Genomic DNA, 72,089 nt, shown 5'->3' on the forward strand with positions numbered 1-72,089 from the left:
GTACACAAAAAAATAATAGATTAATACCGAAAGGAAGTAATTGGAACACGACCACCCAAACCAAGTTGCACCCCATTACATCAATTCAACATCATCACTAAACACCTCCTTGTCCCAAGAAAACAAAATCCCAAGAAAGGTAAAAGAGCAAACCCCAAAACCCAAGGACTAAGATGAGAGAAGAGAAAGTGTTCCTTGCTTTTGAAGTGGTGATCTGTTTGTGATTGAAGAGAAAGAGTATTCCTTACCCTTAAAAATAGATAAAAGAAATCAGTACTTACCTCTGTAAATCAATATTGCTTATCCAACCACCAAAAAAAGTGGATATGATGATTAAGACCAACCTATTTACTTCTAAACCACACAACAAAAACAAAAATTTTAAAAATTCACTTCATCCATAAGAACCTAAACTAATGAAGAAAAACAACAACTTGCCGTAAACTTAAAGGGCCTTCCTTTTTCCATCCTCAGTATCGAAGCCTTGAATTTCACTTACCCAACACTAAGAATCACAGGCCAAAAAGATACTGAACTGAAAAAAAAGACTAACTAGGAGAAGGAGAAGAACTGAAGTCAGCGAAGAACAACAGTCGAAATGCTTGATGTGTATAACTGGTTAGTGTGTGTTTGAGAAGAGAGTATTTTTCTGAGGTGTAACCGGCTGGGTGATTTAAAAAAAAACATATTATATATATATATATATATGAAAGTGGAGTCACGTTGTTGGAAAGTGCTCGTATGCACGCACATGAAAATGGAGTCATATAATACGCACATACTATATACTAATATAATATATATATAGAGGGTAACACCACTTGCTTTTAATCACTAGTTATAAGTATTTTTGGTACATAAATAAACCGCAACTCTAATTTTTTTTTTATATGATGGTGTATAATGTAGTTATAGGGAACATGCTATAAATTTTCAGGAAATTTTGAATAATTTAAGATCCAAAAAACTTGTTGCACACATGTTTGTTTCAATATTTATACATTATAAACTGTCATGTAAAAAAATAAAGTTATAACTTATCCATATACCGAAAATACTAAAAATATCTACGGTAATAATTAAAACATTCACTACCCAAAAAAATTATATATATATATATATATGGAACCTACTATGGTAGTAATTGTTTTTTAATCCCTATAGGTACTTTTGATATCTTTGCTATATGGATAAGTTACAACTTCATTTTTTTTACAGGACGGTGTAAAATGTAGTTGTAAGGGACCTCCTACAAATTTTCATGAAATTCTTTATAATTTAAGATGTGAAAATAAGGATTCAAACAACATATTGCATGAGTGTATAAATATCAAAACAAGCATGCACACAACAAGTTTTTCAAATTCTAATTTTGACATCCTAAATTATTCAAGATTTCTTGAAAATTTATGCGAAGTTCCTTGTAACTACATTATATACTATCATGTTAAAAAATTTAAATTACAACTTATTAATGTACCGAAAATACTGAAAGTACTTATATAATTGTGATTAAATAATTACTACCAACAATTTTTCAATCAAGAATGGTATGTTTATAGTATTACTCCAATAATGTCAACTAAACCTAGTCTTTTTGCTAATAATCAGTGGAAATTATATTTAGGAACTCTCATGATAAAATTTTGACACATTCTTTTTCGCATGTTGCCTTATAAGCTAGCTTTATAAATTTCATAAAAAAAATTGATTGTTGCTTAAAGTAAAATTAAATCGTTTTATAATATTAAGTCAATAACAAAGATCAGTTAAACCATTAATATTTTATCTTTTTCACCTATATAGATGTATATACATACATAGCTTCTAGGATTCAGCTTCAGCAGTATATCCATAACCAAGTGCTAATAAAAAAGTACATCAAGACAACGAAATTACTTATACAAAATTTATAATAAATATTTGCTCAAAATGTTGAGGTCCTCATATATAGTTTTGAGAACCCAAGAACTTTCATTATACTTCTTGCTTTTAAACTTCATTCCAAGTTAAACAATAGCAAAAAAAAAAAATCCCCCCCATTTTTTTATGGGAAACTACTCGTTACACGTCCATGTTTGAAGTAGAACATTTCTGAATTGAAAAAGTTTTACTTTTAATAATGCTTATATATATAGACCAATGCCATAACATAAAAGTGTTAAACTTATTAAAGAATGATGAGTTGAAAACATTAACAATCATACCACCAACATCAATCACAATACATCTAATCTCATAGAATATTGAAGCATGTCTTTAATGGAATTTGGATTAGAAACTTACCTCCAACATCATCGTTCATGGGGTGATTTATGGCTGCATACTACCTGCCAAGAGAAGCCATAAACAACAAGAGGAGCAAGGGGTGTCTATGAACACTACTCTCATCTATTTCTCTCTAAACCAATACACACACCATCACACAATATGCAAGGGTGTATCTCTCATTTTGTATGAACATAAATAGGCATAGTGGACCTTGATACATAAAGAGAGGGGGAGTTAGATATCTTGGCCCAATGGGCTGGCCAAAGACGTTGAGAGCGTGTCCATGGGCCTCGAACATGTTAGTATGTTATGCTCATCCCATTATGGCCCGATTATAATATCATGCAAATAAATATATATACAATTATCGTAATATGATAATGACACTGAGTAGGCAACGCTTAATTATGTCAGTCCAGATAAAATATTATAACATTCTCACACTTTGACTACATAATTGCACAAACAAGTGCTCAGTAAACAATAATGTCTGTATCCACGAATCTCTAGAAACACAACAGACTACAAATTAGTGATGCATCATATTACATCGATAGGATATAGATAAAACACATAACTAGATTTCGGAGATTCGTAAAGCAAGCATGGTGATAACTTTCAACGTGGATCCACTCGAAATACAACATTGAGACTAAGCCATTGTCTCGCATCATTATGTCACTATCAAACAAAAAAAATATGCACACAAAATGTCAAAGAGCGATCCACAATATGCATGTATTGAACATCAAATGGAGATCCTTTCATATCCATTATACATGATAACGATGACTCTCACTAACTAAATACACGTTAGGCACCTAACAATCTACAAAAAAATGTGTTTTCAATACACACAATTAGGTAAGCCTTGTCACTGTATTCATGAACATGTTATCTACAAATGCATGATATAATGCTAATAGAGGACTCCACATCTTTCTCACCACAAATGGAACATCATCAATACTAATGGAGTAACAAAACTCCTCAAGTTCCGAGAGAAAGATATGGTTGTGACATTTTATTCAACATAAAGGTCATTAAATTCACACTAGAGTCAGTGACTTGTAATACTGAAATGAAATATCATAGTCATATTGTATAATCAATGTCCTCGTAACATGTCATACACTCTACCTCTTTGAGTGAGGATGTTGTAAGTGTCCATATAGCACTTGACCACAAAATAACTCATCTTACCATTATACATTCATGTATGAGAGAGGATGTTGTAGGTGTTTGTATGACACTTAATCACAAAATAGATACTCCTACCATTATGAATGCTTAGAAATGGACTTTATCATCCATGTAGCCTGTCCAATCGATATCACTAAAACCAACTATTGTATATCATGAATCATGATGTTGGTTTGTCGATTGCTAACACATCCTTGGTGCCATAATAATGGCAACTCAAGAACTTACCCATCATCCTTACAACAATTATCGAATGAGGAATGCATATACTTGAGTAAACATGAGGCTACCTTCAATAAGCATGCATGGAACAATCTCAAATTTGATCTCTCGTTATCTTTCAATATATTTATGGGCTTTAGGCCTTTTATAATACACCATATTTTAGACTATTTCAAAATTCTCAATGAAATCAAAACATTAATCTCAACAAAAGTTAGTCATCGCAAACTATAAGACAATTCAGCCTACCGTTTATCTCATCATGAAGAATCTAAATACTTGGATTTTGTGAGGTTTCTCAATGGTTCTTAATTTGGCAGAGATTATCAAAAAACAATTTATTTGTCTCTTGAATAGATCAATATTGTAACGTCCCAAATTACCTAATAAGACTTATGACCTTAATTAGGGGGCCAGGATGGAAAATTATAGAAATTACATGTTTATGTGTTATATATGCGTGTAATTATGTGATTATGTGAGTTATATTATTATAAGACTTGATATGCATGCTTAGGTGTATTAATTAAACATGTGGGTCCGTTTATTATTGGAATGACAATTTTTACAATTTGGCTTGTTATTGCTATATTTGGCATATATGTGATATATGTGTGGGACCACATTATTATGTGGATACATTTGGGTTACTCGGCATGAGGCAATCCTAGGGAGCAAGTTAGTGGGAAAGTCACAACGGGATCAATACTTCACTCGAGCTGAGTCAAGGGATATTTTGGGTATTTAGTACATTACTGGGATATTGGGTTATAGGAATGATTATTTGATGATATATTAGGAGATAGTGAGACCAGGAGGAAATTTTGGAAATTTTGACTATTTTACCCCCGGGGCGTTTTCGGGACTCCAAGCCTTGGGTATATTACTTAAGGATACTTAAGCTCAAAGTAACCTGACAGAAACAGATATACGTTCAAAACACATTTTTTTTTCTCTCTCTCTCTCTCGTTATTCCTTTTTACCGTTCGTCGATTTTCGAAGGGAACTTGAGTTTTAAGACTCAGATTCAAGCAAGGATAGAGTCATAATGATTCTAGGAAAGATTAGAAGCTTATTATTCGGAGATTTACCGAGAAACGACATAATTAGAGGTGGTTTAAGCTTTGAATTTTTGAGTTTCCGTTTCCTAAAGTTTCTTAAGTTTTGAATTTGGATTTTAAGTTTTGAGGAGTTTTTGAATGGTTTGATGCTTGGGTTTGAGGATTTTGGGCCATTGAGATGATTGGGAACTTTGTTTTTGAGATTTGGGAATGTTTGGATAGGTTTATGGAAGGTTTAAAATTAGAAAAATGGAGGTTTTTCGCTGAGTTCGTGGTTGGGTCGCGACCCTTTTCTTGGGTGTTGTAGCCTAGGTTTGATGAAGGAGGAAGCTCTTGGCTGTTTGGGCACTTAGGCCGCGACGCCTTATAGGCGTGTCACGGCATGCAACTCAGACAGAGAAGGGGTTGAGCCCCTAACTTGAGCGGCCGCGGTTCAGGTTTTTGGGGCCGCGGCCCAAAAGGGGAAAAATTGCCAAAATGGGTTTTTAGTGATGGGAACTTAAACCTAAGTGTTAGGGATCGATCCTACTACACAGTTTGGTAGGATTCGACGTCCCGGAGGCTAGGAATCGGTCCAGAAGCCTTTATTTACTCATTATTGATTGATTCTATACTTGGTTGTGACTAGGTTATCGCTAGGGGCTTGGGATCAAGATCGTGCTCGAGGGCCATTCTTATTTTTCATTACACTTGGTCTTGAAGTAAGAAAACTACACCCATTACGTGATGTACATGATTAGGGTTTGACTCGAATGTTGAATAAAGTTTTGATTGGGCCTTGTGTAATAATCCGACTACTTCTAGACCTCAGACCATTAAAAACTACTAAGGCATAGCTACTAATTTGAATACATACATAAGAAATAATATATCTTCATTTAAACGTAAAATATTGTGCAAAATACAAAGTAAGTATGAAATATAAAATAGGTATGGGTACCCATTGTTCAGTGCATAAAAACTTAAAATCATCATAACTCTAATTAAATGTAAAAAAACTAAGTGCGGAAATACATAAGGACATAAAACAAAAGACTTCAAAACAACGTCATCCTCGATCGTCTAGCAGTCCATTCATCCTCAACACACATGCCAAGCTTCTACCAATCTTTCTCGTCTTCCATGTTCATTTTCCTGCATCATTCTGAAAAAAAGGAATGAGCCTAATGCCCAACAAGGAAAAACTACTAACAACATATATCATAAATCATAAACATAAGACTATATCATAAACATATACTATAAAACATATGACTATAAAAACGTATATCATATAGGACTACAATAATAATGGCCATTAACTCATTAACATGGTATGTGATAAAACCATCTAGGTCCTCAGTCTACTAATCGAGGTAGGTTAGATCACAATTATAGTATATGATAACCCATCTAGGTCCTCTGTCTACTAATCGAGGTAGGGTAAATCATAACTCTAAACCATGAAAATGATAAAAATTCTTGGGGCTTGCTATCTAAGCAAGTCATATGCCCAAGCGACTACAAAACATATTCTTGGGGCTTGCTATCTAAGCAAGTCATATGTCCAAGCGACTACAAAACATATTTATACATATACATATCATAGCATAAAACATATCATAACATAAACATATAAACACATATAATCTAACCTATTTTCCTTACAAAAAACTGGGATATGGAGACAAGAATCGGATTTGGAACACTCCTAAAACCAACAGTAAGAATGGTGAGTTTCTAAAGAAAAAGGAGATGAAAAGAAAACTAAACCATCTGAGTTGAAACTTACCAAAAACCTTAAGTTTCAAGAAACTTAAACGCTTGATCAAGAATTATAAACAAGAGTTAGGATCAGAAAGAAAATAAAAGAAAACTAAAGAACCATGAAGAACCGAACTTAAGGATAGGAATACCTTGAATGAACTATGACTTGATCTATACCTCGATACCAAAATAACACTATATCTTATCTCCTGAGTGTTTAGAAAAGCTTAGATTGGAAAAGCTTTTATCCCAAAACCCAAGTGTTTTTCTCTATAGTAAACTTAGCAGCTTGGAGGCTCTGAACAATGCTTGAATGATGAATGAAATGGCTGAGCACTAGGTCCTATTTATAGAGTTGAAGGAGTGAAACTAACCCATTTTAATTTGAATAAATAAATGAATATAAAATGAAAAAGATTTGAATTTTCGTTCAACAGATGCCCAGAACTCAGTCAAAATTGTTCAAAGGCAGGTCAAAGTGGTTAAGACTATTTTCAAATTTAAATCCTCAAGATTCCAAAAATCACTCCCAGGGGCGATATATCGCCTACCCTTGGTGATATATCGCCTAGACCTATATCCCGAGCCTCATTCGTTCGTGTGAAGTCAACGTGTTTTTCATATCTCCTGCAGGCGATATATTGGCCCCTATAGATGCGATAGATCGGCATACGTTGATATATCAAACACGTATTTGCATATTTTTAGCATATTTTGAATTGAGTAATTAGCTTTGACTGAGTCAAAACGTGATCCTAACAACTGCTGGAAGGTTCTAGATGTTCTAGATCTTTCTCTTAATTAAACTATTCATCAAAAATACTTAATTCCTTAATAAACACGATTATGACAAGTGTCATGCTCTTATTAATTCTATCTAAACCTTAGGTTATAATAAATAATATTTCTAGGAACAACAATATTAATAAAACCTTATGTTATAATTAATATTTCTAAACTATAGGTTAAACTTATAAAATCCATACCTGTTGCTATGAGTTTCCAACTAAGTCCCGACTTGAACCAAAATCCATGGAAACTAATATACTACAAACTAATACTAACTACTACTACTACTACTATCTAGCTAAGTAAAATTTTTGGACCCAACACAATGGTCCGTGTAAATGCGCATGATTATGATTATGCCTGTGATTGTTGATGAAGCATGTTGAGTGCTCTATATATGGACATTTGTTATATGATGAATGCCTGTTAGCATTATATACTTGAGAAAAGCATTGACTTATTAGTCAAGGATGGCAATAGCGCGGAGCACTGGTTGTAAAGCATTGACTTATGAGTTAAGGGCGTTGAGCAATAGCGCGCTGAGTCCTGGTCGATATGATTGGATCTAATTAGGAGCGCAATACATGCTTGTTCGACCCATTGGTCGTAGAAAACTAAAGCGCTAAGTACGCTGGGCCAGCTCCAAGGCGGGTTATATAGAGGATGGGGCAATGGGCCCTGGGGTGAATTATTAGTCTCAGATCCTAGGGCACTGAGCCCTAGATTGACTTATTAGTCATGTATTTGGGCAACGGTCCCCGATATGATTCAATTAATCACTTATTTAGGGCATTTGGTCCCATATGACACTGTAGTCATTTACATAATTGGTATGCATGCATGAGTAGGGTTATTACTGCTGGTCATGTTTATTATGATTTAGAAATGTGTTAATCGTTGTTTATGAGCATGTTTAAGTTTTCTTGCTAGGCATTGGCTCATGGATGCTACATGGTGCAGGTAAAGGGAAAGGAAAGCTGGACCAGCTATGAGTTGGAGAGCTTGGGTGGCGATGTGTACATATGCGGCCGCTTGACCACCATGGCCAAGGTTTCTTAGAGGAACTAGGGTGTAACCCTATTTTTGCTGCTTAGGTCGGCAGGTTGTAACTTTTGGAATTGTAATGACCTTTTCGGAACTGTAAACAACTTTGTAAACGTTATTATGGGATCCCATGTATGGTTTAATGTTTTCAATGAAACATCCATTCCTTTTAACCGAATTTTTTAACCCTGGACCAGTAATCACACTTAGATGCACGTTTATGGCCTAATGACTCGTTTAGCGAGTTAAGAACTATTTAAAATACACAGTGTAACGGTCTTTGGCTAACCAGGGCATTGCAAGTATCATAAAAAATAAAAAGCAATCCACTATATCTTATTAGGATATAAACATATCCTAATATCAAAACAAGAGACTGGCTTATGCTGTCAAGGAAAGCACTCTTGATAGTCTAATTACTGAGCTCCTTCTATGGCTGTTGGATGAGAGAGTTCCACATATGGATGATGGCAGCCAGCTTTTAAAAGCTTTGAATGTTCTGATGCTAAAGATTCTGGTTAAGACTTGCCATTTCATTTCTTCTCTCTTCTTTTTTTCATTTATTCTTATCCTGACTCGCATATCTTATTTTAGTCTGATTTGTTATTCAACTTTATAGGATAATGCAGATCGAACTTCATCCTTTGTTGTTCTCATCAATCTCTTACGTCCATTAGATCCTTCATGGTGGCCCTCACCTGCATCAAATGAGACATTTGCTGTCAGAAATCAGAAGTTCTCTGATCTAGTTGTTAAATGTTTGATAAAACTTACAAAGGTAACTTCTTGTTTTAGCTATTTTGTTTACCTTTTTTCTAAAGTTTTTTTTTTGTTGTCTTCTGTTTCAATGGGTAATCTGACATATTTTACAACTTGGCTTGCCAGCTTGTCATAGGTTCTTCAAAGCACTATTTATGAAGTCGACCTTGACCGCATCCTTCAAAGCATCCATTTGTATCTGCAAGACTTGGGGATGGAAGAAATTAGAAGACGGTATGCTTTTTTCTTTTATTTTATTTGGAATAACATGCAATCTACTACTATGACTGATAGTTACAATTTGTGATTGCATAATAATTGGTTTCTTCTCTCTTGCAATGTATAAAAACTATTCAGTGCTGGTGCTGATGACAAGCCATTGCGCATGGTGAAAATAGTTCTACATGAACTAGTGAAGCTTCGAGGAGCTGCTATTAAAGGTCACCTTTCAATGGTTCCTATTGACATGAAGCCTCAACCAATAATTCTTGGTTACATTGATCTTAATCTAGAGGTAGAAGTCAACCTAAACTATTCACTTTCTGCTTTTTGATCATTTTGTTTTAGTTCTTTTTTCCTGACCTCGAAGTAATATGTGTGGATGCCAGTGTGTTTTTCTTTCTATCACTATCTAAAACTTCATACTTGCATTTTTTTTCATTTATATGAACACACATAGAGTTATACACCTTTCATCTTCAGACGAGTTTTCAGTCAACGATGATTTTTCTGCCCACCCTCTTTCTACCCCAAGCAATTTGATACATTTTGTGATAGCCATGACCATTGGTTAAAATATTCTAAGAACTAGCTTGAAGTGTTTCACATTTGATCTCACATTTTCTTTTTCACTCAGCTTGGTTGTATTTGTACTTTGTTTGTTTGTTTCTTTATTGCTTACTCTTTCTTTGGTAAAAACTAGGCACTGTTGCTTTCAAATTTTGTTCCTCTGACTTTAGTCCTATAAAATTATACAGAATTTATTTGTGTGCCTCTTCATTTTCATATTCACTACCAAAAGAAGGTTTCATTTGCATCCAATAGCCATGCACCATTTATTTGAAACTATTTTACTAAATGTTATTATCTCTACAAATCAGTTGGGCGTTGTAAGCACCCAAAGCATACTAGAGGAAAATTTTTGTAATTAACTTCCTTTTGTAGGCACAATTTGCTCTTTTATTTATTATTATTATGCAAATGTCATAGTGATGAAATACGTCATATTTTGTTAATATATTTAAAAGAAATCATAGCCAATTAAAACAGGTTACCATTTAGTGTCTGATTTTTTTTAGCATGAATAATTTAATTTTGTGTGGTATTTTGCAGAAAGCTATAAAAACTGTCCAACCTGCTACTAGAAGAGAAGGGTTTTCTGCCATTCCCAATGTAAAATTGGAAGATGTAGGCGGACTAGATCTTATAAGGAAGGAACTTGATCGATTCATAATTAGGCATTTCAAATACCACGAGAAATTTAAGGTAATTTTGTTATGAAATTTATTTATGATAGCCATTCTACTGTAAATAAGAGTTAGAGTTGAGGTAACATTGTAAAAGTTAGCTTAGCTTTGTTTGAGTTCTTTTCTAAATTTCTTGTAGTAAATTCTTATGCATAAACCTCTTGTTAGTGTTGTTTATACTTTCATCTTGATTCTTGTATTTTTGACATTTGTACTCGTTGCTTGTTTCATTTAGTTTGCAACATGAATTGCCTAACATTAAGTTTTCTTCATTGTTCCTGAGTGTTATCCTGGTTTCTTCTTTGAAAAACTGTTGTATGGAAATGAATTTAGATGGTGAACCATAAATGATTGCATCGATCTAGTTTGTTAGTCCTGTACTCCTGTCATTTAAGGGCTAAGGTTATGGTTGGAATAGTAGCCTGTTGCTGACTCTTGAGCCAATATTTCTTAATGGAAATTAACAAACAAGTGCGAAAATGATTGCAAATTTTTTAAAATAATTTTTTTCTCTTTCTTGCTTGGTTTATTTTCAATATTATCAAAAAGGTCATGTAGTCTTTTGACTTTAAAAGTCTAATTGTGACGGTGTCTTTTAATACTACAGTACCCAAATTTGATTTTCAGGCCCCTCTTGTTAATAAATTTACCCTGTATCTTTTAGTAATAGGGTGTAAGGAAATGAAGCATTGTTTGATTATTTCTAATTTAGATCTGAACAAGTTTTTGGTGGAGTTTTGATGGCTTATTGTGAATTCTGGTATGATTTTTTTTAATAGAGGTTTGGAATGAATTTAGATACAGGAATTTCACTGTTGGTTTATCTAATCTAATATTTGCATTTGTGCTATTCTTTAGTGTGTTTGTGACTGGGATGATCATGAAAATAAGTTTATTGAAGTTGAAGGAATTCTGAGAAGACAGATAAAGGTAAAGTGTTGTTTATTTTTTCATAGTCTTAAGAGATAAAAAAAAAATATTTTTTTTAATTAATGGCATATTTGTGAAGACTTGACATGTGTTCATGTTTTGAGGTTTTCTATAAAGTTTTTGCATTTTTAGTTACTGTTTGGATAGCCTCATTTAAAAAAATAATAAAAAATGTTTGAATTTTTAATTTGTACAATTTAAAAGTTCCTATTGTTAGAATATGCCAAAGTAATGGAGGAATGGACATAGATTTCATCTTTCATTAAATATTTCGTACTTGTATTGATGGTGTACTCATTGCTTGCTGTGTAGGAATGGGCATCTGAGCATTGTTCAGCACCTTTTCGAGCTCCTGAGTTGTGGGATTGTCCAAGTAATGCAGATATCGATGAGAGAGCTGATATTTGGTCATTAGGATGCACTTTATATGCGATAATGTGATAATGTTTTTTACCATGTGATTTAAGATTTATTGGTTTAAGTTTTCGGGTCTTTGTCTCCTAAGAGCTATAATATAATTTGATGACAGTGTTGAATGTTTTGAACTAATTTGTGGATTGTTAATACAATGTTGAATGCTTTTTAATTTTTGTTATTTGAAAATCAAGTTCATTTGATGATGCTAGTATATATTAGAAAGCTAATTTTAATTATATAAATAAAAAATAAAAATATAATAGAATAAATTAGTGTTATATAAATGAATATATAATGAGAATTTAAACTTATCTAAATATTAAAATAATACGAAAAATGTGTTATAATATCTATTACAATAACACTTTTTATAAGTAAAGAATTTAGTTATGTAAACTTCATTATATAACACAAAAAATGTGTTATACTAAAGTGTAGTATAACACAAAAAATGTGTTATGCTAAAGTGTAGTATAACACAAAAAATGAGTTATACTAAAGTGTAGTATAACACAAAAAAAGTGTTATACTAAAGTGTAGTATAACACAAATTTATAAGTATTGAAATGTGTTATATAATCGACTTTAAATAACATAATTAAACACTTATCTATATATTAAAATATCATAGAAAGTGTGTTATCGTTGACAGTACAATAACACATCTGTATAACACTGATAAAGTGTTATGTAAAGTACCCTGACCTACGATAACATAGTCGGTCTTAACACATCAGAAAGTGTTATCGTATGTTTTGATAACACATTTTCGGTGTTATTAAAAGCATTTTTTCTTGTAGTGGACAGCTCGACTCTAGCTCGAGTGTTTACTCCGAGACAGTCAGAATTTGAGACTGAGACTAGTTCCTCAGGGGTGGCAGGTCATCTTTTTAATTTTGATTTTTTTGTATTGTGCTGACTAGCTTAGTGCCACGCTGTTCTTTGCTTGTTTCATACATAGAGGCATAAAGATGATATGAAGCACATGGTTATGTTGTGATGGGAATGCAATACTTTACTGGTAATTTGAGAGATGAGTTGGATTATGATTAGAAGGACTCATCAGGGATAAGATAAAGCTGGTTATGACTGGCTTGGGTATGATCTGGGATATGGATTGGTTAAGTAAGTATGGAGAAATGTAAATGGCAAGAAAAGAATAGTAGCTCTTGGGCTTGAGAGTGGGAAGCCTTATGGCAGTTGGCACTGTGCATAGATTTGGTATGCTGATGACATATGTATTGAGCGCTAGAGTTTTATTGCAAGGGGATGCATAGAACTCTTAGCTAGTGTGGTGGATACCACTTAGATTGTGCCAGCAGGGTCAGGACAGACTGGAGTAGTCTGTGAGTATCTGAATGTACCTCCAGGGGATTAGTCAGGGTTGTGTTTGCATAAATAGGATAGAATGGTGATTGGATTGGTGCTGGGAATGGAAGGAGGTTTTAGGGCACTGTTTTGAATGGCTCAGCATAGTTGTAAGAATTAAAGGTTCAGCTAGTGAGTAAGATGGTATTCTTTAAGGTGGATTTTGGATCTGGTTAGTACTAGTTAGAGACCAGGGAGAAGGTTGATCAGAAGATTATTATATTAGATAGGAGCACTGGGAGTGTTGAGTATGTTTTGATAATTTGTTTAATTCCAAGTGTTTATGAATCAGATGAACAGAGCATGCAAAGGTTTATTTGAATGGGATTTGTGATCGTCTTGGACAATGGTATTGTGGTGTATTCTCTGCGAAAATTTTCCAAGGTCAAGGAACGCCTTAGGGACAGGAGCTTCCTTGGGTGGTAAGGATATTACATGTACCTTGGGAAAGAGTTTTGAGTCTTCTTGCATATCAGAATCAATTAGTAGGTGGTTATGACATCTCAGTAGCAGGGAGAAGTGATTGCTCATGCAACATGTTGGTTAAAGTATCTGACCAGAACTAGAGTAGAGTTTCTGGTGGGCCAGGTGATCAGTTGTATGCTTCAGATTACTATCTCAGAGAGAATCAAAAGGAAAACAATTAAGTGAACCACAGATAGGAAAAAATTGAGTGGGAAGTCTTAGCTGGATTAGCTAAGGGTTTTGCAATATCAGGTATGAATTTATTGAGGTATAGGGATCGGATTTGGAACTTGTTGGACACTAAGATTAATTGGGAGATTCTGGAAGAATCTCATGCTATTCTTTTATTCTCTTCATTCAGGCATCATGGAAATGTAGCATGATATGAAAGCTTTATAGTGGTGGCCTGAGATGGAGAGGGGTGTAATGGAATGCGTGGTAAAGTTCTTAACCTGTTAGCAGGTTAAGTCAGAGTATCAGGAATCAGTGAGGCCATTGTAGCGTTTGAGTACTTTATAGTGGAAATAAGAAAGCATCGTGATGGGTTTCGCAATAGGGTTGGCCAGGATAGTGGGCTAGTATGAGTTGGCATTGGGTCATTATGGACCAATATTTAAAGTGAGCCACTTCTATCAGTAAGGATAAGTAACACAGCTGGTCAGTTTTCAGATCTCTATGTGAAAGAGATAGTGCGCCTTCATGAAATGCAAGGTCTATCTTATCAGATGAAGACTTTATTGTTACTTCTAGGTCATGGAGGGGTTAAGGAAGGCAATTAGTATATAGATGGAATTCAGTACAATTGATTATTCTCAGATTGATGGTAAATCAGAGAGAGAAAGACAGTTATCCAGTTATTGGAAAGATACCTTATGAGATGAGGTATGCTTGAGAATGTTTATCACCCGTTCATTGGAATAGGATGGGTAAGGATCCAAAATCAACATCCTGAGGTTGTTCAGGGGACCATTGAGATTATTAGAGGTTGGAGCTTGGATGCTCACTTCTCAGAGTAAATGGAAAAGTGTTATTGAATTGAAAAGTAGGAACGCAGAATTCCAAGTAAAAGATTTTATCTTCCTTCAAGTATCACCATGAAAACGGGTGAGGAGATAGAGGCAAGTTGAGCCCTAGAGTAGTATAGCAGTTTGAATCCTGGATTATTTGGACAGTTTGAGTCCTGGATAGGACTGGTTAGGTTGACTTTGGATCGACCTTATCTTTGGCATTGCCGGTTATATATAGTGTTCTTTGTATTTCCATGCAAAAGACATGGGTTGAAAGGAACTCATGAGTTGAGTTGTGAGAATCAGGGGATTTGAGGCTAAGCTATCCTTTGAGGAGTAGCCATTTCAGATATGAGACAGAAAGAATAAGGTTCTGAGGAACAAAGTGTACCTTGAGTTAAGGTAATGTTACAGAAACAATGAGGTTGAGGGAACGACCTGGGAACTGGAATCAGTTGTGCAGAATTCTTATTCCAGGCAATTTAGATAAATTTTGGGGATGAAATTTCTGTAAGGAGGGGATAGTTGTAATGCCCCAAATTTCTTAATAAGGTTTAGGACCTTGATTAGGAGGTCGGGAGGGCCATAATTGATTTATTATATTATTGAATGATAATATGCATGTGTAGGTGTATTAAATATGCATGTGAACCCATTTCTGATTAGTTGGGTGATTTTCATATTTGGGCCATTTCGGGCATATTTGGCATATATGGGATATGCGTGTGGTGCTTTATTATTGTTTGGTTATGCCAAGGTTACTCAGCACAAGACGATCCTAGGAGGTAAGCTAGTGGGAAAGTCACAACGGGATTTATTCTTGACTCGGAGTGAGTCAAGGGGTATTTAGAGCATTATCGGGTTATTGGGTAATAGGAATAAGAATTTGATGATAAATTGGGAGCTAGTAAGATCAGGGGGAAATTCTGGAGGTTTTGGCTATTTTGTTCCCGGGGGTGTTTTCGGGACCCCGAGCGTTAGGATTTGTTTGAGGCTACTTAAGCTTGAAGTAACCTTTTAAGAAATAAAAATAACATTCAGTAAGTTCTCTCTCCCTCTAAGTTCCATTTTCGTCTCCCGGTCGCATTTTCGAAGGAAACTTTAGTTCTAGGACTTGGATTCAAGCGAGGATCGAGGCATAGCGATTCTAGGGAAGATTAGAAGCTTATTAGTCTAAGGATTTAGTTGGAAACAACTCAATCAAAGGTAATCCAAGCTTTAAATTCTAAGTTTTTAAAGGTTTTAAGCTTGAATTGGACTTTGTGTTTTGATGACTTTTTTATTGGTTTGAGACTTGGGTTTTGTTGGTTTTGGATGATGAGGATGTTTGGGAACTTTGATTTTTGAGTTTGGAGATGTTTAGATAGGTTTTAAAATGGAAAAATCGGGGAAAAATGGCTTGTTCGAGGTTGGGTCGCGGCCCTGTTCTTGGGGGCCGCGGCCCAAGATCGAAGAAGCAAGTGAAGGTTACTGAAGGGGTCTGGGGGCCACGGCCCAAGCTCGAAGAAGCAAGTGAAGGTTGCTGAAGGGGTCTGGGGGCCGCGACCCTTGAATAGTAGCGCTGCGGCGCTTGGTGCTACTGCCTGATGTTGGCACCTCTATTTTGGCTGGGGGTCGCAGCTCAGTGAGTTGGGGCCATGGCACTTGAGGTAATTTATGGCCGAATTGATGTTTTGAGCATGGGAACTCTAACCTTAGGCCTTGGGATCATTCCTACAACCCGTTTTAGTGGGATTTGATGTCTCAGAGGCTAGGTCTTGGTTCCGAGATTGGTTTTAGAACTTGAACTCATTGGATCATCGTTTATGGTTGTGACTAGGTTACCACTAGAGGCTTGGAATAAGGATCGTGCTTGTGGCTCATTTATTGGTAACCTGTGCTTGGACCAAAGGTAAGAAAACTGTACCCTGTGTATATGTGACATGCATGGTTATTCTTTATGCATGTTGGATGTTTAAATGTGATGCATGCGATACACGAGAAACATGTGAATAGGGCATGCCATGAATATTGAATATGAGATTGATCAGAGCTTGAGTTTCTGTGTTTATGCATGATCCTAGTTATGCTAGCAATTGTTAAGTAAGCATGCTGAATGCTCTGTATTCGGATATTTGACATGTGATATATGCTTGGTAGCATTGCTTACTTGTGTATGGCACTCACTATTCATAATCGGCACTGATCGCATTTTACTGACCTGAGAGTCAGAAACGGCATGAGCGTCATGAACGCAGAGCTGATAAAAGATTAGATCTAATCGATATTAGCGTTGAATGACTCTAGGAGCATTAATGCTGGACTGACCCGAAGGTCGATGAAAATTATAAGCGCTTGTCTAGTCTAAGACTGGTTACTCAGAGCCAGGGCCAAAGGCCCAGGTGACTGTTTTGTCCATGGCTGAGGGAGTGGAATCCCATGTTAGTGACTTGATAATTAGTCACTCGTTTAAAGGTACTGACCCCCTGATAGTGACTAGATGATTAGTCACTCGTTTAAAGGTACATACCCCCTGATAGTGACTTGATGATTAGTCACTTGTTTAAAGGTACATACCCCCTGTTAGTGACTTGTTGATCAGTCAATCGTTCATTATGTGAACTTATTTGCATGCGTGATTAAGGTTGTTATTGCTAGGCATGCACTTTGTGATTTGATGTCATGATATGACTGTTCATGAGCATATTAAGTTTTCTTGCTGGGCTCAGACTCATGGGTGCTATGTGGTGCAGGTAAAGGCAAAAGAAAGTTGGACCATCCTTGAGTTGGAGAGCTTAGGTGACTATGTGTACATATGCGACTGCTTAACCGCCACAACCAAGGGTTGAAAGAGGAACTAGGGTTAAACCCTGTTTTGCCGCTTAGATCTGCTGGTTGTAAATATTTTGTTGTAATAAACCTTTAAATTATATTTTGGGATCCCAATGTATACAGTTAACGTTCTAGTGAAACATTATATCTTAACCAAAATTTTAAATCCCTAAACTGCTAATCACACTTAGTTACACGATTATGGCCAAATGACTCGATTACTAAGTTTAGCGCTGTTGATAATGCACACTGTAACGGTCCCTGGAGTTTACGGCGTTAAAACTTGGTCTGGGGATAGGAGCTTGTATGAATAAAGATTTCCCTCTGTGAAAAGGGCATAGGCCATTTTGCACTGGGCCGGCATCTCTAGGATCTTCGTCACTCGGTCACGGGCCGATGGTTTCAAAGTAGGGTCAACAACCCCTACAAGACATGCGGTCAAGAGAAAAGAAATAGCCATAGTTAGATAAACTAGAAAAAAGAGGAGTAAAAGAAAAATTTCTCGTATATGAACTCAAGGCGGGAATTAGCTTACTTGAAGCGTTGAAGCGCATATGTCGGGTGGACACACTGTAGGTGAAGAAGAAGTCACTTTTCCACGAGCCTCTATTGGAAATTGAGCTCTCCACGAGGGGAGATCCTGTAAGGGCCACGACTTTCTGGAGCTGATAGAAGCCGGGGGCTGATGGATTTGTCCTAAGGGTGTAAAGGTGATGGACTTCACTCATGGAAGGCCATCTAGAGTGCACTTGCTTATACAGTACGTATAAGCAACTGAGCACCACCCAAGAGTTGGGGGACAATTGGAGGGGCGCCAGCTCGAAGTAGTTAAGTACTTTGACAAAGAAGGGGTGAAGCGACAAAGCTCCACCGGATTTGATTATGGAGTCACTGAAGGCACGGTCCTCGCGCTTTGGAATTATGAACTTGATGTCCGACGATAGCTGATGGGCCTTTAGCATGTTGGCAAGCTTAACCTTAGTAAGGGTGGACCTGCCCGCGTCCTCGGAATTGTCGGAAGTCTGCCTCAGCATGTCGGGTACTTGGACAGAGACAGGAAATTTGTGAGCGATAGACTTCCTCAACCCCCTAGAAGATCCCCTACACATCTTGCATCTACCAGCACTCTCCTTGACGCTAGGGCATGCAACCGGGAGCAGGTGAGGAAGTGTGGGGAAAATCATAGAAAGAAACTCAGGTTTGACGGGTTCACAATCAACACCGTCATGGATGGGACCCCTATGGCTTGAGGATTCGTCACCACAGAAAGAAAAAGGTTCAGGTGGCAGGTTTTCCTCTAGACAGGCGATTTCAGATATACAATCCTGAAGGGCTGATTTTAGTTGGGAGACATACGTTTCATGCCATGGGGAGAAACCTAAACCCCTATCGCTAGTAATATATTTGAGTTCATTTTCGAGGCCATGCATCTTCTGCCTAAGGTAGGGCAGTCTCTGTAGGTAGAGCATTCGCACACCCCCATGGTCAAAGGGTTTGCGAACGTCGACCTCAGAGTCAGAGGATGACAACTCGATAAATTCAATATTCGATGGACCTTTAGGGCACCACCAAGACGCCATGGGCCAGCTAAGACACAAGGACGTATGTGCGTGAAGATAATCCTATATCTACAACATAAGTAGGAGAGGTATAAGAAAAGGGCCTATGCGTATTTGCTTAAAGGGTGAGAAAAAAAAGAAAAAAAAACCTCTAAGGAATGGATGCATTCCAACCCGTGATTCTACCCTCGTATAAGAGATAAAGAAAACATGTGTATCAATGGAGAAAGAAGGTATACCTGGGTGTGTATATATGGATCTGCAGATATGCGAGGGTAGACTTTTAGGTGCGTAAAGAAGGGTCGAACGATAAGCGAGAGCGGATCCTTAGCAGCAAGAGAACGCCTAGCGCCACCACAAGAAAAAAAAGTAATAAACAAAAAAAAATGAACGAATAAATGAAAAGGGTCGAAAATTACCTCAAGAATTATTCTATGAAGGATAGAACCTTGGAGCTCTTGGAAATGGTTAAGAAGGAATACCACTAGGCTAAGCAAGTTTTAGTGTGAAGAAGTGGGTTCAAGTCTTGGGGTATTTATAAGGAAGGTCAAGGTTTTCTAGCCATTGGATCAAATTTAGATGGATGGTAGAGATCAAGAGCCTTGACAACCTTGGGATCCGTGATTGGAAATTATTGGCTCTAATCACATCTTAAGAGCATACTTGGATCACAACCAAAATTAGTTGGTTTTTGTGTTTCTTTATGAATTACAAAGAAACACACCATAAAGGCCCATTTTTCTGTTTCCTCATTCATTCCAAGATAGCATCCAAAAGGTTAGTCTACCATATCTCTTCAAGAAAGAGCGAAGCATAAACACCATACTCACCACACATAACACATATTAAAAAGTCTATAAGAACACTTGAAAGTATACTCATAGACTCGGGGGCAAGTGTGAATGTGGGATAATTTCCCAAGAAATATTTAAAGTAGAGTTCATTCTTGAAGGCTTTGTGTCTGGAGGCGTCTCGCTATGCGAAAAGCTACTTGCCAAGTGAGGTTAACGTTAAAAAGGGCCTTGCCTGAAATGCGAAGGCGCGAGGCTCGAGTACACTCGAACACCTGCACACGGAGTCGCTTGCCAAGGACACCTTGCTGAGAAGACCCGATGCGAGACCCTCATGAAGCTTCCTGTGCGTCATGCAGAGTGGTCTCTAGAAGAAGCCACCTCGATGAGCCTCCCGCGCGTGCCTAAGGACCAGGGTATGGGTCCTTTTAGAAGTCACCCTTGCTACGCGAGGCCCACAGAGAGAAGGGTGTCACGTCGTGGCACCATTGCGCGAGGCAAAGAGCCTCATTCGAGTTGGCGCGAGGTCCGCAAGGAAAATAGTCCCTCACTGCACGAGGGATCGCTGTGCGAGGGTCATGGCGGGTGGGTCGCTGGAGAGGGCTGTGCCATGAGGGTCCATGGCACGAGGGTCACTGTGCAAGGGCTGTGGCGCGAGGGGCGCTGCGTGAGGGTCGTTGTGCGAAGGTTGTGGTGCAAGGGGCGCTGTGCGAGGATCATTGTGCAAGGCTTTGAGCCTCACTTGACTTGCCGCAAGGCCCGCAGGGAGGGAGAGGCTTCAAGTGGTGGGGCTGACTAAGGGAAGAGGCACCTCACTATGAAAGGCGTTGCGTGCCCAAATGCGGAACCACATGCCTAGATGCCTCACTATACTAGGCTTCGTTCTCCGCACCTCATGATGTGAGGTTGTTACGCGACAGGGGCTCAGAACCTAAGGCCTACCTCTTAGATGTGCCTTAACGTGGAAACTTGGTAAAGGGAGTTCCTTCTACATTAACGAAGAGCCCACACTATTCTCTAACACTCAACAGAATATAAGGAGGGAGGGAAATGGTACCTTAAAGATGAAAGATGGACCACCAGGTACAAGGCATGCATATGAGTATGGAATATACAACTATAAAGGTGGCGAATGCATGACTCTGATATCTATGTCCGACATGAAGTGGAGACACGAATGAGTTCGTGAAGTGGTGGCACGTTCTGCATGCCTCTGACCAAGTACGAGAGCCGACACCACTACGTACTGCACCATTACCCTGACAACGTACCTACGTACTGCCCCACTACCTTGACAATGTACCTACGTACGATCTTTTCCCTTGGGACCACTTTGTATCAGGGGCCAACAGAGCCCATCTATAAATAGGCTTCGACCCCTCAGGCTTAGGGGTTGGAAAATTCTTTGTATGCACATACAATTAAGGAATATATGATTTTTGCTCCATTGTAGTTTTGCATTTTTGCTCTTTCAAGTTCTTTTCATCTTCTTCCTACATATCTTTTGCAATACAGTTTGAGTTTTCTGACCTTATATCGTTGACGAGTTTTCACCGTCAAGATAAGTTAAGGGCGACAATAGCACGTTGAGTGATGGCCGATATGGTTAGGCCTAATCAGGAGTGTGACATACACTTGTCTGACCCAATGGTCATTGGAAGACTCAAGCGCCAGGTACACTAGGTCAGCTCCAAGGCTAGTTATACAGAGGATAGTGCAATGTTCCCCGGGGTGACTCCATAGTCTCATATCCTAGGGCACTGGTCCCCGGTATGAGTTATTTATCATTTATTTAAGGCAACGGGTCCTGATGTGATGCTGCAGTCACCTATCAGAATAGAATTCATACGTGAGTAGGGTTATTACTGCTAGGCATGCTTTTTATGATTCTATGATATGTTATTAACTAGTTATGAGCATGTTTAAGTTTTCTTGCTGAGCCTTGGCTCACGGGTGCTATGTGGTGTAGGTAAGGGAAAAGAGACGTTGGACCATCAATGAGTTGGAGAGCTTCGGTGGCGAAATGTACATATGTGATTGCTCAACCACCACGGTCGAGGGTTTCTCAGGGGAACTAGGATGAAACCCTATTTTTCCGCTTAGGTCGAGTGGTTGTAACCTTTGAAAAGTAGTTAGACTTTTAAATGTTATTTTGGGATCCCATGTATGAACGTAAATATTTTAATGAAATGGTTATTCCTTTTGACCAAAATTTATAACTCTAAACCGTTAATCACGTTTAGTTACACGTTTATGACCAAGAGATTCTTTTAGAGAGTCTAACACTATTTAAAACACACAGTGTAACGATCTTGGCTATCCAGGGCGTTACAACCTTCATTTGACTTATAGACACGGCATTAAAAATGTCCTTTAGATTTCCAAGTTGCTTTTTCAATCTCAGCCATCGTCCATTCAGACACGGGCTTCTTTTTAGTCTCCTCACCATCTTTCACAGTAGGAGGAGTCCAACCATCAACAATTGCATTCCACCCACGCTCATCAATAACCTTGAGAAAAGCTCTCATTTGGGCTACCCAACAAGCATAGTTGGTTCCATCAAGCATGGGTGGTCTAAAAGTAGACCCACCTTCTTTGAAACAATCCATCAAACACTAACAAGGCAGCAAGCAAGTAAACAACAACAAAAATCAGCAAGCCAACAAAAACTAACAACACCTAAGTAACCAACAGAAGGACCAAAACTAAATAGTAGAAGCAACAAAATCAACCAAGAAAAAGCAAGGATCAATATGCAAAGCTCTGATACTAATTGAAAGTTGATTAAATACTCCTACTGATTTACCCACTTAGATTAACAAACAAAATCAGATTTGGTTCAAGTAAAGGTCCAAAAGAAATGACACAATAATTTTTACATGGCTCGACCATGATTTCTTATGACGATCCATGGGACCTTGTCCAGAGGTGAAGCAATCCACTAAGATTCAAAGAGTTAATAAAATCAGTTCAAATACGGAAACACAAATTAAAACTCCCTCTTAATTTTGTTCATAAGAACTTGATGATGACAAAGCAAACTTTTGGATTCTTCTTCAAACAACCAGTCTCCCGCTGGTTTAATGATTGCTGGCCTCCCTCCAGCTTATGCTCAAGCTCCCCTTGAGACTTATCTTGAACTCCCTTCAAGCCTTGCACCAGAAAATTCGAAGTTGATTGGTGAACTCTCACCAAATAGCCATGGGCAATAAACAATGAAGCAAAAAAAACTTCAGACCTTTTGTAGAGAATGTTTCTTGTAGAAACCACTTTTTAGCTACTCGAAAAGGTTGGGTTAATTCGCACAAAATGATTATATATACTAGGGTACAAAAGGGGAAAGTCAACTCAACAAAACATGTGTTGAATTAAAAATCATGTGCTTGTTGGCTTTCAATGTTGTAACACGGAATGCATGTCTCAACATGAAGTTCAATGCATAACAAAAATACACTTACAACTTCTCTCGAAAATCCCCTATTATTTTTTTAATTACTTTTTATTTTGTTGTTAAATTCATTTTTCTCATCATCTTCTTAAACTCAACTGCCCAACTCTAGATATTCTAATGGGTTTGTATTATTTTCACTAATGTTGGGTTAAACTGAACAAGCAATAGTTTTTTATTTTTCACTTACTCATTTTGCCATTGGGTAGTTAGTGGCATTGCCAAACTTAATGCCAGTTGATGATTCAATTTTCGAGTTTGATAACTACATGTATCAAACTGTAAGCCTTTATATTTTCTTTTTCCAATGAATTTCCCATAAATTTATTTGAATGCTGGGTTGTTCACATTTGAGGCTAGTATTAATTGGGTGACTATGAGCTTCAAGTCCTCACAAATGTACCTTAAAAAAAGCATATGTGTTGGTTCTATAATTATTTAGGTGTTTGGATTGGTGATTGCTTTTTTTTAAGTAAGAAGACCAATTTCATACGAGAGAATGTAGAGTTATTACATCTGTCTCAATACCTAGTAGAATTTTTTCTAACCAAGTGAACTCATCAACCATCTAAGTACATGTTTAATGGCTTATCCAAAAAAACAGTACTTGGACAAACAGATAACAAGTGTATATCTCTAATGACAATGAATCATTGAGATATTAGAGAATACTAAAAAAGATCATAAAAATACAATCTTAGTATCTCTAAGACACCTAAAGAAAAGAAGCTAAACAAAACTACAATGTAAAACCTCTTCTACATTAGATGTAAAAACTATCAGTAGAAACTCTACCTCGAACATCCTTAGGCATTAAACTGAATCCTCTAGTGTGTAGCTTTCCCTCCAAACTCAATCATCCTATCACATTAAGTTGCCCCATCTTATCATACATAACTTTGTTCCCGTATCAAACTACAAAATAAAAAGGCAAAAGTAACTAAGTACATCAACTTAATAAACTATATTTAAACTGTAGCTGAAAACAAGATTTAAACTGTATGTTGCACACGTGCCTATTTTTTTGTGCGCACGTGTAAAATTTGACAGTTTGAACCCTGTTTTCGGCTTTATAAACTATTTAGAATTTCTTGAAAATTTGCGGGATGTTCTAAATAACTATGATGTATATTTTCATATAAAAAATTGGGATTATATCAATTCAGGTACCAAAAATAGAAAAATGATGCACCGGTATTATCAAAAAAGTGGATGCATTGTAGTCGCTCCCTATATATATATATACTAGATACAACCAATGTGCAATGCACATTGTTCACTTAGTTTTACTTATAGAATTTTCAATTATATTTATTAAATTTATATCAGTGTCATATACATTTTAAATAAATAAATAAAATATTATATATAAAAGAATGACATAAACATATTAAATGAAAAATTAAACTAAAATATTGTTTATGATTTTTTTAAATATATATAAATAATATGATAACATTTTTAAACATAAATGATAATTTTTTTAATAGAAATTAAGATTATGTATTATATATTATTATTATAATGATATTTTATAATATTTAAATTTATATTAATATAAGTATTAAATATCTAATTTTGTATTAAATATTATTATAATAATATTTTATAATAATTGAATTTATATTAATATAATTAGTAAAAAAAAATTAGGATTATATATTATTATCAAAATAATATTTATAACATTTAAATTTACATTAATATAATTATTAAATATCTAGTATTGAATTATATATTATTATAATAATGATATTTTATAACATTTGAATTTGAATTTATATTAATATAATTATTATATATGTAGGCTTATATTAAATATTATTATAATAATGATATTTTATAATATTTGAGTTTATATTAATATAATTAATAAATATCTATTTTAGTTAGTTTTAAATGATTATTCTGTTAAATATTTATAATATTCCATTAAAGTTAGCCAAACAAACCGTTAAAACCAATAATATTTGTTATCTACACACTTTTTATATAGATGAAATATAAAAAGAATAGTTATTTTATTAAATCTAAAAAATGTGATACTAAAAGATATATAATATGATAATTAAAATTTACTATCTACCAATCTCAAAATATAGTTTTGAGAACCATAGAAAAGCAATTTAAATAAGAACAATATGTAATAAAAATTAAGATATTAAAAAGAAAGTAACTGACTTAAAAGAATAGTAAAAGAAAAAAAAACTAACTTAAAAACTATCAATGATTAATCACTACTAGAAAATTGGACTTTTCCGACATCTAACCACGACACCCAACCACGAAAATTGGACTAACTTAAAAACTATCAATGATTAATCATATCGTTCCAAAAAATATGAGAGAAAAGAAAGGGAGAGAGAATTAAGTTGCATTTGTTATCTATTTTGGTTGCTGAGATTGATTTTGTGTTAAAGCAACTAAAACACAACCAAACCGTATATTTAAAAAAAATTATTATAAAAAGGGAAGTTTTAAAAAATATGGCTTTTATGCCATCATTGTGCAAAAATATGAGAATTATACTTTTCTTAATTTGTATGAGGAAATTTATTAAAGAAAAATATAAAGTATAGGAAACACAATTACTAACTAACTAAAATATGGAAGCTAAATTTAAAACCAAAGCACATAAGCCAAACAGGGGTAATATTTTAAATTAGCATTCCACTATTCTCTCTCTCAAACCCCAGCCACACAAACTCTTTCTCTCTTCAAACCCATCCGCAGTTCTCTCTCTCCCATTTCTCTTATCTTACCTTTTGCCCTTGCCGCCACCTGTAGGATCTCATTTATATAAGTCTATATGCTTGCTCCCAATTGCACAAAATAACATACAATAGAAAACATAAATACATGCATAGAAGTAATTTTCATACAGACACACGTAAATACAATAATAGAACCATTAGATTACTTATGAGATGTGTAGTGGAACAATGACTTGTAATATCCAAGTAGCTCAGTTACTTAATTGTTTGTTATTTAGTTATGACATGTTCATTAATAGTGTTAATTTAAAATAATACTTTTAGTTGTGGTATTATTTTAATTAAGTTTAGAAAAAGTGAGATGATTGCATAGATTACCATAGAACTAGGTTATCAAAAAAATTGGTATTTGTCTGAAGTTTAGAAAATACTCTATTTAATTATTTAAGTTCCTTGAGTTTAAAGATAGTTGTTAATATCTATTATAGATAAATTAAGGATAATTAAATTACAATCTAGTTAACGGACTATATACATATATGTCGACTAAAATGAGAATACGTTGATTGTTTTTCTTATGTTCAAAGAAGTTGGTAGTATTTAGTATTTAAGTTAATTAATAGTGGAATATATATATGTATATTTTCTTTGATATTCAGAATTCAATTTGAATTGAGTTATTTGAAGCTAGTCTAAATAGTTAGATGGTTGAGAGATTCTAGGTAGATTTGTTAAGATATTTAGAATTTTGAAATATGAATCAATGGTTTATATTATTTTGGTGAGAATGTGTTATGGGGAATCACGTACATGTAGTAATAATAATAATAACTCTTAACCAATTAATTCCCCAACTTCTTTAGCATGATCTAAACAACATAATTCCCCAAGAAAACACAGCCTAACACACTCTAATCTCCTCCTTTCCATTTCTGAAACCCAAGTGCCATAAACACTCAAACCAGCCACTCAAACTCAATTTAAAACCTCTAAACCTGAAGTTGAGACTTACTTTTGCTGTTGAATCACTTCACCAAGCTATGGCCAAGCTAAGCTCCCAAGTTTTCCCTCTTAATTCTGCCTTAGAACATCAAAACCATACTTGTTTCAGCTCTTAACTAAAACCCAGCTAGAACTCAGAATTCAACCACAGAAAATAAAGTTAGATGCTTACCTTAATCCCTGCTTTAGTTCCTTGATTTCCCCTGAGCTAAACCTCCAAATCCACACCACAAATCTCAAAATTCCAGCTTGTTTCCCCCTTAAGTTTTCTGTATTTTTCTTTCCTTGGTTTTCCTTGAGCGTGAAAGAGAGCTGAGCCTAAGTGTTTAGTCGGTTTGTTTTTCTTCTAAAAGCTTCTCTATATCTAACTTATCTATTAAGTTAATCCCGAGGCTCGGGGTGCCGGAACCGTCCCCGAGGCCAAAATGGTAAAATCCCCCATTATTCCCGCCTAGACATTCTAACCTCAAATATATCTCCGTATATTTATTTTCATGTCCCGATAACCCAAATCACTATTCGCTATCTAAAAGTACCCCCGACTTGTCCAAAGTCATATCTTAAGCCCCGTTGTGACTTTTCCACTATCTGACCCTAGAATCGTCTTGAGTCGTGCTCAGCGAACCTGTCCACATAATAATGTGGTTCTCACATATATCACATATCATATTACCACATAATATAATCAAATATCATATAAACATTATTAAACATATAATTACTCATTAAATCACAATTGTTCCATTAATGCCCTCCTGGCACACTGATCAGGGCCCTTAAGCCTTATTAGCGAATTTGGGTCGTTACAACTATCCCCTCCTAATGAGAATTTCGTCCTCGAAATCTACCTGAATAGCTCGGGATGCTGATCCCGCATCGCCGTCTCTAGCTCCCAGGTCGCTTCCTCGACCTTGCTATTCCTCCATAATACTTTCACTAACGGAATCGTCTTATTCCGCATAACCTTCTCCTTCCGATCCAATATCTGAACTGGTCTCTCCTCATAGGACAAATCTGCTTGCAGCTCCAAGTCCTCATGTCTCAACACATGTGTTGTACCAGAAACATACTTTCACAACATAGAGACATGGAACACGTTATGAACTCCTGATAAGGACGGTGGCAAGGCCAGCCTATAAGCCACCTGCCCAACCCTCTCTAGAATCTCAAAGGGTCCAACGAACTGAGGGCTCAGCTTGCCCTTCACTCCAAACCTCCTCACACCCCTCAACGGTGAAACTCGCAGAAACACATGGTCCCCAACCTGGAACTCCACGTTCCTACGCTTAGGATCAGCGTAGCTTTTCTGTCTACTCTGCGAGGCAAGCATTCTAGCTCGAATCTTTTCAATGGCCTCATTAGTCTTCTGAACCATATCTGGCCCCAAATACCTCCTCTCACCCATCTCATCCCAGTGAATAGGTGATATGCACTTCCTTCCATATAACATCTCATAAGGAGCCACTCCAATCGTGGACTGATAACTGTTGTTATTTGAAAACTCAATCAATGGAAGATACTTACTCCACGAACCCTCAAAATCAATTACACATGCCCTAAGCATGTCCTCCAGTATTTGAATCGTCCTCTCAAACTGTCCATCAGTCTGAGGATGAAAAGCTATGCTAAACTTCAACTGAGTCCCCATGGCTCTCTGCAGAGCTCCCCAGAACTTAGAGGTAAAGATAGGGTCTCGATCAGATACAATAGACTTTGGAACCCCATGGAGACGAACTATCTCCCTCACATACAGCTCTGCGTACTGTTCCACAGTATAAGTTGACCTAACGGGTAGGAAATGAGCTGACTTGGTGTATCTATCTACTATCACCCACACCGAGTCGTGAAGTCCAAATGTCCTGGGTAATCCTCCCACGAAATCCATCGTAATATCCTCCCACTTCTAGTCTGGGATACCCAAAGGCTGCAGCAATCCCGCTGGCCGCTGATGCTCAGCCTTAACCTGCTGACAGGTTAAACATCTAGATACATACTCAACTACATCCTTCTTCATCCCGGGCCACCAGTATAATGTCCGTAGATCTTGATACATCTTCGTGGTACCCAGATGAAGTGAGTATGGCGTAGAGTGGGACTCATCCAATATCTCATGCCTAATCCCCTCATCTGCCGGAACACAAATCCGTCCCTGATACTAGAGCAAACCTGTCTCTGAAACTGAATAATCCTTAGCTGTCCCTGCTAAGGCATGCTGCCTAATATCCTGCAACTGCACATCCACCAACTGACCCTCCTTGATCCGCTCCAATAAGGTCGACTGTAAAGTGACGTTGGCTAACTGGCCCACCACCAGTTATATCCTTGCCCTAACCATCTCATTAGCCAATTCTCTCGAGATCTGAGTAGAACTATACAACTGTCCTGGTCCCCTCCGGCTCAATGCATCTGCCACTACGTTGGCTTTCCCAAGGTGATAAAGGATATCACAATCATAATCCTTAACCAACTCCAACCAACGTCTCTGTCTCATATTCAGATCCTTCTGCGTGAAGAAATACTTCAGACTCTTATGATCAGTGTAGTTTTGCACTTCTCTCCATACAGATAATAATGCCATACCTTCAGTGCAAACACAACTGCCGCTAATTCCAAATTATGAGTCGGATACCTCTGCTCATACTCCTTCAGCTGTCGAGACGCATAGGCTATAACTTTCTCATTCTGCATCAGCACACAGCCTAAACCCAACCTCGATGCATCACAGTAAACCACGAACTTCCCTTCCTCCGAAGGAAGACTAAACACAGGCGCAGAGATAAGTCGTCGCTTCAATTCCTGAAAGTTGTTCTCACACTTCTCTGACCAGACGAACTTCTGATTCTTTCTTGTCAACTCTGTCATCGGCGAAGAAATCTTCGAAAACCCCTCGACGAACTGCCTGTAGTAACCTGCTAACCCAAGGAAACTCCGCACCTCCGAGGCATTCCTCGGTTTCGGCCAATCTCTAACTGCCTCTACCTTGGACGGGTCCACCTTAATCCCTTCTGCCCCAACTATATGTCCAAGAAAGGTCACCTCTGGTAGCCAAAACTCACACTTCTTAAACTTGGCGTACAACTGATGCTCCTTTAACCTCTGTAAGACCTGTCGGAGATGCTGCTCATGCTCTGCCTCTGAACTGGAGCATACCAAGATGTCGTCGATGAAGACAATAACGAACTGGTCCAAAAAGTCCTTGAACACCCTGTTCATCAAATCCATAAAAGCTGCTGGGGCATTGGCCAGACCAAAAGACATGACCAAGAACTCATAATGCCCATAACGCGTCCGGAAAGCCGTCTTTGGTATATCCTCATCCTTGATCCTCAACTGGTGATAACCAGATCGAAGATCAATCTTTGAGAACACCGTCTTACCTTGCAGTCGATCGAACAAGTCATCAATCCTTGGCAGAGGATACTTATTCTTAATAGTCAACTTGTTCAATTCTCTGTAATCGATGCACATCCTCAAGGTCCCGTCCTTCTTCTTAACAAACATTACCGGTGCGCCCCATGGAGAGTAGCTAGGCCTGATAAACCCCAAATCCAGAAGTTCTTGCAACTGTATCTTCAACTCTTTCAATTCTGCTGGAGCCATCCTGTATGGTGTCCTAGATACTGGTTCTGTCCCTAGTGCCAACTCAATCTCAAACTGTATCTCCCTACGCGGCGGCAACCCTGGAAAATCCTCAGGGAAAACATCCAGAAACTCACACACCAATCTGGTCTCACCCAGCCCTGCCGACATAACTCTGGTGGTATCCAACACACTAGCCAGAAAACCTATGCATCCCCCTTGCAACAAGTCCCTGGCTCTCAATGCTGAAATCATGGGTATGCGGGGTCCAGACACCGCACCCACAAAAACAAAAGGGTCCTCGCCCTCCGGCTCAAAAGTAACCATCTTCTTCTTGCAATCAATCGTAGCCCCATACCTAGCCAGCCAATCCATTCCTAGAATCATATCAAAGTCTCCCAAATCTAATTCAATCAAATCCACCGAAAGTTCCCTACCATCAACCATCACTGGCAGTGCCCTAATCACCCTCCTAGAGACTAATAGCTCCCTTGTAGGCAACAAAGTCCCAAACCCCGCAATCCGATACTCACTAGGTCTACACAATCTATCAATCACTCTACTAGAAACAAAAGAATGTGTAGCACCAGAATCAATCAATACTGTAAAAGAAAAGCCAGCACTACAAAGCTGACCTGTCACTACTGAGGGACTACCCTCAGCCTCCACCTGAGTCAAGGTGAATACTCGAGCTGGAGTCAAGCTATCCACCTTTCCCGCTTCATCTTTCTTCACCGTTGGGCAGTCTTTTCTGAGATGCCCCACTTCCCCACAAACAAAACATGCCTTGGCTCGACATTCGCCCAGATGACGTCTTCTACACCTCAGGCACTCTGGATAGGTCCGCCATGCCTCCCGCCACCCTGACGGCCACCCTGACCACCCCAACCTCTCCTATCAGAACTAGGAGCGGCCGACGTGTCAGGAGTCTTCCTCTTGAAGTCATTGGGGCCTCCGCCCCTACCTGTCCCTGAATAGGGAGGCACCACCCTGTGGCCCTCACGCCTCACTGCGCTCTCCTTCCATATCTTGTTCTCCGCTTCCTCTACGGTAAGAGCCCTCTCAACGGCCTGGGCATAAGTTGTTCCTCCAGGTACCGTGGTAATCCGAACATCCCGGGCTATCATGGCATTAAGCCCTCTGATAAAACGATCTTGCCCAGCAGCATCAGCAGGCACAAGATCTGGTGCAAATTTCACAAGCCTATCAAATTTCAGGGCATACTCAGTAACAATCATACTGCCTTGTACCAAACTCACAAACTCATTGACCTTTGCTGCCCTAATAGCAATGTTGCAGTACTTCTGGCCAAACAAATCCTTAAAACCTTCCCAAGTCAGTGTGGCAACCTCCTTGGTCTGCGATGCCACTTCCCACCAAATATGGGCATCCTCCCTCAACATGTAAGTGACACAGGCCACTCTATCCTGACCCTCAATTCTCATAAAATCCAGAATTACTGTAATCATGGTTAGCCACTGCTCGGCTTTCAACGGATCCGGTCCTCCCTCAAAGACTGGGGGTTGCTGCTTCCTGAACCGCTCATATAACGGTTCCCAATTTTTAACAACCTCCCCAGGCTGCACCGCTGGTACCACTGCAGGTGGTAAAGAAGGGGCAGCACTCCCTGATGGAGCCTGCTATTGCAGAATACGAATCAGCTCATCTTGGCTCTGTAATCGAGCCTGCATCTCAGCCATTAACTGCTGCCAGTTCTCAAGGACTGGTGGAGGTGTCTGGCCCTGGTCATTGCCCCTGGTCCCGGACCCAGTGCCGGCTAGTCGTGAAGATTTCCTTGGACGCATAGTTATCCAAGTCAATTTGCAAATATCGACTCGGCAGTCAGACCACAATGACAGGGTAATAACTTCTCCAAAACTCATCAATAGAACATAATCAATCACAGGTAACCAACACATATAAGCATCCATGCACCATAAGCAATTAATCATCCACATACTTATTTTCATGCACGGCAATGTTGATAAACATGCCTCAATATTTTCACACAGCAGTCAAGGGCCAGGCCCTATCAGTATCTCATGCTTCCTAGAAATTCAATGAATATTAACATACATAGCTCATCTCAGGCACATAAGCACGTAAGCACACATATACACATTACCAAACCCTGACTTGAGCTTGTCTCCAGCAGCGAATGTACATATCCAGGCTGTCTTCAGGAACCCTTAAACCTAGGACGCTCTGATACCAAGTTGTAACGCCATGGATAGCCAAGACTGTTACACTGTGTACTTATAAAGGTGCTTGACTTGCTAATCAAGTCATTAATTTGAAAACGTGTCACTAAACATGTAGGATCTAAGGTTAAAAAGGTTTTGGTCTTAAAAGACTCATTTCATATATCCACACTGTAGAAGACATGGGATCCCATACAAAACGAAGTTAGAACAAGTTTACAGACTCCCAAAAGTACATGAGAAACCACTAGCCATACTAAGGCAAAACAGACAGTCTTCAGGTTCCATGTTCTTGCCTAGACCTCAACCGTGGCGGCCGACCACCTGGCTATGTACATTCCGCTCGCTGAGCTCTCTAGTCAGGGATGATCTAACTTGCCCTTGCCTTTACTTGCACCACGTAGCACCCGTGAGCCAAGGCCCAGCAAGAAAACATTATAGATAGCTCAAACAATAACAACAGGCAAATAGCTCAGTAAGCATGTACACTCATCAGATAATCCACAACAGATATTCAGCATATACAATCCAATACAAGATACATTCTATCACATATAATATTCATATCACATAATATTCAGGGCCGACGACTTAGGCCGCACCCTCTGTTTAACCCACTGACTCTGGCCCGCTTAAACCAAGCTCAGTGCATATTAAGCTGTCCTCGGCTACCAGTGGCCAAGCCGCGCCCTGTGCGCTAGTGAGACCCTTGGCACCCTTAGGCCGTTGGTTCACTAAATGGCTTGCATGGCATAATACCATATTTTCAAGCTTCTACAATAGGGAGCCCTTAGTCCCGTCACATATATTCAACCAGGTGCAGTTTTCTTACTTTTAGTCTGTACGGTTATCGAACTACGAGCAACGCCCCTCATGCACGATCCGTTCCCGAGCCTAAGCTTTTATCACCTAACCACAACCAAAGTATAGTGTTCCGTTAATACTCCAATATAGGTTTCCAATTACAAAACTAATTCCCGAGACTCCAAATTCCACCAAGCACGGTGGTGAAACCAAACCCGAGCACACTAGACCACTCTCCCGTGCTTTAAACCCTCAAAATTCCATGTGTGCAACCAAGGGCTGCAGCCCCCAAAGCCTAGCCGCGGCCCTTCCCCAAAATAGAACCTATTCCCTCACTGAACCACACACGCGCTGCGGCCCTTGCCTTGGGCACCGCGGCGCGCCCCCTTGGCCGAGCCTCCTTGGCTTCTTTACATGCTAGGGCCGCAGCGCTCTAGAATAGAGCCGCGGCCCTCCCCTTCGAACCCAGATTTTACACCATTTCAAATCTCAAAACCTTACCTTAAACCATCCCAAAACTTCCCAACTCTTAACCAATTAATTCCCAACTTCTTTAGCATGATCTAAACAACATAATTCCCCAAGAAAACACATCCTAACACACTCTAATCTCCTCCTTTCCATTTCTGAAACCCAAGTGCCATAAACACTCAAACCAACCACTCAAACTCAATTTAAAACCTCTAAACCTGAAGTTGAGACTTACCTTTGCTGTTGAATCACTTCACCAAGCTATGACCAAGCTAAGCTCCCAAGTTTTCCCTCTTAATTCTGCCTTAGAACATCAAAACCATACTTGTTTCAGCACTTAACTAGAACCCAGCTAGAACTCAGAATTCAACCATAGAAAATAGAGTTAGATGCTTACCTTAATCCCTGCTTTAGTTCCTTGATTTCCCCTGAGCTAAACCTCCAAATCCACACCACAAATCTCAAAATTCCAGCTTGTTTCCCCCTTAAGTTTTCTGTGTTTTTCTTTCCTTGGTTTTCCTTGAGCGTGAAAGAGAGCTGAGCCTAAGTGTTTAGTCGATTTGTTTTTCTTCTAAAAGCTTCTCTATATCTAACTTATCTATTAAGTTAATCCCGAGGCTCGGGGTGCCGGAACCGTCCCCGAGGCCAAAATGGTAAAATCCCCCATTATTCCCGCCTAGACATTCTAACCTCAAATATATCTCAGTATATTTATTTTCATGTCCCGATAACCCAAATCACTATCCGCTATCTAAAAGTACCCCCGACTTGTCCAAAGTCATATCTTAAGCCCCGTTGTGACTTTTCCACTATCTGACCCTAGAATCATCTTGAGTCGTGCTCAGCGAACCTGTCCACATAATAATGTGGTTCTCACATATATCACATATCATATTACCACATAATATAATCAAATATCATATAAACATTATTAAACATATAAGTATTCATTAAATCACAATTGTTCCATTAATGCCCTCCTGGCACACTAATCAGGGCCCTTAAGCCTTATTAGCGAATTTGGGTCGTTACAGATAATTAATGGTATTGAAAAAAATATATATTATTTTACTATTATGAAGAGGAGATTTCGACTGGCTTTATTGAAGTAAAACAAAATAGTTAATAGATATTTTTATGGTTTCAAAATTGAATAAAAGTGGTTAGTGTTTAGGTCTATATATATATATATATAGGCTTTATTAGAAGTGAGTCAATATTAAGAAAGAGAAGCTGGAATATTAAATAAGGAGAAGAGAAAAGGGGGATAGTTAGTCGTAGACCTTTCCAATTTTCTTTGGAATCTCAAATTTAAGGTAAGGTTGTGTTACATTTTGATTGGTGGTTTAAATAATTTTCTTAGGAAGGTACTGATGAGATTTATTTATTTTAGGGCCCTAGCTTTGCGATCTCTCACGTACATTCGTAATCTTTGAGGTAAGGAAAATTAGATAGTTTAATATTATGATATTATTTATGTTTGTATGACCTAACATTTCAGGTACAATAAAGGGGTAAGTGTGTCTGGACCTAAGGTGTCCAATGATGTATGACGGACTATGTCCGGTAGGCTCGGTTGCCAAAACTTTATGACGGACCTATGTCCGGTGTATGACGGACTTTTGTTCGGGGCTTAATTGCCACCCCTGTATATGCACTTATCTTTTTATTATATCTGATTTGTTATTTTTAGTTATGATTATGATATATGACCTATAGTTATTATTATGAGTTATGACCTATGATGTATGATCAATGACCTATGACTTATGACTTAGAGTATGACCTATGATTTATAGATTATGATTTAGAATTATGTCTTAAGATATGATATGATCTAGATGTTTATGTTTGAATGACTATGGTGAATATATGTTATGTTTGATTATGTGACTAACCCTTGTTTGTATTTTCCTTACTGGGCTTAGAAGTTCACTCCTTATGATGTTGTTATTTCAGGAAATTAAAGATAGAAAGGTCGGTGGCGAGTGGGACCTAAGGCTTCGTGATGTATTCGTTGGGGACCATATAGTCGAGCAAGATCGAGCGGGCCAAATTATTTACTTATTAAAAATTTTATTTTAAAGTTTGTTTTATTTAAATGTTGCTCATTTTTATGTTAAAGACAAGTATTTTATTTTTTTATAAAACCATGGATACATGTATTTATTTTTAAGCTTTTATTAAATAAAAGAGCAATATTTACGATTATGACCCAACGCTGTGTTCTCGGTAATCTATGAAAAATTAGGGCGTTACATGACTACACCATTTGGATTCCCTAACATTTTGTTCTTGTTGAATGCTAGGTATTGCAAGGAATCCAAACCGCTTTGAAACAAGACCACAGTCTTCCAAGTCTTTCTCTAAAACAACCTAGTGTTTGTGTGGGCAAGTCTCAACACATGAGAAGAGAATTCCTAGAAAAAAAAACTAAAAGAGAGTGGGCGATTAGGTGTAGAATATTAGTAGTGAATTTTTACCTTGTCAAATTAATCTGATTTAATGCATTCTATAACACTAGTATATAAGCAATTACCTAGGATATGAAATAGGCTTTAGTTTCCCATTTTAATTTAATTATTTAATAATTATAATTAATTAAATACTTGTAAAAATTAATCAATTATAATTTTGACATTTATTTAATTCATTTTATTAATACTAATACCAAACTATCAATATTAACAAAATTGTCCCAATTGGCTATAATACTCTCTTTTTGAGACTTTGCAATAAAACCTTCAAAGTTTCTTCTATTTCTTTTCTCACAAAATATCAATAAATAATTTAACATTATTTATTTCCATTGAATTAGTCAATATGATATGTTAATAATTAATTATTCAAGACTACTAGGTTCATTTTGATAAGAGATGACATGGGGACCATGGATCCATGAACTCAAGCTTCAATAAGTTACCATGAGTTTATTTATAACAAATAAAGTCACTACCATATTAATTTCTCGTGACTCCACTATAGACTCAGAATCGCACTCTTGAATTCATAGAACACTTTACACCAAATGTAACTATGTTATCCATTGTTATAACATAACCGTCATTCAATCCTCTACAGATGATCTACTAATGAGACGGGTGCAAATTACCATTTTACCCTTCATTGGTATTTTATCCTTAACTCCCACTAAGTTCCTTGTAAATGATATTTCCATAAACTTAATTACAGAAATGAGTACTCTATCCTTTAACACTTGAACCAAACTATAAGGAAATCATCATTTCACTTCTTAACACAGAAGCTATAGATTTCATGTCTATGATAAATACTCCCACTCAATTATACTATCAAATCTCCAATATGTAAGTATGAGCTAGTCAGTCGGGTAAGTTGATAACAAACAAATCAAAAGACTTGAATAATACAATTAGCAGAATATTAATCACTCCGAATTAAGATTGAATTGACCTATGATCAATGTTGTGATATGATTAGATTAGATAATGACGATACTTACTTATCTTATCAATAATCAATATCGGTACAGTCCAATGCAACAAAATACATCTGATCTTATCTACTTGGTCAATGCCTTGGATAATACATCACACCCCGAATGTGTTAGTAGATCATATCGTAGATTACCAAATCAGTGAAAATCCAATGCATTGACTTAACCTTAGGACTTGTTCTTTTGAACATATAATTACAATTATAATCCACTATGACCTAGTCACTATAATTGTAATTATTTATATGTTCAGGATTTTATAAATGTTAGTAGTATTCCAATAATCATGTAATAAAACAAGCAAGCAACACGGTTGTCAAACTAAATAATTTATACTTTTTTTATTGACAATATAAAATCGTGTTACATGTCTAACATGGTTTTATAAGGGCATAAAAATTTTATTATAAAAAGAGAATTTTTCAAAAAATATGGCTTTTATGTCATCACTGTGCAAAATATCTTAGGTGGAAGGCGAAGAAGGCCTCCTTTCGGGGGGGCCCGAGCCATCAGAGAATTAAACTTTTCCTAATTTGTATGAGAAAATTTATTAAAGAAAAATAATAAAGTAAGGGAAACACAATTACTAACTAACTAAAATATGAAAGCTAAATTTAAAACCAAAGAACATAAGTCAAACAAGGGTACTATCGTAAATTAGCATTCCACTATTCTCTCTCTCAAACCCCAGGCACACAAAACTTTTCTCTCTCCAAACCCAGCCGCACGATTCTCTTTCTCCCATCTCTCTTCTCTTTCCTTTTGCCCTAGCCACCACCTCCCTTGTCTTCCACTCACCTGCCTCACCATCTCCACCATCATCTCCGGCCACCCACCATCACAACTTGCGATTCACCTTAGGCATGCACCTCCGGGAAACCCAGCCCAAAACATCCCCGTCGAGCCATCGACGAACCCAGTCCCAATTCGCGCACCTCTACGCAATTCCATTTGCGAGCCCCCAAATCCAAAATGATGGGGCTAGGCTGAGGCGAGGGATGTGCTGGTGGTGGTCGGAGGCGAGGAAAAAGGGTGGTGCCTGGGCCGAGTGCGATCCGTGGTGCTCTGTGTTGTGCAAAACGGTGGGATGGATGGGGTTGCGACGGGGTTCTACGCGCAAGGGATGGGGCTTCTGGTGGTGGTCGGAGGCGAGGGAGGAGGGTGGTTCATTGTCAGATCTGTTTTTTTTTTCTATCTTCGGGTCTGTGGTAACTGGTTACCTTCACGTTCTTTGTGTGTATATTTCTAGGGGTAATTTACTACCTTCACGTTCTTATGTGTGTGTATATTTATGGGTTCTTTATGGTAACTGGTTACCTATGTTACTTAAAACATATTTATTTCTTGTTCCTTTTTTAATGAAGTGTTCTTCCTCTTTTTCCTTCAAATTTGATGTTTCTTTTCATTTCTAATATGAGTGCCCATCACCCCTCTTATGGTAACTGGTTACCCCTCTTATGGCAGAAGGTTACTCGTCTCAGGGTAACTGGTTATCCCTCCTGATACATATTATTTAACCTAGCTCTAGGACTTTTTTTTTATATAAATATGAAAAATCAAACAAGTAATTGGTTACCCCTCATCATACATGTTATTTATTTAACTCTAAGATTTTTTTTTTTTTACATAACTGTGAAAAATAAATCAAGTAACTGGTTGCCTTACCTAGATTTTGAAAAAAAATATTTATAATAAACATAATTCATATTACAAAAAAAAAATTGCATAACAACCAAAGAAATATTTAATATAAAAATAGTAATATAAAAGTAATATAAAAAAAAATAAGCTAAAAAAACAATCAAATTACAAACATACCATTCCAAATTAATAAAATTTTATCAAGAGTAAAATTATGGCATAAACAAACTTTTATACAAAAATATGAGAAACTAAACACACAAAAGTGAAAATTCTTAAAAAAAAAAAAAAACCATATATTAACTTTTCTTGAAAAAAAGTCATATTTTTGCAAACTCTATTAAAAATCTCATATAAAATATAATTTCCTTTTATAAAAATCATATTTTTGAAATAAAAGTTAAGACTATATAAATGAAAAAATATCATTAAAATCTATATATATATGAAAAAATCTTTTTTTTTTGTTGAAATTATATATTTTTACTTTATTGAGTAAAAAATAATCATAATCTCTTTTACCAAAAAAAAATTTAACCTTAATTTTAAAGTGTGAAGTGGATTCGAAATACAGTAATTAAAGAATGATATTTTTTCCTTAAAAAAAAAAGAATAATATTTATTGTTCATTATATTCTTACAACTCATAACAATAAATAAATCAAGAGAATGATACTCTAACTCAGTCTTTAAAAATGAACTGAAATCAACTTTAAAAGAGACAAAAGAAGATACTTAACCAAAATAAAAAAAGTCTTACGTTACAAAGAAAATAAGGAAGTGAGAGTTTTCTTACGTATTAATAAATAAGAAATATTGACAGAAGTATTGAGAAGAAGAAAATAGAGATGAGGCATTGATAGAAGCAATATCAAAAATAAGATTAGTTAAAATTTATAATTGAATATGTAATTTATTAAAAGTGTGGAGAGTCACGTATGCCATTTATTAAAAGAGAAGGATAGAACGACCAAAAGTAATATAGACTTAGTGCGTTTCTCCCGTTTGAATTCAAATAGATGAGAAAAAAAAACTAATTAAGTGATTATTAAATTAAAATATATATAACTTATATATTGTCACATCTTTTTAAAAATTATTAGTGACACAAATTACATCATGTTATAGTGTATCGATGGCTTGTGTATGGGACACTCCAATAACTGTAATATCCTTTGTTTTTCGTTAAATTTTCGAAGACATTGACTTATACTTCTATTAAAATAGTAAAGACTGATTTGGTGCTTACTTTGATTCATAAAACTTTAAAATTTGTAATTTTGATGCTAATAATACCTTTAATACTAATAATCAAATAAGGAACAAAATAATGTGAGTTAAATTTAAATTAACAAGTAATTGGACCATTTTTAATATTATTTTGTAAATTGATCTTCTTTTAAATTTGCCTTTTAAGTTGTTGAGAGTTTTATGAAAAATTATTGTATAAAAGATTATCAAAAAGAAACTTTTATCCAAAAAAAAAAAATTGTTTTCCCAAACACTAAAACTCGATATTCTATGAGATAGATAATTTTGAGCATTAAACAAAACGAAGACCAACCAAACAAAAGCTTTGATCAACATGTTCAAGTCATAATTGGATATAATATATATTCCGAACTTTCACTGGATTTTCTTATATATTGCTAGTTCTTCTTTCATTGTTTTTATATAATAAAACCATTAAAAATCTAATTTTCAAGATAAGTACCACCTCACCTTCTGTTGAATCACAACATTTTCTAAGAGAATTTTGACTTTTTAATGCTTATATATAAAGGACATTTTCAGATCAGCTTAAATCACATACAATAGTTCGGAGAAAATATGGATCCAAACAGTTCAAAGCAGCTTCCAGCTCATGGGCAATGGACCACTGGCTTTTATGATTGTTTTGAGGATCCATCTAATTGTAATTAGCTAAATATTATTATGCTATTTCTCTTCTCTTCTTTTCTCTTGTTTGTTTTAGTAATGATTATATAAACTTGTGATACATAAAATTGTTCATCTTATAAATTATAGGTTGCTACACATACTTCTGTCCATGCGCCACCTTTGGGCGAATTGCAGAAATCACAGATAAAGGAACAATATGTAATTCACCTAAAAACTCGGTTCAACATTTTTATTCACTTTTAAGCACACACAAAAAAGGTGTTTTTAAGTAAAATTAATGATGAAAATGGTTTGGAAATGATTGCAGCTAGTACAAGGGCTTGCATACTGTACTATGCTATGGGGTTTGCTCACTGCCTATATGGGGCCACATACCGAACCAAATTGAGAGCGTTGTTTGCTCTACCCGAAGAGCCTTACTCAGATTGCTTTGCTCATTCTTGTTGCTGCATTTGTTCCTTGACTCAAGAGTACAGAGAGCTCCAAAATCGTGGGATTGATCCAGCTATAGGTGATGCACAAAAAACACACTCCGTTTTTCTTTTTTCTACAATAAATAAAAATGAGACATTAGTTTTATTAACTTCTGTTATGTTTTGTTTGAACCAAGGGTGGCAAGCAAACGTTGACAAGTGGAAACGGGAAGGACTCAAGCCACCATTTTCTGAACAAGGCATGGATCGTTGATGTTGATGTCGTCTCTATTATTGCTAGTTGTGTCTGATTTGTCGTTTCTTGTGCTTGTGTGTTATCATGCTTGTATTTCTAAAGATTTTCCTTTGCAATTGTTTGGCTTTATGGTTTGGTAATCAGAGTGCAATAATGTTTATCATAAGCTCCCTTGTATGTTACTATTCTATAAAATTACATCATTTTTTAAACTTTTTTTCTTCTTATTTTTTTTAAAAAAAAAGGGTCCTTTGGTTAAGGCAAGCTCACAAACTAAAACAGCCAATTAGTCTTGCAACTAAATCTCTATTAACATCCACTGACCACTGACAATATTAGAAAAACTCAATTCTTTTTTTTTCTTTTGGGGACAAAATTGTTGAACCTTCAAAGGGCTGTGAGCTATAACTTTGTACAGAGAAATAACAGCAAAATTACAAGAGAAGGCAATCAATCTCATATATACATTCCGTTGCTCTGAAGGATTTAATCCACTGCCTAAGAAGCACCCAATTACAGATTCTGGTGATGTAGCATTAAGCATATTGAACGGTATAAGGCTTCCAAAACCAAAACATAGCTGGAAATGTCGAACAGGATGACCAGAGCTCAATGATCCACTTCTAAATTCTTCCGTTTGAGAAACATTATGAATACATCATTGGACTAATCATTCTACAATCTCTCCTTCCTCTAAGTCATCCTCTACATTTGAGTTTTTTCTGTCATCTTCTTTGTTATATATACTTTCAAAATCATAAAAATCGTCACAATAGTCTTTTCTGTCATCTTTCTCTAGGCTTTTTCCATCATCTTTCTCCTCTTCTTCCCCGTCAAGTAAACCTTCCAAATTAAGAAAATCATCCGGATTAATTTCTTTAATTAACTCTGAGTATTCATCTATTAACTCTTGATCAAAATCAAATTCCACATTTCCCTTATCGGTGTTTGAGATAGGTGATTGGAAGCCATCTTCTGCTGCAACTCCTGTGGACGTAGCTCGCTCTGATGAGTTATTCAATACATTCTCAGACATACTTTGGTTGGTGAACTGATGTGGGGAAGCCGACTTCGCCAAGCTCTCATTTTTCACAAGATCGTAGAGTTGAGGCAAAGACCTGCCAATTTCCATTATTTCTTCCTCTTTAAAAGGAACACCTCCTATCTCTAAATGACTATCGCTTTCAGAAGTTTTAAGGTCCGGTTTGGGAAAAGTGGGATAATCATCTTTAACAACTTCGAAATCAATATTGTGTGAAGGGAGGAAAACATATATGACAGGGTACTCCAAAATCACCTTATTTGTTAATTGCTGCCTTAGGGGAACCTTAACATCTAACTCATAGAAAGGTGAAGTTGACCCCTGAAATAACACAAGTGAAAGATGGTGTCAATGGAACACACTTGTTATCCAAACAAAAATGACCGATAGAAATACATCAAGTAAACACAACACTAATTATATTAATTTGAATAAAACCATGGGGCATTGAATATGTACAGAGAGAGCTGAAACACTTGGCAGGTAAATAATTTTCAACTCTAATTGATATTCTAAAAATTCTCACTGTATCTATTCTAAGAAAATCAATAGCAAACCTTTTGATATTTCCGGATAAAGAACTTCAGATTTTCAAGGTCTTCCTCACAAAATCGCTTCAGTTGATGATGATAAGGACCAGGCTTTAAATGGTTCCCAATAACGGAGGAGATATTCAGGCTTTCATCAATTCTGTATCACCATCAAACTCATAAACCATTAAGAAAGTAAAGATATAAACACATTGCTTGAAATGCTAGAAATCAACCAGCGCACCCATGATCAACTAACACAACATCCGTTGAATGAAATTGCCACTCGATCGTCCAGTAGATGCATTTCTTCCTAAAGCATATCAGACAGGAAAACTTTAAAAATCACTAAGCTAACTGATAGTAAACCATTTTTATGCGAAAACAATAAAGAAAAAGAAAAATCACCACTAACCCATTAATGTATCAAGACAAGATATTCAACCAAGAATTCTAAACAGGGAATATATCACATTAATGCCATTGAAAAGTTATGATCCTTTCTTTTAAGCCATTAACCTTTTATCATAATTAGTTTGATTCTTCTCTCTTTTTGTCATGCCACCTGGAAGAAACAAAATCTTTGTTCTCCTACTTGCAGCTGCACTCCTAACACTCCTAAGGAAATACGGTAGCCTATAATGATTGTATTTGCATAACTTTTTCCTCATTCTTTGAGCAGATTCAGAAACCCTTTTCACCTCCTCCAGCAAATTATAATCTACACCAAAAAGAAAAAAAAAGACAAACAGAACAAACCCAATTCAAAACAAGAAAGAAAGAAAAAATATCAAGAAGTCGTTAGAATAAAAAAAATGGAAAAATAAAGGAAACACAGGCGAAAAATGAAGGGTCCAGAAGAAAGAAAATACCAGATATGAGCTGATTATCGTCGAACTGAGAAAGAGGAACGAACTCAGTCCGGTTCCTCTTGCCCGTACAACCAGTGCGTTGTTTGTGAGCTTTGACGCAGGGGAGACTACAAGAGCGAAAAGAACAACCTGGGCATTTGTATTTTGAATCATTCAATTTGCACTCTTCACATAATTTTGAGTCTTTTCTTTCTTCTCTTTCCTCCATTTTCAGTCTCTGAGTCTTGCAAGCTACGAGAGGTTTTGTTTGGGGTTGAAGGAATGTGGACTAGGTTTTAAACTTTATAAAAAAATAATAATACGTTCTGTTAATTGATCTAAAAAATCTGTTTAATTTTCCTAAGAGAGAATTACCGTAATCTTTAATCTAGTTAGGGGGGCGGCCGGGCGGGGCATTTTATTTGCACACACATTATTTTTATTAAAAATTAAGGGTTATATAATATATCTTTTATTAGCTTATGCTTACATTTTTTTATTTTTCATATTCTAAAAAATACATATAAATAATATATATTATAAATATTTAAATTAAAAAAATTAATGCAAAAAATATAAAAATGTGTTAAAGTAAAAGCTTTTTTCTAATAAAAAATTATACATTATGTTAAAAAAATTATGGAAACAAGATAAAATAAAATTATTAAAATTAACAAAAAAAAATAAATTAAAGAATGTCAGAAAAATTATTGAAATAAAATGTTAAAAATTAATTTATGTTTTAATTAATGGGATGCCTCTAATATTTAGCTATTTTTTGGTTGAAATTAATTATCTGTAGCATAAAAAATTACTAAAAAATTTTTTCCAAATAATTTCTTAACTTCTTTTATTAGTATTTGATTGTACGTGTTAATTAGACATCGAAGCACATCATATATTTTCACTTCTCTTTATTAAAAATATACCATTGTACCAAGTGTTTACTATTGATATTGGTTTAATGTGACCTGATTGGATTTTCTTTGATTTGAGGGTCTTAACCTTCAACTAATATTTGAATTAGACTACGTTCAAAGCTTGCCTTGCATTGCATGTTAGGTGTCTTGTTTATTCTGTTATTTTCTTCGGTGATTGTGTTCGATTCAATTGTGTTGTGTTTTGGAGTACCTTGATCATCATATTTTCTTTATTTACAATTTAGAAGTAATGAATCGAAGTCAATTTAAAATATTTAAAATGAGTTGATTTTGGTCCTAAAAAATTGGATGTCTACTCGCCATGTTAAAAAAAAAAAAAAAAGAGGTTAAGGATTGTGCAGACTAATATTTAGAACATTTAACTAAGAAATAAATCACATCTATGCTCCACTTACATGGATTGTGCTAGCATGACATGACACAATTATTAGTCTTATGTTCGTAATATTTTCCACATTGATTGGCATGGCATGACCATTGAAAAAAGTGTATTGATTAATAAGCATTGACAAAATATACTAGCAACAAATTAAATATGTATAAAGAAAAAAAAAACTATTTATTTTTTGCTAAGTTAAAGGGAAGTGAATGTCAAATTTGTTTATAAACATATGACATTAATGTAGATGTTAGAGCAATCACACTAGGTGTGCTATTTTTTTTCATTATACATCACCAAAACAATATTTTTCTTATTTTACCTCGTAATATCTAATTAGTGCTCAAAAATATCAATTTATTAATTTTAAAATGAAAAATAGATTAAGTTTTAATAAATATTTTTATAAATTTATTGTAATATATATTTATAATTGAAAATATTAATTTTAATTTAATTTAATTTGTGTTTAATTTTCAATAAATAAATTACATTTGGACATTAATTAAAAGAAAGGAGAAAAAATGAGTTAAAACTGAAAAAAGAGTTTAAAAGATGGCATTCTTGAAGCAAAGGAGCAGGCCCAACTCCTTCACCCCAGCCCACGTCCACTCCCTAGCCCGCCTCGTCAGCCAACCCCCAGGGTGCCAAGTGGCGCGACAGATGTGCGCCACACGTCCTCCAGCTCCGCCCAGTGACCTGCGCCCAGCCCGCTTACTCGCCTACGCGACCTGAGATCAACCCATTGCCTGACCCGGACTCGCGTCTAACCCATCCACCTGCTGCTGCCTTTTTCCCTTGCCCAGCCGCACCACGTGGCGTGCTCCCACTGGCTGTGAGTTGGTCAAACCCACCAACTGTCACCAGCCACCCACCAGGGCATTTTCTTGTGCATTTTGGGCCTTGTACCTTCCATTTTGAGCTTTAAAGCTCACATTTTGTTGTTGACTTAGAAAAAGAGGCATGATGACCATTCACTAAAATAGTTAGTGTACGCCCTGATTTTCCCACGGGCTGGTTAGCAGGACGAGCCTCGGACTAATCAGGTTTAGTCCGAGGTGCCCATCGGACGAAGATCCTATTTCCAGGGCAAATCTTCTCAGCTCGAGAGGGGCATCTGAAGGCCACGCCAGGAGAACAGCTTGGAATACGAGCTGTTCGTGTCGCGAGGAGCCCAGGAAGCTCTGAGCCTTTATGAAATCAACGCACGCAAGATAAACGTGCATATATCTGACATCACGTGTCTGATATCCCCTTGACTTCTCGGACACGCAGTAGGAACGTGCGTGTCAGACACCCACGGATGGGTTGGGCCGTGCGGCCCATTATATCCTTCCATGCTGATTAGACCACACTTATGTGTCAGGTTTAGGAATTAATCATGAATGCCACAGAGTGGATATGACAAATGGTAAGGTCACGGGATGACCTCCCTACCAACTTCCAGGTGCCTTCTCCTATAAATATGGAGACCCTGGGAGTTGATAGGGGTTGGAAAAAATAGTCTTTGAAGGACTATATACTTTGTAAATAGAATACCCAGAGAGGATGAATAATATTGACTAGTGGAGTAGAATGATTTTAACCTTTGAACCACTTAAAAACGTGTCTTGAGTCACCTAGTTCAATATATAAGATTTCATATCTGTGACGGTTCTATCTTGAGTGCTAATCTCTTTCTCTTCTTCTCTTAATTACCTGTTGCCGAAGAACCGCGTCAACAGTTAGGTTAATATTAATAATAAGATTTGATTTTTCAAAATCATATTTTATTATTAATATTTCAGATTTATTTTGTAAACCTCATTTGTAGTTTAATTTCTTTTTAGTCTTTTTCTTTTTCTATAAATAGGGACTCTTCTTTCATATTTAGTATGTAATTTTTAGGTAACAAAACTCTACCAACATTTAATCTCATTTCTCACATTTTCTCTCTAGAATTTTATGAGAATGTCTAGCATAATAGGCTAACCTTCTTAGGATGATCCTATATGCATTATGACTTTGTTTGGGTTTTTTTATTCACCGTGTGCTTAAAATTTATATATTTGAGTGATTTATTTTCTTTATTATCTTCATCTTGTTATCTTTATTTATGTTTACTAATAGTATATAGATTGTGTCAAGCACTTTCAATGTATTATCAAATTAGTGAAAATAATATAGATAATGTCTTTATCATTTTCTCCATCTCATTCATATATATTTACTTTTCCTAAATCAGTATAGAATTAATCATGCTTTTTCTATGTATTTTATAAATAATAAAAGTAATATGTGTGTTAGATTTTATATCCAATATTTTATTTCATTATTATCAATGGTATAATGTCATTTTTAGATTTATCATAAGATTTATCTCATCCTTCCATGATAAAGAATATTAAACACTTGAATGCATTTTTGTGAAATATATTTGTGCTTCAATGTTAAATCTTTCAAATGAATAGTTAAGATGTGAACTATTCATTTGTGAATCAAAGATCCAAATAAATAAGTATGCATATTGGTGATTCTTGATCCTTCCTACTTGTTACATTTTGTTACATCACACTTTTATCCTATGTTTATTTACAATCTTTAATCTCAAAAACACAAAATTATCACTTGTTCTATTTTCCTTATATTATTTATCTCTTAAATTTGTTAATTTATTTATTAACTTTATTTATTTGTCTTCTTGTGAAATCGGCCACCTGATCTATACTATAACCACCGCTTAGTGAATGTACGTTTTGGGCTTTAATCAATACTATATATGAGTTTCTCTATTTTACATCACCAAAACTCAACTTTAATATTTTTTAATTATTTTAAATATTTTCTCTTACGTTTAATAATATCTCTATATATTTTAATATTTATTTATATATTATCAAATATAATTATACTTTATTTCAAATTAACCCAAATTTATAAAATAAACTAAAAAAATACTATAAAAATGCTCACTATAAATATTGTAATGACAAAACAACTAATTAATAAATCTTAAAGAATAATATAAAAATACCCAAAACAATATAATATAAATATATATAATATTATATTATATTATTATATATTTATATATTATAAATATGAGTTTAACAGAATTTGTTGTTTCAGTTAAATTTAACACTTTTTTATTGTAATCTAACACTGATAGTTTTAAATTATCTATATAAGGTAAATAATTCATTTTAAAAAAATAATAAAACCATCTAAATAAAGTAAATAAAATTGAAAATAAATAAAAGTAATAAATAAGCTATAATAATTTATCATCACATATTTTAAAATTTCATATTAAAGTATTTAAATCACTCCATCAATTATGTTTTAAAAAGTATACCAAAAAAATATTTATGTGCTTAAATATATTCTTTTCTTTATTTTATTAATTATTTATTTTGTTATTTATCGTATTTTGTTTATTCAAACATATATGTAATAGTAAAATAAAACCTAAATATGCATATTTTCTTATTTTGTCGTTTACTTTTTTTTTAATGAGAAATTACTTATTTTAATTGTTCTAGCCATTAATTAAATAATATATATTTATACATAATTTTTTAATGCTTTTAAAAAAATTTAAATTAAATAATTAATATTTTATTAGATAAAATTTTTAAATTCGTAGTTTTAATTTATAATTTTTTTTAACAACTAGAATGCACCATATTTATAGATATATAAATATATATATATATATAAAATATGTATTTAATAGATTTTTGGTTTAACAATTTTTTTAAACTATAGACAATGTTTTTGGTTTATTTTTTTAATATGTTTATGTCATTCTTTTATAATGTATGACATTGTTTATTTATTTAAAATTTATATTACAATTAATATACATTAATATATTTTCTAAATAAAACTAAATATTTCGTATTTGCTTTTAACTAGAATATATATATATATATATATTTATACCACACACTAAATAAATACCACACTAAAACTCACACACTTACATTTATATATATTATAGGAGAAAGCCTAAAAGAAAAAAAAAATTGTGTAAAATACATCATGGTCTTTTAACACTCTTAGATATGCTTACATTGGAAAGAGAATTTTGTGTAATATAGTAAATTATAGCATTGTGTCAAATATGCACATAGGTTGGTGAAATACATTAATGGTAGAGATAAAAAAACATTCACATTCCACAAGAGCTATGCTTAACACATAGCTACTTTCAACCCGAATTGAACCACATTTTGCAGAGTCACATAATTATAGTATGAACTTAAATTACCACAAATATTTCTCTTTTCTTTTTATTCTGTTATTCCCCAAGGACCACCAAGAATTGTCCCTGATAAATATTATACTAAATTTATTTCTTAATAATGTCCCTGGTAAATATTATCTTCATTTATTTTCTTAGTAATATTAGAATATAGCAACTTCAATTGCTGAAAAATTTAACATTGCAAGTAAGGGCTCTTTTGTGGGGTGTTTGTTTAAAGAGATATCTCTCCTCTGCAAAAAAAATTTAGTTTGTTATGCGTATGATTAAGGCAATAGACAATCTTCCAACTTGGCAAGAAAAAAGACAGGTAAAAAAGCATAACATGGCACATTACATTTTTAATGCTTGTTTAAACAACTACTAATCATTTTTAACACATTCCTTGTAAAATAAAAGTTGGTATAGGCTACCTCCATATAAGGGGAAAATGGGTTATACATGAATCGGTCCTTGCCCCAAGAGCTAGGAAAAGAAAGAAGTATCCCTACTAATTTTACCATTAGTCACCATTGGGCCCACCGGGTTATGTTCTAGGAAGCCATATACATATCATCATATTCACTATGCCAACCTAAAGGGCTTTGCTATATTTGCCTTTCTTCCCAGAACTGTTAAATTCTTCTTCCTAACGTATGGGAATATCGCTGCTTAATTAATTAAGATGTTAAGTTACATGACAGTTAAATTGAGAATGAGGTATATCACTCCCTGGGGCGCGCCAACCATAGCGAACTGAGTGCTCTAAGGCGAGAAAAGTAATCATTTATGACGAGTAGAGCACGAGCAGCTTGGCGAGTGGTCAGAATTCGATGCATTTGTTGTAGAGTTTGCTGCCTCAAAAGATCAGCCTAACAGGTAAAAATGATTGAAAACAAGCGAGTTAGACAAGTTTTTATTGTCTCATCAATGTTGAAGATAAAAATTAAGAATGAATAATTACTTGGTAAAGGAAGTTCTCTAGAGTAGCCAGCTTGCCCATTGCGATAGCCATTTGACCCATGTAATCAGCAACATTTCCTGATCCAGCGGGCCCTAGCGTGGCTGAGGAAAGCGTTTCCACAAGAGATTGCTGCAGAGCTTCCATGCCTTGTGACAAGGCGTCCTCAGCCTGTTGAGAAGATTGCTGTAGGTTACATATGCCCAACAACTGTTGATCTGTCAAAGGTTCGAGGTGGTTCCCTAGTATCTGAATCTCCAACACAAGAAACAATCAATGGAAGAAAACAAGTCCAAGAGCTTAATTTTCTTTCTTTCTCAGTCTTATTTAGTAAAAATGCAATACAAATGAGTAAAAAATGAAACTATAGATGACCACCTTGAGAACTTCTGATGATCTGAACCCGCCCAACCACATAAAACACCTCTCGGCGGGGGTCTTCCACATGCCAGAGAGCATGTGGAAGACATCAGCCTTGGCACCAATGCTCTTCAGCCTGAATATTTCATCGTAGTGCGCCATCACTCCATCAACAAGAACACGTAACTCATTGTCGCCCATGTGGGAATTTACAGCCGATCTTAGATCATTTATTAACCGTTGTTGTTCATCAAGCCAGCGTGCATAGTCCAGGTCAAATGCAAGCGCCCCTAGAAGTGAAAAAAAAAACATTCTCAGAAACATGTGACAATGTCATGCACATAAGATGATTGTTCACGGAATGTGATCATCAAATATGTTCTTATTATTCCCAAATTTGCGCTTATTATTCATCTGGTTTTTGCTACTTTTTAATTTCCGGTACTCCCTATTAATTTTTTTTTTCATGTCAACTGACACTTAAACATCTTTTATTTCAGGCACCCCCTATTAAAAAAATTTCATGCCTACTGACACTCAAACATCTTTTCTTCTTGGTGCCTTGCTACAGAGTTTAGTACAGTAGTCAATGGTTCAACTTTCCATGGATTTCATATCATTAATTGTAACAATAAATGGTGAACAAAAGTCTTCACCAGTCCACTCTACCAAACTCTATTCACTCTGAGAGAAACATACAAGAAGTTTAAACAATTGTACCCTACTTTCAAATGCTCATCTAACCAAATATTTCCAAGGTTTTATCTTACTGTTACATAATATATCAGATTCTGAACCGGTTTTAATAAAATTATAACGATAAAAGTTAAGCCTGGGCTTCGAACCCCAGCTGGGCCCAGTAAGGGCCAACTTTTCTAAAAAAAAATTAAAGCTTGCTAATAAATAATACGTACCATTTCCTGCCATCAACTGATTATGATCCCCTGAAAATCCAGAAGCAATAAACATACCCTGCATTAAGACATTAACAAAGCTGTGACTAAACGAGTTTCAAACATGACAAGGCAGCAACACACAAAACATTCCCACTTTCCCGGAAAATTACCATAGCCAGGAAAATTTTACAACCCCTCCCCTTGAGTGTACCTGTTGACGTGCTCGTTGAAGCTCTTGCTCTAGTTGTGAAAGCCTAAGTCGACTACTCTCCAATTGCTGGACATATGCCTATCCAAAACCAAAACCTATAAATCATCCAAATATATTCCATTCATTAACTTAAGACTTTTGACATTGCCATTTTTTTCCATGTTTCAACAGTTGATGAGTTTCAAAATTTTTACTTAAGGACACACCAAACCAACAATTTAAATGTACATTTTCTATTCATCTAAAACTCTACTTATCTTTAATCCAAGCCTGAGAGAATACATAAACATACTAATTAAGTATAAAAGATGCATTACTTACTTTCTTCCTAAGTCGACTCTTCCTTGCTGCCTCTCGATTCTGAGCCAGCCTGCGCAGTGTCTGCAAATTTGATGCCCAAAAGACAATACTAAATTCCAAATAAAACATACAAATAAATAAATAAATAAAATTCTAATAATAACTACAACAGACTGAGAAAGAAGGTGTGAATGAATGACCTTTTGGTCACCAGTTATGACCTTGGCTGACTGGTCCTCCATGGAATCCACGACTACAAGTGAGGCATGCTGCATTCCTTGAAACTAAAGACAAAACCAAAAGCTGCAATCAGATACTTCACTGCCATTTCTGAACAAAATTAAAGTTTATACAAAGTGATTAAATTTACTATACTCCGTTACAGACAAAAAAAAAAAAAAATTAGTCCTCTGCTGAAAATCCTCTGATGAATTTAGATACGTGATTAAGATATGATTCCCATCAGAAATATTTTGTTTAACTGAGCCATGGCCCATGGCACAGTAGTGCTACACAACTACTATTTTTACAAAATTGGGTCCCATCAACTGACCCGGCATCGATCAAGTAAAAAAACAAATCCAAGAGAATTTGCACCCAAAAAACAAAATTGCTAATTCCAAGTTGTCCCGCTTTTAAACAAAATTTAAAGATTCCCACTCTCGTAATAATAATAATAATAATAGAGAGATTTGAAAAACAGGGGAAGGAGAGGGTAGCTAACATGGTTTTTATCATCGGTGTCAACATCTGTAGAAGTGTCAGTCTGCTGGCTATTGTCTGCCATGGCTGAATCACCCCAATTCTCAAAGTGTCCGCTTCCCAAAGGTGAAACGACGACCTTCGTCGGCTTCTGCTGCTGCTGCCGCTGCTGCAGATGATGATGATGGTACACCAACTGTTGCTGTTGCTGTTGCAACCCTTGGCCTTGCCCTGTGTCGACGCAGCTCGTCTCTGTTGTCGTTGGAGCTATGTCCAAACACACTGCACTCTACAAAACCATGTCGCTTGTCATGACAGAGAAAAACCCAGAAATGAAAAAATAAAAAAGAATGAAAAAGGTGGGTAGAGATGCCTTACCGGGTTGAAAGCCCCGAGGTGTAAGTTATTAGGTAAAACAGCGATGTTGTTTGATTTTAAACTGAAGATGGAGCCTACAAGAAACCAAATATCCACAAAAGAAGAGTAGTTAGAGATGTTTATGTGTTACTTACTTGTAAACGATAATGTCCATATATACATAAATATATATGTGTACAAAAGAGAGATGAGAAAAGAGGATACTTGGGCTTAAATCAACAGCATCATCGTGAGGAAAAGCGGCTGCGGAGTGTTCAAGCTCCCCAAGATCCGAGAACCGTGTTTGGTTTCGGCTACACTCATCTCCCCTGTTTTTTTCCATATCACCAAACAGAGAAACAAATTATAATTTATCAAAGAAGGTTCTTCACAAGTTGATATTCTGGTAAAACAAACCATAACCAACCAAACATTAAAAAACCAAAAAAATAAAAAGGAGTAATATAAAAGATAGAAAAACAAGACCTGAAATAGAAGGAAGAGTGAGTGTACAATTGAGGGTTTGATGGAGCTGCTCGAAAGCTTTGCATTTTTAATTACTATAACTACTAAATTTAGTAGTAGCTATTCTCTCTGAAACTTATAGCAAAAAAACAAAGAGATGGGTTTGGATTACATGTATGAGCTAATGAAGTAATAATACAGCTCTTCGGAGGAGGAGGAAGAAAGAGCAATCAGAAGAGAGATAGAGAGAAAGAGCATTGAAGTGAAGAAAATCTTGATGTATCTTTAAGAACAGGATAGCGTATCAGTACGGCTCCTTTAGTATATTAAAATAATTTAAGGAAAAGAACAGGCTTTTTTATTATTGCTTTCTGACTTGGGATTTTAGTTTCCCAATACCCCCACATACTTCTTTCTCATCTCCCCACTCTCTTACCCTCCTGCGTTCTTTTCACTCATTTATATATATATGGATATAGATTACTATCACCACCACCTGGATAATGTTTGCTCCAATGAACCCTTTTGGTCATTTTTTTCACTATGCAAACCAAACATATTCGTGTAGAGTTGAGAATGAGTAGGGTGTTTAACCAAAGCACTCATCTTTTGAAAACTTTATGATAAAGTAGGAAATTATGTCTTCATATATATATATATATATTTAATAATATTTCACATTTGTCTTCAACCATTGAATTCGTTTTATACTAACACAATAGTTTTATATATTCGATTGAAAAGTCACATTATATAATATAACAATTGTTAAGGCAAATGATAAGCTGATGAGGGTTGTGGGTGTAGATAAATACGATAGGGTTAACATGGTTTAACAATAGAATATTTGGGTCCATTCAAGTGGCAAGTTTTTTAATTATTGGATTGAAGAGCATATCAATGAAGAACATGATTATGCTATGATTATATGAACCAAACTTTGATAGCTACTGCTAACAAGGTCCGTACGTAAATTATATTAATAATATTATGTTTTAAAAAACTGGAAAGATGGGAGAGATGGGAATGTTTTGTATTAATAAAAAAAAATCTAGAAGGCTCTCCCTTTTGAAAACAGATAAAATATTTGAAATTAAAAAAAATGGAATAGATTGACTTTCAATTAATGGAATACATATAGCTCCCACTTATCAACTTGTTAATTTCACAACCACAAAGCAAGCAACAACAAATAGAAGAAAAAAAAGCATAACTTATTAGGGTTCTCTTTGGTGCAATTAACATTAAGGATTAAGCTTTTGGTACTTTTGCTTAGTAGAGCCACAAACCTTATATTAAATGTATTCACAAAGTTAGGCATTATGAAGAAAGAAAAAGAAGAAAGTGACTAAACAGTTAAACATAATATATTCTACTTGCATTAAATATATATTTGACTATTTCAGTAGTGGTAATTTTGTATTAATAAAAAAAATGTACTCTCACTCACACGCATTGATGAAGAGAGTGAGTACCTACGAGTCCCACTCCCCAAGACCAAAAAAAGAAAAACGACCCCCTACTTAGCTGATCCCTTCCCTGGTTTGTCCTCTATCTGGGCCTCTCTTCCTACTATAGGTAACTTGAACTTAGGTTTTTATTAGGGCATAGAATTAGATGCTTTTTTTTTCACTCTCAATAACCCCTTTTTACAAAATATGAACTGGGAAATACACAATCTGTGGAGAGAGAGAGAAAGAGAGTTTCATAGGTAAAAGTGTAAGAATATAATAAGATAGTATAATGTGTTATGTTTTTTTGGTTTATCTTTTTCATTTATGAGGCTTTAAAAACAAGGCTTTGCTTGAAAGGAACCTCTTGGGTAAACTGTCCACGACGAGTTTCTAGCCCCTCACCCTCACCCTCAGCCAGCCCCAGGCTCTGTGCCAGTGCCAGTGCCAGTGCCAGTGCCAGAGCTACAGACACATATATTACTATTACACACAACAAATAATAGAAGAAAAAAACTTGTAATCATTTTTCGAAAAGAAAAAATATATATATTAAAAAAATGATTTGAGTTAAATGCCAAAAGCCAAAAGAATATGACGCATTTCATACGGCAATCGTACACTTTCCCGAGCCCCTCTTTAGTTTTTGTTTTGTTTTTTGTCTGTTTCTTCTCTATTTTTTTTTTCACTTTTGGGCTACCACTTTCTTCAAGTACCACTTATCTACTTCTACTTTCTGCTTCTTCTTCTTCTTCTTCTATTTGGCTGGTCTTTCTTTTATTTAATCATTTTGTACTCTTTTACAGCATGCAATTGTTTCTTAATGCGCTGCCGTTTTGAGGATGTACTCAGTCACGTGACATCTTAGCATATAGAAATAGAATACTAAAATTGTCTACTGAGGCACGTGATATAACTTTTTTTTTTCCTTTTTATTACTTTCCCTTCACCAGCTTTATTAGTGATTTTCTGTAAGCTTCTACAACTGTGATAAGAACTATAACTCAGGTCTCTTTGTGTATAGAAAATGATAAGAATTGGAAGAGAAAAAGTTGTTTGAACCTTACGTTAAACGAAGAAAAGGATTTTCAATAATGAAGAAAAAAAAACCATTAAAAGGAAAAGTGATTGAAAGGGAATTGGGCTTTTCAACTTTTCAGGCCCAACCTAAAATAGGGAAAACGATTGAGGAGATTCTCTTCGTGTCCTTTTGATTCTTTATTATCAGCTCAGTTTTTCTTCTATCATTTCATGCACGGGGTTCAATTTAGAGCCTTTTGTTTGCTGATACAAGCATCTTTGTTAATAATGACTTAAATAATTACTTGCTACAAATGGAAAAAAATTTGGATATAATTTGGCTTTTCATATAATCCAGAAAAAAAACCAAGGCCGTGACGAATATGCTTTTTTCTTAGACCTCTGTATAGTCTAAAGATGATAGACTAGTAGTCTAAGCTGTCTTTCCTACATGCCTCTCTTTCTTTCTTGGTTGAAGCTCACAGTTTCACAGTTCACTGAAGGAAAAAAAATAAAGACAAGGGAAAGGATATTCTGAATTAGAATCTTGAAATCAAAGGGAAAGAAAGTTAGGACCAGGTTGATTTTGCAGTTGATGGGCCCCTAATATGCAATACTTTATTGTACTTTAATGTATATACATACATTTCCAAGGCCTATTCTGATAAATAAAAATGTTCTATTGTTAGTAATGTATAACATAAGATATATTAAAAATATATATATGTATATTTTTTTCTGATAAATTGTTTCTTTCACAAAAATGTTGATGTAAAGAAAGTAGGTGTGCCTCTCTTCTTGAAAGACAGAAAATTGCTTTCCAATATTGAGCAATAACCATCAAAAACATATTTTGAGAACAAGCACGAGGCATGGTAAGAAAGGGTAAAAGGAAGAAAAGGTGGTAACTTGGGTTGCCTTTCTTAGCATTTACTTGCCCAAGACAAAATATCGGCCTACACTACAGTGTATTGTATATGCGTACTTGGATAGAGCTCTTCTCTTTTTTATACTTTTCTTTGTCATTAATTTACTGCATGACAAACTCAATCAAGACAGTCTAAACGAGATGAAAATTGATGGTTCAACTTTCATTTCAAGGCACAACTTAAACGCTAATATACCTATTAACACAGATAAAAAGATATGTTGAAAAAACAATGTCCCAACGCAGTGTCCCCTTCATTATTTGTTCAACTAACTTATATAGCTGCTCTCCCAACATTCGATTCGTTTCTAGTACTATCTTTTCCCAAAGCATCATTCCTATAGTTCAAACTCTAACCACATTCTTTTATAGGCTAAAGAGTTGATTGGTTTGAGATTCCAAAATCTACCAATGCCATAATGAGTAAAATATCTAAACAGATAATATCTAAAGTGCAAAATTCTTCCATGTAAAATATTGATGAATAAATTAAGGAGACAATGGATTACATTGTACATTTAAAGTAACAAATCATGTAAAAAGGGTTTTCAAACAGGAAGTGTTTCTTGAATTTGGGCATCAAATCGACTGTGAGTTAAAACTTCCCTGGCTCGGGCACTCCTATACTGAAGGCGCTGGTGGAGTGTCTCCGACATTTGGTTGAAAAATTCAGCATCCCACCTATGGATTAGTAAGGGATCCTCCGCGTAGCATATGTATATGGATGTAACTGCACTTTCCACAACCACCATTGCCAGTCCCACCTGAAAATTACACCTTCAATCCCTTTCACCATGCCATATCAGTAACAAACTCTTACTGCTAACAGACTTTATTTTTCCCAAGATTGACCTCACCATATAATCAGGTATTCCATGCGCTATATATACTATACTATTTTTTAAACACATTTTATGTGTAATTTCGAGTGTCTAATTGCTTGTTAAATTATAATAAAGGGTGTCCAATTTTAAATGCAACCACATCAAATGACATATAATGTACTGTTGGACACTTTAAGTTTGCCTTGTAGCATTAATATGGAAATCAAGCTTTATTGTATGGGACTAAAAAAATTGTTTTAGTGACTTTATAATTTGATTGAAGTTCCAAATTTGAAATTAAAATTGAAGAGACATGAGAATAATTCAGAAAGATATGAATAAGTCAATGATATAATTTTTTTTCCTGATAAATTTATGTATCAGAATGTTATTAATTTTTGGTTTCTAATTTTAAATATTATTTTAAAATAACAATTTTGGTTTAAAATATGTTAGTGGGGTACCTTTTTTTATTCAATAATAGCGGGTATACATTTTGGTTTTAGACTTTCAGTGACAATAGAGGGTGTGCTATGGTTATAAATATATTCATATATGTAATATTTATAGGGACTACACCGGTGTTGACAAAAATTGGTTTCGACACGTGGATAGTGAAAAACACTGTCAACACTGGTGTTGACAAAAGTTGGTTTCGGCATGTGGATAGTTATAAATTCTAATTTTTTACTATTACAGTATTGTAGTCATTTAGAACATCCCACAAATTTTCAAGAACATCCGAATAATTTAAGGGATCGAAAACAATGTTCAAATAGTCGAATTTTCAGTGCACGCGTGCAACAAGCTGTTTGAACCTTGTTTTTTGCATCGTAAATTATTCGGAATTTCTTGAACCTTTGTGAGATGTTCTAAATGACTACAATACACACTGTCATATATAACTATTCACATGCCAAAACCAACTTTTGTAACACTGGTGTTGACAAAAAACTGTCAACGCCGTAGTCGTTCCCAATATTTATATATTGGTTGAAGTGTGAGAGAAGACATTCATAAAAATGAAATAGATAACTATGAACGAGCTATCGAAAAAGGATTCAATAGAAATTAACAACAGAAAGAAAAGAAGAAAAAAAGTTGTATGAAAGAGTAATTACCAAGACCATTCCCATCAACATGGCAGTCAATCCAACCATAACCACTCTGTCACTCCATTTTGTCCATGTCCAGGCTCCCGCACAAGTTCCGGTGATGAGTCCACCCAACAGTGTTCCCATCAGTAGAACAGCACCAGAACAATCATAGGCAATAAGTGCTTCCACACCAGTTGATTGGAACAATTCCCAGGCATCCCTAGCAGAATGGTTAAAGCTCTTACCATAAACAGCTATCTGAAATAGAAGGTTATTAAAAAATATTAGCACACTTAATGAGAAATAATTTAAAATTAAAAGATAGCTATTAGCCTATTACTCTGGAGCGCCTCAATTTGTATAGGAATTAAATTATGAAGAAAACGGGAGAAAGTATCGATAGAATTTGCTAAATTGGTACAATTCAGATTTTAACAAAAATAGGTTAGTAGATTTACATTTTTTTTACAGAGCAGAAGTTATCCTCATCAACAAAATATCACAGCTAACTTATGTATGTACACCACCACCAATGTTGTCTATTAATCCAGATAATAGGACTATATGTCAAATTTCAGGTTGTACAAGTGTTTTACTCTTGTCCTAACTACTTTTGATCTATCAATTTGCTTTTTGTCATTAGACTCCTTAATGAGAATAATTTACCTTTATACTTACCACTAAAAAACAGCAACTACTCCAACTTGCCAGTACTAAGTAAACTAATGAACATTTTCATGTTGTTAGTTCTCATGTAGTATGAGCATGGTAATCATTTAATTGTGTTTCATTACTGTTTCAACAAGTTAATAAGCTACCCCCTGAATTGCGCAAATCAAAATGCTGATCATTGTTGTTTTCTTGTCAATTCTCTACCAAAAGCACAGTTGATCTATCATTGATCTTTATACCAGTCATTTTTATAAGACCATCATGTATCAAATAATAACCCAATACCAAAAGCCGATCTAACCTCTAAAAAATCAAGAATTAAAAATTCCAAAATCAAGATCATCAAGTGAAACTTCATAAAAGTAATAAAGCAATACCAATTCTTTTTTAACAAAATAGCATTAAAAAAACCCATCAACAAAAAACAAGAAAGCTTTGTTCCCTTATGGTTAAGATTGGAAATCAACTAAAAACCCACTCAAAACTAGAAAACCCACACTTCTGAACTTTTTTTTTTTAAAATAGGCTCCCGCCTAACGCTAAAATATTTGGGAACCGGGAAACTATAGCATTGCTATGCAAGTACCCAAGAGGGACTTGAACCTCAGATCTTGAGGGAGCAAACCACATGTCTAACCCTCTTGAGTACTATTTAACAATTTAATTAGAACACTAAATCAAAGTAATGATAAGTTACAAGCAATGCAAACCAATTGTCCATAATAATTCATCATTCCCTATTAAAATCTTTATATATAGCATCCTATTATTAGTCATATGTCAATTTTGAACTCATAAAAATAGATGAATGTATTATCTAAAATAAAGAAATAAATGACAGATTACTCAGCAGAAAGGTACTAAACTACCTGTACATAAGCATACTTGTTGAAAAAACGAACTAGAGTCTCTACAAGATGAAAAAGGAAATCAACACAGCAAAGCAGACATTCATTGTTGCCAATCTTTGAACGGATTCCCCTGATCTGGAATATATTTCAGAATATTAGAAAGTGAAATCTAGGAAACTGGAAAAGAAAAATGAAAATAAAGATCTGGTAGAAAGAATAGAACCGGTATCTTTACCTCCCATCTCAGTGTCCGAATAGCAGCCGTAAATAGTGATCCATAGCAGATACTCCCGAAAGAAGTTGTCACAGCATGCCGTAGAGACTTTACCAATGAATTCGGAGGAGGCATCGGTGATACTTCTTGACCATCATGTATGAGGACAAGGAACACCATACCAGACACTATAACATGTACGGTGTTACATAGAACTGCACCTGTCCAAAATAAGCTTACAGAGAGAACCTGCGTTTAAGCATGATAGCATTGTTATAAATACTTTCATCTGAGACATGGACCAACAGGACTTCATTGCAATTCTTATCCAATATCAACTGATGGAATAAAGAGCAAAACTTGCCAGCTCACCACAAGAAGCCACCAGCGTCCATCATTATCCATGCTTGAAGCCACAACACCCGCTGCTCCAAAAGACCATAACCCCATCCATAAAAGCATAACAATCATGAACGCGTATGCCACTCTAATAACTTCAGGGAGACTCCATACCATCTTCACAGCTTTTTGCAGCACCAGCATTGTAAATGGAAGTCTATATTCAAACACAGAAGCAAAAACCATAAACAACATGACTGATTGTGATGCCAAAATCCAATACAAACAATATGCCCATGACTTCAATTCTCGGCAGAAGTTTTAAGCTTGTACCTACCTATCTATAACTGATACGACATAGAAGAACTGCAATACGGCACCAATCGCAAACGCGACACCCCAGAAAATCTGGTCGCCCCAGAAACATAAAACGCTAATCACAGCAAGATAAGTAGTCAAAATGTGGACAGATACCTTCATCATGTAATTGGCTTGAGAACCCAACAACAACAGCCAAGTCCACCCAAGAACAGTCCCAACTCCACCAGCAAGAGCATAAAAGGGCCAATAAGTTTCAGTCAGCTCCTTTCGATTCTCTAATACTCGTTCCATATACCTATCTATATTTAACCTATCCGTTTTCTTAAATCTATTGATCCCGAGAATAGAAAGGAAGAACCCCAATCCCACCAGGTGTATAACAAAAATTCCCAACCAAAAAACATCACGCCAGCGCCGACTCGTTGGCCCAGAACCCAGCGTTTGACCGCCGTCACCACTCCTCCGACTCCGCCCCACATTCTATATATAAATTTTTAAAATCAATTGGGTGAAGAAGAAGAAGAAGAAAACCCAACAAACTATCAATCAAATAAATTTAAATTCGATCCTCATAAAAGTTAAAAGGAGAATATTTTTTTCCCTACCTGATCGGGTGCGGCATTAGAAGCAGAATCGGCAGAAGAAGAGGAAATACTCCGAGAGTCGTTCATGGCCATGAGGACCAATACACAAGCATTACCGCGTTGAATCCAAGGAGAGAGAGAGAAAAAAAAATATAAATATAAACGTGACGAGCACGGCGTCGAACGAGAGCGAGCTAGGTCAAGGGAGCCTGTACTCCATGAATTGAATAATTATTAATGGAAAATAATAATTATTAAAAAAGAAAAATTGATCAAGATGAATTTATTGAGTCGAAAATGAAGCTGTAAACACAGTAAGAAGAAGAAGAAGAAGAGGGAGCTTGAGTTGGACTTGGATTCACTCCCCTCCTGTCCTGACAGAGACTGAGATTCGAATGTTTAGTGGTTTTATGTCCCCTTTCTGCAACATTTTTTCCAGACTGGGGGCATTTCTGTCAATTCAAGAGACGGATGGTAAGGCTAAGAGATAACAATCTTAATTTTGTTACTATTAAAAAAAACGTTTGATGATTATTGTTTGTACAAAAGAGAAAATTAAAACCATGATATTAAGATAGTGTAATGATTTCTTTTTTAAAAAAGAAAAGAAAAGATAGTGTAATAATTTCTGTCAAGAAAAAAATGTAATAATTATTAATAAATGAGATATAAATGTGGTAGGAAAAAAGGTGTAGGTATGGTACTACACAATGCATGTTATGTATAACAACATTATTTATTAAGTCGCTATTTGTAGTTAGTTGTTTCATAGTATTTTAGGTAAATTATATAATTTAGACAACCATTTCTTGTAAAGATGATCCGGAACAGTAGATATAAATATTGTGATATATTTGGTAAAAAAAAACTAATATGTGATATATTTGATGTAAATTTTAGCACTATGTTCCAATGTATAATTGTAAGAGTTTATGCAAAAATTAATTTTTTATTAATAGTCATTTGATATTTATTGAAAATAAACTAAAAGTAATAATTTTTTTAATATTTTATTGTTGATAGTTAAAAATAATAAAGTAAAGAATCTAGTTTGATTGATAAAATAATAAAAATGACATAAAATTAAATAAAAAAATATAGTATTTATAGTGATGCAAAATATATATCATATGTATAAAATTTGACATAATTTTTAGTATGTGTAAAATTTGGCACGACTTTTAGCACATCATTAGAACAATTCTTTTGTAAAATGAACTATATTTTAACAATGCATCACTAATTGGACACTTTATTGAAAATACTGTAATAGTAAGAGCTAGGGTGTCTATTTGAATTCATATTGATAATGGGTGTTGGTGTCGTGTCATTACTCATTTATTACAAGTAAATACTTAATTGAGACTGTTATTCCTAGAAATCAACTTGTTGACATAGCACTCTTGTATGGCACATGCATGTGGCAATAGAAAATCTTTTACGACATCAAAGTTTGGTCCAATATGGTGACTGGGATGAGTGAAGAATGAGCTTCAAAAATCTTACAACAAGAATATCAATTAACGGTCACTATATATGTAATTGTTCAATATATATATATATATATAGTTGGTCGAGTATAAACTTTAAGATACATAGTTCAAGCAGCTTATTACAATGTATTTTTTTTTAAACTTTTATATATAAATATCATGATAAAAGACTATCTAAGGCCCATCATGTAAATTTAGAAAATCTATAAATATAAGACCAAATGTCTTATTTATTTTTTTCATGTATTTTTTACATACTGAAACTCTATTGTTTTGTATTCTCTCTTAGACTTAAGAATCTCCGTTGAATCTTGTTTTTCTGGTATTGAGTTTGAGATTTTATTAAATAAAAGTATCAAGTGGATGTAGGTCTTTACCAATTATCGGGACCAAATCACTATAAATTTTTAGTGTTTTTTGTTTTACTATTCAGTATTTTTATTTTTCTATCGCTTAATTGATTTAGTGTCGTCGACCAAATCTGTGGTCAATATAGACCTTACTCAATTAATAATTGTAGAAAAAAAAGAAAGAAAAAACTACTCAAACTCCAAACTACTCAAACTCCACGCTTTTTTTGTCGGTGACATATTATTTATGACTCAAACTCAATTTATCTATAATCCAAACCAATTTATTTCGTGTGAGTTTTAAATTATGTAATCGTGACTAACTTATTTCGCCACCTTAGTATACCACGCATATGATACTTTAAAAGTTAATATCGTGTTACTATTTGATTTGTATTGATATTTGGTGTCACATATATCTTCATTGTTTTACACAACCCAAATAATATAAATATAGTATTTATTTCAAAATATTATGTGTATTCTTTTACAAATTTTTCTATAAAGTGATGATTAGTATTGATGATTTTTTATTTAAAGAATTATAAAGTAAACTTGCGTGGATTAGGTGTAATTTAATTTTTGTTCTTGATACACAATAAGAAATGAAAAGAAAAAGAGTGTGGATTAGGTGTAACAAGATAAGTAAGAGTTGATATTAAATGGAAAATGTAGATTGATTATAGATGATGATAGGAGATAGTGATTCAAGATATGAAGTTGAACTCCACTCACTTGTTTAAAAAATATGCCTTTTACATTTGGTTAAAGCCTATAGGTGATTACTTGAATTTTTTGCACAATAATTACTTTTTTTTTTTATACGTGATGTATTTTTCTTTCACTAAAAATAAGAAATAAAGAAAGAAACGTTATGTATTTTAAAATTAATCAATATATTTAATTGAGCAAATAGTTTTTTTTTTTGTTTTGTTTTTTTTTTCCTCTCAAATTGAGTCTTTTTTTCATTACAAATCTACTTCTTCAAGAATTCTAAATGTTAAAATACTCACTTTTTGTTATTTCAGTTCAAAATTAAATACTATATAAATATAATTGTGATGTACCATAAAAAAGTTTCAGCAACAATTATAATTGTTGAAGACATTTTTACATCGAAAAAAAAATTTACATGAAGAAAATAAAAAATAATTTGAAAAAGTACACAACTATTTGGCAGTTATAATACAAACACAACTTCAAAATGAAAATGAAAAATGTGTAAAATACAACATAATATAAATTAAGGAAAATAATAAAAAGAAATTTAAATTTACAATACTACCAAATTCACATGTTTAGCCCTCTCAACTTCTTCAGGTGATCTCTCCGTGGGTTACTCGTGGGGTTTTGGTCCAATGACTTCCTTTATTGGATACTATGGTATGGCCAATATTTCATTGGCGCCTGCATTCACGTGCACATCGCGGTTTAGGTTAGCCTTTATTATTAGAGTATTGTTTTTAGACACATTGAGGTCCCTATATGATACTTTATAATTTGTAACACCTCAAATTCTCTAATATGACTTAGTGTCTGAAGTAGGGGATTAGGAGACAATAATTGAATTAATTAAGTGTTTATGTGTTATGAGCATAGACTTATGTGAATTATATTATGATATAATTATGTTTGCATGTTTAGATGTATTAAATTTGCATGTGTGTTCGTTTCTTATTAGATGAGTATTTTCGTAATTTTGACCCATTGAGGGTATAATTATAAATATGTGTGATATACGAATGCGATCACATTATTACGTGGATATATTTGAGTTACCCGACACGAGGCAATCCTAGGGGAGCTAGCTAGCAGAAAAGTCACAACGGGGTAAAATACGCTTAGGGGTATTTTGGTAATTTGATAAATTATCGGGAATTATAGAGTAACGGGAATTAATTGATGATTATTGGATTGTTAGATTATTTGGGATTATAAGAGATAATTTGAGGTTAGCGGGAATTATGCTAAATGACTAAATTGCCCTTGAGAGTAACTTTTAAGATAAAAAGAGGCAAGGGGCAATGTGGTCTCCACATTGGATAGCAAGGGGTAGCCGCACTTAGGCTCACACATTCAAACACTCCTCTCTTTGGTTTGGGAGCATTTTCCTTTGAAGAGCACATAAGGCAATCTAAGACTTAATCAAGCTAGAATTATGGGAGATTTGGAGTCATTTCTTGAGGAATTTCAGTTGTGGTTTGGGGCTACAGGCTTCTAAGGTCATCAACACATCTAGGGATTCGAATTTAGAGGTGAGGCCCCTGTCCTTTTTGATGTTCTTCAAGTTTTCTGAGTTTGATTTGTAAATTGTATGTGTTATGGGTGTTTGGGATGGTTTGATTAGTAGGTTTTGTTGCCTAGACATAGTATATAGTTATTATGGCTGGAATTCTATGAAAAACATTTGGATTGGTCGAAATTAGAGTCTGAAATTGGCTGGAAATCGTAAGTTTACGATTTGGGGAAGAACACCATGTTCTGGGCATATTTTCAGGTTTTGGAGACCTAACGCGACTACGCTAGGTTGTAGTGCGACTGCGCTAGGCTGTAGCGCGACCGCGTTAGTGTCCTAGAAATGGTGAAATTGGATTCAATTGGGGGGCTCGAGTTGAGGGGCGTGACCGCGCCAATGGTCCAGAAGCCCCAAACTTTCTGTGGGCGCGACCCGTCCAGGGTAGGCGCGACCGCGCCAGGGGCCTCGGAATGCTTGTTTGCTGATTTTTAGGGCTAGGCCCGGGGGGCTCGGGAATCTGATTTGGGAGCATGCTTGGGGGCTTGGGGGGACATTTTTAGCGCCTCATTAACTGAGAACCTTGGTATTAAGATTTAGAGTTCGGTTTGGAAATCAGGTTCTAGGGTTAAGTCCTGATGAACGTATACTTGTGTTGTGACTAGGGTTTCCACCAAGCTCGGGTCAGGATCAACGCTCGGGGTCATTCCACCATTTGCATGAGGATTGAAAACTAAACTCGGTGTGTGAGATGCATGATTGGGGCTTGGTCCATTTATTAAATGTAAATGTGATTAGGGCTCGGGCCTAGCTAATGAGCATGATTATAATTATGTCTATGCATATCTGTAACACTCTAGTTAGCCAAGACAGTTACACTGTGTATTTTAAATAGTGCTTAACCCGCTAAATGGGTCTTTAGGCCATAAATGTGCATCTAAATGTAATTAATGAGCCAAGGTTAAGATCTTGGTCAAAAGGAATGAATATTTTATTAAAAATGTTAAACTGTATATGGGATCCTATAATAATGTTTTCAAAGTTGTTTACAGTTCCAAAATGGTCATTACAACTCAAAAGTTACAATCCGCCGACCTAAGCTGTAAAAATAGGGTTTAACCCTAGTTCCTCTGAGAAACCTTGGTCGTGGTGGTCAAGCGGCCGCATATGTACATGTTGTCATCTAAGCTCTCAAACTCATGGCTGGGTAAGCTTTTCTTTCCCTTTACATGCACCACATAGCACCCGTGAGCCAAGGCTCAGCAATAAAACTTATTATTGCATGCATACAAGTACCAATAAATGATTATGGAATCATTTTGGGGCCCGAAGCCCTAATAACATGACCATAGAGTCAACCTGGGGTCATTTTCCCTGAATAGATGACCATGGAGTCATTCTGGGGTCCTTTGCCCTAGCCATGTGACCATAAAGTCACCTTAAGCCTTTCGTCCTAGCTTTGAGTAACTAGCCATAGAACTAGTCAAGCGCTTTAGTTTTTAATGACCATGGGGTCGGACGAGCGTGCAATGCTCTATTGATTAGATCTAATCATATCGACTAGCGCCCGGTGCACTATTGCCGCTCTTGACTCATAAGTCAATGTTTTACGACCAGCGCTCAACATTATTGCCGTTCTTGACTGATAAGTCGGTGCTTTACAACCAATGCTCAATGCTATTGCCATCCTTGATTGATAAGTCAATGCCTTTCTCAAGTAAATAATGCAACCAAGCATTCATAATGCAACATATATCCATATATAGAGCACTCAACCGACTTCATCAATAGTCATGTATGCCACATAAAGGGTACAGTTTTCTTACCTCAGGCTTGAGTGTAAAATAAATTAAGAACGACCCTTGAGCACGGTCCTTACCTTGAGCCCTTAGCGGTAACCTAATCATAACCAAGTATGAAATCCCATCAATAATGAGCAATTGAAGGTTCCTGGACCAAGTCCCAGCCCTCGGGACCTCGAATTCTACCAAACCGGGTAGTAGATTCGATCTCGAGCCTTAAGGTTTGAAACCCCGACCTTAAAACCTATGTTAGCTTAAAAGAACCAGGCGGGCCGCGACCTGCCCCCAAGGGCTGCGACGCACCTCCCAAACAGAAAGCCCCCCTGTCTGGGTGTTAGAGGCGGGCCGCGACTTGCTCTTGAGGGTCGCGGCGCACTATCAGGACAGAGCCCCTCTTAGGTCCTGGGGTTCGCACAGGTCGCTGTGCCCAAGAACACAGCCGCGACTTGACCCTGCGAACCCAGCCCCCCTATTTTCCTCGGCTCAAAACTCACCACAAAAAACTTCCAAACAATCCCAAAATCAAAACTAAACCTCAATACAACATTATCACTAAACCAACAATAAAACCCAAGCTTAAACACACCCAAAAACCCAATCCCATAACCAAGCTTTCAAGCTTAAGAACATCATAAAAATAGAGAAATAACTTCAAAATTCAAGCTTAGAACCATTACCTCAATCACTGAGTTATCCCTTAGCTTTACCCAATCAAGAACCTAACTCAAACTTAGCTTCAATTCTCTTAAACTCCAAGCCTTCCTCAAGAAAATCAAAGAGGAAATGAGAGAGAGTGTCTCCAAGAGAGAGAGTGTGTCATGTTTCCTTTGGTTCATTCTAGAGCCTTCCCTTGGCTAAGTCTATCTAACTTTTAAGGGGGAAATGACGAATATACCCATAGGGCCAACCTTCTCTCTCAAGGCCCCTTAAGGGCAGTTTTGTCATTTGCCATCTACCCCGTTAATCATAATTAACGTCTCGTAATTCCCGTTACTCCCAATGTTCTTAAATAATTACCAAATCATTTCCCATTACTCGCTCAATCCCAGTAATGTATTAAGTACCGAACTACCCCTAGGCTCACCCCGAGCCCGATATTTGACTCGTTATAACTAAACCGCTAACTTGCTTCCTAGGATCGCCTCATGCCGAGCAACTCAAATATATCCACATGATAATGTGGTCTCACGCATATATCACAAACATGCACATAAATATACAAATATGCCATCAACGGGCCAAAATTATGAAAATGCCCTTCTTATAATAAATGACCCCACATGCATGCAAATACAACGCACATAATCACATAATAACACATTAAACAAATTATTGCCCCTCCTAGCCCCCTAATCTAGGCACTAAGCCATATTTGGGAATTTGGGAGGTTACAACTATCCCCTCACAGGAATTTCGTCTTCAAAATTTTACCTAAATAGCTCAAGATACTGACTCTTCATATCTGACTCCAGCTCTCTAGTCGCTTCCTCAACCTTGCTATTCCTACATAATACATCACCCAAAGGTATAGTTTTATTTCTTAGGACCTTGTTCTTTCTGTCTAGTATCTGGATTGCCTATTCCTTGAAGGGGAGATCTACCTCAAGCTCCAGATCCTCATAACTCAACACGTGCGTCACATCTGATACATATTTCCGAAGAGCCGAAATATGAAATATATTGTGTACAGCCAACAGTGTTGGTGGTAAGGCCAACCTATAGGCCACCTGACCAATCCTCTCGAGGATCTCAAATGGTCCAACAAATCTAGGGCTCAGCTTGCCATTCTTCCCAAATCTCCTCATTCCTTTCCATGGGCAATCTTTCTTGGCTCTTCCTTTCTTGTCCTCGGGCAATCTTTCTTCAGGTGTCCCACTATCCCGCATAAAAAGCAGGCATTTGCTCGACACTCTCCTATATGGCGCCTCTTGCATCTAGCGCACCCACCTCCAACCCTCACTGCTGCCTTGGCGGCCTACCGTGATACCACGTAGTCTCCTGTCAGGGCATGGAGCTGGAAAGGCATCAAGAGCCTTCATTTTCTGATCACTGGGGCCTCCGCCCCTACCTGAACTCATAAATGGAGGTCCCACCCTCCTAGTGTATCTCATGGCTGCATTATCACGCCAGATTTTGTTCTTTGCGCTCTCAGCTGTGAGTGCCTTCTCAAAAACCTGTGCATAAGTAGTCACCCCCGTCACAGTGGTAATGCGAACATCCCGGGCTATCCTAAGCTGTAGCCCCTAGAGAAATTTCTCCCTTCTGGTCCCATCAGTGGGTACTAGTTCCCCGACAAACTTTGTCAGTCTATCAAACTTCAAAGCATATTCAATTATTGACATACTCCCCTGAAGCAGTTCACTAAATTCTTCAACTTTTGCTGCCCTAATGGCATCATTGTAGTGCTTTTCATTAAACAGAGTCTGAAAATCTTCCCAACTCAGGGCATTAACATTTCTGATATGGGATATCACTTCCCACCATATTCAAGCATCCTCTCGAAACATATACGTGGCATAAGCCACCCTCTCATTACCAGACACCCTCATAAAGTCTAGGATGGTGGTAATCATACTTATCCATTGCTCGGCCTTGGTCGGATTTGCACTACCCTCAAAGACTGGAGGGTGTTGCTTCCTGAACCTTTCATAAAGAGATTCCCATTTATTCCCAGCCTCTGGCGGCTACTCAACTATTGCCACCGTCAGAGGTTGTGCCTCTGGTAAAATGTTCCCTGTAGGAACCCGTTGTTGTCTCAGGAGGCATATTTCTTCTTCCTGCCTCAATACCCTAGCTTGCAAATCAGTAAGCAACTGTTGCCAGTTCTTAGGAGCTGGCTGAGGGGTCTGACCTTGGTCATTATCCTGACCCTGTCTGCCATTCTAGCCCTGATCTTCCTGGCCAGCTGATGATTCAATCTGCCTTAGAAGAATACTTTCAACCTTATACCTTGCTGCAATAATCAATGCGACCAATTAGGTAGTGATAACTAAACCTCTTGTCGCCTCACGGTCCAAGATCAAGCAGATACTCATTCACATTCAACAGTCATGCTAATAAGCATGTCGGTTCATAATTAAGTATGGTGCTAATAAGCACGTTATTATATTCATAACAATTAACAATTAACACTTAGCAATTAACAATTAACGATGCTAATAAGCATTTTCTAGCATACATGTATCTGTGAAAGTACTAATGAGTGTGTCCTGACTTGCACGTCGATACAACATCGCTAATAAGCAGTTCTTTGGCATTCCGAAGTAATATCAATGCTAATAAGCACGTTCTTATTCATCATACGCAGTCAAGGGCCAAGCCCTATCAGTATATCTCATGCTACATAATAAGGCATGCAGGTAAAGCATTTATATCCTATTTAAGCAGTTAAACACATAACCACATAAGTAGTTATCGAACCCTCAGTCGAGCTTGTCTTTAGTGGCGAGTGTACATGCCCAACCTGTCTATAGGAACCCTTAACCTTGGCATGCTCTGATACCAAGTTGTAATGCCCTGGTTAGCCAAGACCGTCACACTGTGTATTTTAAATAGTGCTTAACCTGCTAAACGGGTCTTTAGGCCATAAATGTGCATCTAAATGTAATTAATGGGCCAGGGTTAAAATCTTGGTCAAAAGGAATGGATATTATATTAAAAATAATAAACTATACATGGGATCCCATAATAAGGTTTACAAAGTTGTTTACAGTTCCAAAATGGTCATTACAACTCAAAAGTTACAATCTACCGACCTAAGCGGCAAAAATAGGGGTTAATCCTAGTTCCTTTGAGAAACCTTGGTCGTGGTGGTCAAGCGGTCGCATATGTACACGTTTCCACCTAAGCTCTTGAACTCACAGCTGGGTAAGCTT

The 72,089-nt window shown here is 35.9% G+C and overlaps 5 protein-coding genes across 5 annotated transcripts; 2 read left to right on the forward strand and 3 right to left on the reverse strand.

The window, feature by feature from the left end:
• The first annotated feature begins 8,702 nt into the window (after positions 1 to 8,702).
• On the forward strand, positions 8,703 to 12,108 carry LOC133821163 (protein MOR1-like). The gene is made up of 7 exons (XM_062253628.1): positions 8,703 to 8,853; positions 8,956 to 9,114; positions 9,232 to 9,329; positions 9,453 to 9,609; positions 10,428 to 10,580; positions 11,420 to 11,491; positions 11,804 to 12,108. Exons 1-7 carry the CDS (start codon positions 8,797 to 8,799, stop codon positions 11,930 to 11,932), a joined length of 825 nt encoding a protein of 274 aa, XP_062109612.1. The 5' UTR covers positions 8,703 to 8,796; the 3' UTR covers positions 11,933 to 12,108.
• Positions 12,109 to 41,053: 28,945 nt separating this feature from the next.
• On the forward strand, positions 41,054 to 41,955 carry LOC133822750 (protein PLANT CADMIUM RESISTANCE 7-like). The gene is made up of 4 exons (XM_062255190.1): positions 41,054 to 41,159; positions 41,273 to 41,344; positions 41,454 to 41,657; positions 41,757 to 41,955. Exons 1-4 carry the CDS (start codon positions 41,075 to 41,077, stop codon positions 41,831 to 41,833), a joined length of 438 nt encoding a protein of 145 aa, XP_062111174.1. The 5' UTR covers positions 41,054 to 41,074; the 3' UTR covers positions 41,834 to 41,955.
• A 146-nt stretch (positions 41,956 to 42,101) lies between these two features.
• LOC133822749 (uncharacterized) lies at positions 42,102 to 44,525 on the reverse strand. The gene is made up of 5 exons (XM_062255189.1): positions 44,260 to 44,525; positions 43,907 to 44,108; positions 43,632 to 43,700; positions 43,415 to 43,547; positions 42,102 to 43,178 (listed from the first exon to the last, which is right to left on the reverse strand). Exons 1-5 carry the CDS (start codon positions 44,465 to 44,467, stop codon positions 42,486 to 42,488), a joined length of 1,305 nt encoding a protein of 434 aa, XP_062111173.1. The 5' UTR covers positions 44,468 to 44,525; the 3' UTR covers positions 42,102 to 42,485.
• A 5,597-nt stretch (positions 44,526 to 50,122) lies between these two features.
• Positions 50,123 to 54,581, reverse strand: LOC133822751 (transcription factor TGA2.2). Its single transcript, XM_062255191.1, has 11 exons — positions 54,057 to 54,581; positions 53,796 to 53,899; positions 53,592 to 53,665; positions 53,236 to 53,502; positions 52,712 to 52,795; positions 52,533 to 52,592; positions 52,212 to 52,289; positions 52,019 to 52,076; positions 51,123 to 51,394; positions 50,748 to 50,993; positions 50,123 to 50,655 (listed from the first exon to the last, which is right to left on the reverse strand). Exons 1-11 carry the CDS (start codon positions 54,119 to 54,121, stop codon positions 50,509 to 50,511), a joined length of 1,455 nt encoding a protein of 484 aa, XP_062111175.1. The 5' UTR covers positions 54,122 to 54,581; the 3' UTR covers positions 50,123 to 50,508.
• A 3,249-nt stretch (positions 54,582 to 57,830) lies between these two features.
• LOC133822752 (uncharacterized) lies at positions 57,831 to 62,846 on the reverse strand. Its single transcript, XM_062255192.1, has 7 exons — positions 62,358 to 62,846; positions 61,769 to 62,232; positions 61,465 to 61,648; positions 61,114 to 61,341; positions 60,897 to 61,013; positions 59,380 to 59,613; positions 57,831 to 58,198 (listed from the first exon to the last, which is right to left on the reverse strand). Exons 1-7 carry the CDS (start codon positions 62,427 to 62,429, stop codon positions 57,983 to 57,985), a joined length of 1,515 nt encoding a protein of 504 aa, XP_062111176.1. The 5' UTR covers positions 62,430 to 62,846; the 3' UTR covers positions 57,831 to 57,982.
• Positions 62,847 to 72,089: the final 9,243 nt, after the last annotated feature.

Source organism: Humulus lupulus, chromosome 3 (assembly GCF_963169125.1).
Source record: "Humulus lupulus chromosome 3, drHumLupu1.1, whole genome shotgun sequence".
Lineage (NCBI taxonomy): Eukaryota > Viridiplantae > Streptophyta > Magnoliopsida > Rosales > Cannabaceae > Humulus > Humulus lupulus.

Coding starts and splice junctions, on each gene's coding strand:
- LOC133821163 (XM_062253628.1), top strand. CDS start 8,797: ATGGATGATGGCAGCCAGCTTTTAAAAGCTTTGAATGTTCTGATGCTA. Junction 9,330..9,452: donor ATGGAAGAAATTAGAAGACG/GTATGCTTTTTT, acceptor AAAACTATTCAG/TGCTGGTGCTGATGACAAGC. Junction 9,610..10,427: donor ACATTGATCTTAATCTAGAG/GTAGAAGTCAAC, acceptor GGTATTTTGCAG/AAAGCTATAAAAACTGTCCA.
- LOC133822750 (XM_062255190.1), top strand. CDS start 41,075: ATGGATCCAAACAGTTCAAAGCAGCTTCCAGCTCATGGGCAATGGACC. Junction 41,160..41,272: donor TTTTGAGGATCCATCTAATT/GTAATTAGCTAA, acceptor TATAAATTATAG/GTTGCTACACATACTTCTGT. Junction 41,658..41,756: donor TGGGATTGATCCAGCTATAG/GTGATGCACAAA, acceptor GTTTGAACCAAG/GGTGGCAAGCAAACGTTGAC.
- LOC133822749 (XM_062255189.1), bottom strand. CDS start 44,467: ATGGAGGAAAGAGAAGAAAGAAAAGACTCAAAATTATGTGAAGAGTGC. Junction 43,701..43,906: donor CAAACTAATTATGATAAAAG/GTTAATGGCTTA, acceptor GATATGCTTTAG/GAAGAAATGCATCTACTGGA. Junction 43,179..43,414: donor TTATCCGGAAATATCAAAAG/GTTTGCTATTGA, acceptor GTGTTATTTCAG/GGGTCAACTTCACCTTTCTA.
- LOC133822751 (XM_062255191.1), bottom strand. CDS start 54,121: ATGCAAAGCTTTCGAGCAGCTCCATCAAACCCTCAATTGTACACTCAC. Junction 51,395..52,018: donor TCAGTTGATGGCAGGAAATG/GTACGTATTATT, acceptor TTTCACTTCTAG/GGGCGCTTGCATTTGACCTG. Junction 50,656..50,747: donor TAGAGAACTTCCTTTACCAA/GTAATTATTCAT, acceptor TTTACCTGTTAG/GCTGATCTTTTGAGGCAGCA.
- LOC133822752 (XM_062255192.1), bottom strand. CDS start 62,429: ATGGCCATGAACGACTCTCGGAGTATTTCCTCTTCTTCTGCCGATTCT. Junction 61,342..61,464: donor GACGCTGGTGGCTTCTTGTG/GTGAGCTGGCAA, acceptor GCTTAAACGCAG/GTTCTCTCTGTAAGCTTATT. Junction 59,614..60,896: donor ACAAGTATGCTTATGTACAG/GTAGTTTAGTAC, acceptor CTTCTATTTCAG/ATAGCTGTTTATGGTAAGAG.